Source organism: Trichosurus vulpecula, chromosome 4, assembly GCF_011100635.1.
Source record: "Trichosurus vulpecula isolate mTriVul1 chromosome 4, mTriVul1.pri, whole genome shotgun sequence".
Classification (NCBI taxonomy): Eukaryota; Metazoa; Chordata; class Mammalia; order Diprotodontia; family Phalangeridae; genus Trichosurus; species Trichosurus vulpecula.
The window spans coordinates 410,540,845-410,612,933 of NC_050576.1; positions in this window are offsets into that span (position 1 = coordinate 410,540,845).

Consider the following 72,089-nt stretch of genomic DNA (forward strand, 5'->3'; position numbering starts at 1 on the left):
AAACATTAAAAAATAGATATGTGTATTTGCCAAAAAATTCATGCCCACTGAACTGGAAGAGATCCTGCACAGAGTTTAGACTAAAGAGAAATTTTTGATGGTGAGTTATTCTAGATATGACTTTAGCAGATGACATTTTGATCATTGCATCAAGCCCCAGATTGTTGCAGAGCCCTTTGGAAGAGATCTGTATTCACTCAAAAAATGTGGCCTACTCATCCACATAGGAAAGAGGAATTGAATGAATTGTGTCTATTGCCCAGAATTAAACATAAATTCAGATGGACGTCCTATAAGTACTTGTTCAGCAGTATGCATATCTACGACAGACAAGTAATGTGCAGGAAGTTAGTTCCAGAGTTGACTAGCCTGGGCAGAGGTTGGGTTTTAGGAAACTGAAAGCATGTTTCTGAATGTCAAGCACCCCATAGAAGTAAAGTCCCAACTTTTCAATGCTGAAGTTCTACTGAGGTTTTTATGTGTCAGTGAGACTTGGAATACAACTTCAGAAGAATTTAAAATGAGGGTCACAGAAGAGACAAAGAAAAGTACATGGTAGGTGGGATCAGATTTTTTTTTTAAATTTATTTATTTTTAGTTTACTGTCATTGAAGAATTGTAATTACAGGAAAGGATGATATTCTGGCCATGTAAAATAAACATGTTGGGTGGATTTTTGGTGGCAAATTTTGGTTTTACAGAAAGAAGAGTTGCATAGATTAGGCAAGCACAAATGGATTGTAGTCTATATAATTAAAGGGAACTCTTGCATTAGTGAGATCAGAGATTCATTTGTTCATTTGAGTGCCAATGTATATGCTAGCTATGATTGTTTGGTTAGGTTACAATGCACTCCTTTTATTCTAGATGATGACACCTGATTGGTTAAATGAACTGGTGAACAAAGAAGACTATAAGTGGAAATAGTAGATGAAGGTCTATCATGTGGAAGAAGGGTTAGACTTGTTCCATTTGGCCTTAGACAAGAGAACTAGTAGTTATGTGTAGAAGTAGTAAAAAGGCCCATTCAGCCTTATGATTGGGGATAGGGTAGCATTCCTAAAAAACTGGAAAGGGCTGTTTCAGAAGACTGTGGGTTCTCCCTTCTTGGAGGTTTTCATCTAGTGGCTGTATGACCAGCCAGGCATGGTATAATAGGGATAGTTTTAAGCTGTGGGTTGCACTAAATGGTCACTGAGGTTCCTTTTAATTCTCAAATTCTTTGATTCTGTAATTCTTACACTTGTTTAAAGGTAAAATTTGTAAAATTCATTTCCAGTAGTTACAGGGAAGCCAGATTTTTGAAAAAAAGAACCTAATGTTAACACAATGATGTCAGTGCATTAAAAATTCCCTGTCCTCTTCCATAGCACTAGCAGTGTAATGTGATTTTAGAAACAGAATGACAAACAACTCAAACTGAGGAATGAGCAAACAGGTGTACAACTTGTGCCTAACAGGCTTTTCCTAAGCTTCACAGTCTGACAATTTTCTTTGCATACTGCCTTGACCTGATTATTCATGACTTTTTGCATAATGAGAGAAAGCTTTCAGAAACCTTAGCTATGACACATTGAATCTGCAGTTACTCAGCCATTCTCAGTAGTCCCCTTAAAAAATTTTAGGCAGATATTGCAGTCAAACAGTCATTTGATACATATTGCTAAAAATGTTCAGTTCCTCTTGTGGAAACTTGAAAGATTCTTGGAAATGACAGAAGAGTTTATAGGATTACTCTATGCCACCTGAGGTCAAAAAACTATTCTTGTATCTATTTATCTATGCCTAGTGTGGCAAAAGGTAAAAAATAATTGCAAAGCCCTTTTTGTCACTTAGAAAGAGTTCTAAAAGTTCTCTCCTCTTTGCAGAGATACATTAACTTAAAAGTTGTCAAAGGCTATGAACAGGCAGTTTTCAGAGGAAGAAATTAAAGATATCTATAGTCATATGAAAAAAACACTGCAGATCAGTATTGATTAGAGAAATGCAAATTAAAACAACTCTTTAGGTACCACATCTCTCCTGTCAGATTGGCTAACATGAAAAAACAGGAAAACGATAAATGCTGGAGACGATGTGGGAAAATTGGAACATTGTTACATTGTTGGTGGAGTTGTGAACTGATCCAGCCACTCTGGGGAGCAATTTGGAACTATGCCCAAAGGGCTATAAAAATGTGCATACCCTTTGACCCACCAATACCACTTTTGGGGCTATATCCCAAAGAGATCATATAAGTGGGAAAGGAACCCGTAGGTACAAAAATATTTATAGTAGCTCTTTTTGTGATGGCAAAGAATTGGAAATCAAGGGGATGCCCATCAACTGGAGAATGGCTAAATAAATTGTGGTATATGAATATTATGGAATACTATTGTGCTATAAGAAATGAGGAGCAGACAGACTTCATTATAACCTGGAATGACATATATGAATTGATGCTGAGTGAGGGCAGTAGAACCAGGAGATCATTATACATAATTACTCAGACACATGGTATCTGTAAGGACTAACTTTGATAGACTTGGCTCGTCTCATCAATTCAAGGTTCAAAGACTGCTCCAAAACACTCATAATGGAAAAAGCTACGCACATCCAGAGAAAGAATTATGGAGTCTGAATGCAGCTTGAGGCAAAGTTTTTGCTGTCTCTTTTTCTTTCTTTCTTTTTTGGTTTCATTTCTCCTTTCTCATGATTCATTCCATTGATTATAATCCTTCTATACAACTGAAATATTACGTAAAAAAGTTCAATGTGAAGGTATATGCAGAACCTACATTGGATTACATGCCATCTTGGGGGAGGGAGGGGGAAGGAGAGGGAGGGAGAGAAGATTTGGAATCCAAAAACTTGTGGAACTGAGTGTCATAAACTAAACTAAAAAATAACTTTATAAAAACAAAAGAAAAAAAGGGAAAAAAGAGTTGCTTTCCCCTAGTTTATTCTCTAATCTGAAGACATCCAAAGTCTCTTGCTTTTATCTTAAAATACCATAAAACTTCCCCCTTATCCTGGACCACAAAATTCCTTGTCTCCCTCATGCTGGGTCATAAATTTTCCCCTGTCTCCCTTATCTTGTCTTTATAGAAACAAGCCCCCATCCCTCTGTAAATTGCTGGCCCTTCTTCCAGGGGTAGCCTGCTGTTTTTGCCTCAATAAAGCTATCCTTGGTTAGAATAAAATTGTTTAAGTGAATTCTTTCACATCTGAACCTGCTCTCCCAACTCTGACCTCAACACTATGGTATCAGACACAGCACCATATCATTTTAAAGGCTGATTACTAAAACTAGACTCTCTGGAGTAGATTGAGTAGTGGGATGAATAGAAGGCTAGGTTTAGAGTCAGGAAGATGTGGTTTCAAATACTTCCCCAGATAAATATTAGTTAGGTGACCTTGGGCAATTCTCTTAGCCTCTAAGTACCCAAGTTAACATCCCTAAGACTAGAAATTACAGATAAGTTTGCTAATTTACATCAGTACATCTTATTTTCATATCTGGAGTTTCTCTGAAACCACAGATGGTCCCTGCCAAAAAGAAAAAAAAATTCTGAAAAGCAATTATCTTGTGAATTTGATCAACAGAGACAGACTAAAGAGACAATCTAGCCTAACTACCAACTTTGTCTTCAAATGGGATGATGTCCTTTCATGTGAATAATTCAGACAGTATACTCAGCTCTCATCAATATAACTTTCAGGGAAAACTTTAGCTAATTAATACATATTGACTAAAACTGTGAAATGTCATAGTGACTCATCCTGTTTTGCCATAATCAACCATATCAAAAGGCATTCTGTACTAGTAAAACAAAAATCAAATGACTAACCCCATAAGCATTCTTATCAAAGTGGACATTTCTACAGGTAACAGAAAAAACTGGGTCAAATGAAAAGATTATCTTTTTAAATGCCCTCTGATAAGAAAGATCTCATAAAAGCTCTTCCTTATTTTTATGGATGCTAATGTTACTCATATTGACTTTTCTGTACTCCAAAGGCAAACTTCTCTCATGGTAAGTGATGATTAATAAAAATATCAGCTATCAAACTGTCAATTGCCACAGACACAGAGCAGACAAAACTGTCCCAGCTTGTTTGCATAGAAGATCACTGACCTGCTGGTACAACATGTTTTAAATACCTCATTTGCTTTGTGACTGCAGAAATTTTGTACCAATGGTTCAATATGATAATGACCTTTAGAACCTCATAACATTTTTATTAGAATGATTAACACTGTGGATTTTGATGGCAGAAACTTAGACTGCTGAAAAGTGTATTCTATTTTTATACCACATTTATTAATTTTCACTTTCATATATATTAAAATGAACAAATTTTTCTACATCTCACAAATATCAACAAGTGCAATGAAAGAATTTATTTTGCCCAATTATGTTCAAATGACATGTTCCCACTTTTTAATATCTTCAGACTTACTATTACCATTGTAGAAAGTGATAAAATTATAGACTAATATTGTCATAACAATAATAATAACTAGCATTTATATTGCACTTGAAGGTTTGTAAAGTACTTTACAAATGTGATGTAATTTTATCCTCACAAAAACACTGGGGGTGGGGATGGTACGTGCCATTATTTTCCCTACTTTACAGATGAGAAAAGTAATTTGACAAAGAAATCTAAAAAATGCCTACGTTTCAAGGAACTGAAGCAAAATTCCCAGGTGTAGTGGAACTCTGTTCTTTTGTCTATCTGACTTAAAGAATGCAAAGAGTTGTTTTGTTTTGTTTTCCAACAGAGCTCAGGGGAAAACACCATGAGTACAATACTTCAGTGCATACCACATCAGAGAGAGAGAGAGAGAGAGAGAGAGAGAGAGAGAGAGAGAGACAGAGAGACAGAGAGAGACAGAGACAGAGACAGAGAGAAAGATTGAACTCAGCTCCCTTGACTCTAAATTGTCTACTCTTCATTCCATTAGAGCACAACCTTTATGAAGTATTATTTTAGGAAGATTAGTTTTAATGGTATGAGAGGGAACATGATGCAGTGCGTAGTGAATAAGCTTTGAAGCTTACTGGCTGCATGATCCTGGGCAAGTCACTTAGAAGCTTTCTAAGAGTATAAATTCCAAGATGGGTTTTGTGCATTGGAGGGAGTTTCCTCATCTGGGAAATTCCTTTAATCAGTGAAATCACAGGTATAATAATCCCCATCCTTAGTCTTGAATGTTTGTAGGGCTCTTTAAAGGAAAACTATTTTAGATGTAAGAATAGCAGTTAGGAGGTATGGTGTAGGCTATGGGAATGGAATGTTATGAAAAAACAATTCATCGAACTTGACTATGGCACTTAAGATGATGACGAATCCCTAGATGTTAGATGAAGAAAAAAAGTTATAGCTTTATAAATAGAATGGACATTGGAAGTCATCTAGTTTAACAAGAGAAACTGAGAACTATAGAGCCAAAATGACTTGCTTATGGTCACATGGGTAATAAGTTTTAGAGGTGAGATTTGAAGCCAGATTCCTTGCCACATTAATCAGGGATCTTTCCACTTAACCATCTTGCCTCTATAAATAGGAAGAGTCTAGGAGGATGACTAGACTACTCCTGGCTTGCAAGTTCCTTGAGAATTAATTGTGCATCTACTGAATCAACATAGTATTGTAAAAACACCACTTGATTTGGAGTCAGAAACCTGATTCCCAGCTCTGATCATTTCTACCTTTATCTTGAGCAAGTAACTTTAATTCTCTAGTACTCAGTTTCCTCAACTGTAAAGTTAAGGAGTTATAGCAGATGAGCTCTAAGATCCTAAGCAGCTTAGGAACTTGTGATCCAATTATTGAATCCCTCAAAACACTAAGCTTAGTGTTTTACATGTTACAATCATTCAGTAAATAGTTGTTGAATAAATATATAATGAATGCTTGCAAAAAGTCAAGGAGAATGTAGACTGAGAAAAACTCTGGTCAAAAAAAGACCATCGAACAACTGTGGGAAAGTATTTTACTAGAATGGTAGGAGCAGAAGGTATATCACAAAGGGTTATGGAGTCAGTGGGGAATGAGGAAAAGGAAAAAAGAATTAAAAATATCCTTTTGAGAAGTTTGATCATAAACAGAAGAAAATGGAATAGAAGCTGAAGACAGCAGTGGAGTCAAGGAAACGGTTCATTTATTTATTTTCTTGCTCACCTACTTGTTCATTCATTCATTTAATTATTTGGCTGTTTATTCAAAGATCAGAGAAAATTGAGTATGTGCAGCATAATTCTAAATGCACAATTATTTCATATTAATTCTCTTTAGTCATATATACAACAAACCTTTTGGTCTTTGGTTCTGCGAAAGCAATGATCTGCTTTGACTAGGTGATAGAAATGTTAGTCCATGGGTCTATGTTTGACAAGGTAGCTGTAAATTATTCAGTAATAACAATAATAGCCATCATTTATATAATGCTATACCTCACAAATAACAACCCTGAGGTTCTTTATAATAAGTACTATTTGTCAAAGAATAAGGCTGCTCTATAGCTAAAATTTCAAAAAGAAAAATAGCTTTCAAAATTATAAAACCCAGGCTACTGTTATACTGTCATTTCTTCATATGAAATCCACATAATTTAATTAGAGGAAAAGCCAAACTAAATTTTATGACAATGAGTTAATAGGACTAGGAAAAATCTTTAAAATAAACACACATATACACATTTTTAAATGAAATAATGGGTGGTATGTGGCATCTGTATACAATTTTAGCATAATAATGGAAACTAGGTATTAGAGGACAGGAGCTGACTATGAATGATTAAAGAAGTTAAAAACTACGTGAGATACACACACACACACATATGTATTAAGATTTCGTTTCCATTATAAGGGAAAAAAGGGAAATTGACATGGAAATAAAAACAAACTAATCTTTAAAAAAGTTTTTTAGCAAATGTTGGAATCTGACTAAAAAATAAATCTAAAATCTAATATGGACCAAACCAAGAACCCAGAACCAATTGATATTTTATTCCCCTAAAATGGTTGGTTTCATGCCCCACACCCCTTTTTTTAACCATAAAGCAAACTTCCAGGGCCTGCTAAAATGAAGATCCCTAAATTGACCCCATCAGTATTCTAGGGGAAATTTTCTGACTGTGAACTTAGTTATATGGAACATTTTTAGGTGGTTCCCCAATTGTAATTGTAATTGCATATGGCTGGTCATCCAGCTCCTGCTGGCCACTCCTGGCTTCTGCTGGAATCCTGATGTAGGCAGTTCCCCACCTTTGCCCTCACCTCACCAAAGTTGGCTGGAAGGCAGTTCACCACCCTCATCTTTCCAAAATTCTCACAAAGGCAGTCAATTTGTCAGCAGCCACTGTCTGCTTGTAGTCTCACCTCATCAACCTCCCTCTTTGAGTCTGCATGAAGGCTTACATTCTTACAGATCATTTTAGTGAAACTCGGTTGATTTCTAAAATTGCAGTTTGAACAATCATCATTCATGAATATGAACATTTGGCATGGTAAAAGAGAGATAGATAAATTCTATTCATCTACCACTGGCGGAGTGTAGGATTGGTGCTGTTATTTACCTTCTTGTCTCTATACCCTGTCTATCCCCCAAGGTAGTTGTGGTGATCAAATAACATAAATGTAATATATATGGCAACTACAAAGCACAATATAAATGTAAGCTATTATTGGTGTTGTTCTAATTTGATAAAATACTTGTAATAACCTCTTACCTGGTCGCTAAGACAAATACTGAATCACAGTAATGGAAATGAAGGGAACAAACTCCCATCATTACTACCAGATAATGTTCAGCTACATACAATTACACACACACACAATTTGCCATTTGCAACAACAATATTAAAGGAAAACAATATATGTATCTTTGTTGTTGTTGCTATTAATCTTTTACACGTATGGATCTATTATGCTTTCACTGACAAATGTCTTCACTAACAAAGAGTAAATTCTCTTTGCTATGGTATTGATATAACCATATATACACAGCTATTTTTACTCTAATAATAATGTTTATCACAAAAATCATATCAAAATGGGATGAGGACATTGATTAGATAGAGGATCAAAGGTAGAATTAAAATTAGTTATCTCAAATATCGAACAGAATAATAATATACTTAATATCATCTACATTATTCTTCAACATAGTATGAATGATTAAATCAATTTTCTAACTACATAATTTGATTAATATAGGTATTCTCACTTAAGGTAGTTTTATCCAAATGCATTCTGACACTTACTTTAAAAGTCAGAATTAAATAGTCACTCAAGTAATTTGAATTATTTTAATAGTTAAGGAAAATAGCAGACCATCAATTAGCCAAAATAAGAAAATAAAATTCTGTGAACAGATCGCTATCAAGCCAAACTTGAATTTTGCTATTGATTGATTTTTGAATCTGATGTCTTATTTCCTAGATCTAGTTTCTAAGTGGTTAAAATACATGGAATCAATGCTACAGACATTAGTTTATATGATTTTATTTGATTGTGCATCTAGAGAACTGCCTTCCAGCCAACTTTGGTGAGGTGAGAGCAAAGGTGGGGAACTGCTTACATCAGGATTCCAGCAGAAGCCAGGAGTGGCCAGAAGGACCTGGATGATCAGGAACCCAGGAGCTTGGAATTCAGCCCTGGGGCAAGATGGAAACTTTGCAGCAAGGCACTGAGTGTGCTTTTTTCTGCCTTCCCTTGGGACTGTTTAGGACCAAGGATGGAGGGGTAGAGTTGTCTATTGTGGGGGGAGAAGTGCCTTGGATGCCCAGGGACACCACCCTGTTGGCCTTGTTGCCTAGCTGCCCCTCAGGACTTGGAATGGGAGGCTGGAACATTGTGGGGAGAACAGACATCCAAAAGAACCTTATTTGGACTTTTGTGTTTGAGTTGGGACATTAGGTGGCAGGAGGAAGCCTGCAATGGCAGTGTGGGGAGAAGGACCCACCCTCAAGAAAGACTTTACTTGGGCACTCTGTATTTACTAAAGAAGATTGTTACTTGCTCTGACCCAGGGGTGGATCATGTTTGTATTGTAAACAAGTATTTTGGGAAGTGACACTGAATGATATGTTTTGTTTTGTTGTGAATGATACGTTTTAGTTCCCTGATTGATTGGATTGCAATGTACATTACCTCTATTTGTTCCAGGATCCATGGCTATTTAGATTATGTAAAGCCAAGTATCTTGGAAAGGGGTGGAGTATATCAGTAATTAAGGTGGGACTTTTTTTTTTTTTACTGTTTTCTCTTTTGCAATACTTATTTAATCAAGTACCCTTGATTAGTCCGGTCTTTGTTTCTTTGATTAAATCAGGAGTCTTTGATGACCTCTTTACCTGAAGGGAAAGCCTAGTTTACATTGGTTTGAGTCACATGTTTGTGACACTTTTAGGTCACATGGGTTTGAGTCACACGTTGTGATGCCCTTTGATCCTAAACAGGGTATATAAACTCAGAGGCTGGCATTTTTCCCATGGGGTTATCACTCACTGGAACAGTATCCTGTGACTTGAAGCAGACTGGGCAGCCATTGTTAAGAGCCCCCAGCTTGTAAACCCAGATGTTGATGCTTCCCTGGTAACTCAGATTTGTGATTTGAATCAAACAAAGTCTTTCTGTTGTTTATAATTTCTATTTGTATTTGCTTTGAAGTTCAGGGTTCTGGCTTTTCCTTCTGAACTAAGTGAGTTATATACGTATGATTGATTAAAGTGAGATTGTTAACCCCTTAAAGTTACTTTCCTTAGTAAATTAGCTCAAAGAACCTGTGCTTGTAGCTCTTGTTGCTAGTCTTGTTGGGCCTTACATGTCAACAGTTGCTGCTAGCCAAATTGTTGTTGTATATGGGGATTTAGTATGGGGCTATTTGTGGGGAAAAATCAGTCTAACAGTGGAATATAGAGAAAAGAGAAAAACACATACATATATAGCAAATGTCTTCCTCTGTAACTTGAATTTGTTAGAATGCTTTTAGGCTATTACATCTAATATTGATCACTTCACTTTAAAAAAGTTTTTTGAACTTAGAAAAGAGTTAGAAGTGAGTATCTTCAAAGACATGAAGACATTTTATGAGGAAATTATTAATTACTTGTTATTCTATTCTGCAGAAGACAAGATAAAATGGTATATTGGTAATTAAGGTGGGGCTTTTTTCATTGTTTTAGAATGCTAAATTAACTAAGTGCCTTTGATTAAGTCTTATTAGGTGCAAAGCTCCAGGCACAAGCTTTTGCTAACTAGGTGTAAAGCCCCAGGATCACACCCTTTTGCTGATTAGGTGTGAATCTCCTATGAGCCCTGAACAGAGTATTAAAAACTCAGAAGGTAGCATTTTGTTTGGGGCTCTCACTCATGGAAGAGTGTTGACATGGAGACTCTGAGCAGCCGTTGTTAAGAGCTCCCCTTTGCTTTGAAGAAACTCAGATGCTTTGTTTGGGGACTCTCAGTCACTGGAAGAGTGGTGTGGGACTCTGGGCAAGCCATAGTAAGTGTTCCCTGGCCTTTGCTAACCCAGACCCATTGGTTCTTTGGTAACTATGAATTGTGATTTGGTCTGTTTATATTGTGTATGTTTGTAATTTGTATTTGCTCTGAAGTTCAGGTTGCTGGCTTTTCCTCCTGAACTAAGTGCGTTATATTTGTATATGTGATTAAAAAGAGGTTGTTAACCCCTTAAACTTACTTTCTTTAGTAAAACAGATCAAAAGAACCTGTATTAGTGGCCTTCTATGGCTGCCGTTGGTTTTACACAGCCACAGTAGCTGCTAGCCAGATTGTTTTTACAAATGGTCATGAATACAATTAGGAGAAATATAAGTCAGATGGGTATAAGAATTTTTTGCCTAACAGAATGATGAGTTGACCACTGTGTATCCTAGAAAGATTGAATTATGACATGAATTATGAATAATGACATTGTGGGAGGAGCATGATCAGAAACACCTAGGATGCATGTGATTCAAATATTTTTTTTTAAATGCCTGCTGTGTATAAGCCAATAAGAAGATATATGACATAATGACCAGAGTGTGATATTTAGAGTTTAAGAAGACAGTTTCAAACTTTCCTCTGAAACCTACTATTTGTGTGACCCTGGGCATGATACTAAATTCTATAGTCTCAGACAACTACCTGAGCATTAAAATTAGAACTATAAAGAACTATAAACAAACAACCCATTTCCTTAAGAAGATTATGTTCTAGAGAAAAGGTAGGGAGGCAGAGTGGTAGATAATGCACCAAAAAAATAAATTCAAGTTAATATGAAAATGGGGGGAGGGAGAATAGTAATAATGGAGAGATACCAAGAGTGGTCTCAGATAAGCAAGCTCAATATTTAAGGAATCTAAAGATTCTAAGAATAGAAGGGAGGAGGTAATTAATTTCAGAAGTGGATTAAATCCTTGGGAGAGCTCATAGATAAGAGATGTTGGAGATGTTGAGATAGATAGGAGATGTTGAGTCTGAAGAATATTCAGTGAGCTGGTTAAACTAGAACATCAAATATTTGAGGAGAATAATATAAAATGTCTTGACAGACAGGCTGGAGACAGATTGTAAAGGACTTTAAATGTCAGGATAAGGAATTTGTATTTTTCCTAGAGGGAATGACCAACAAACAATCAAGCAGGCTTCATACTGAAGAGCAAAAACCACCACCACCACCACAACAACCACAACAACATTACAGCCTGAATTATATTGATAATTAGATTAAATAAAATTGGTAATTTAGATTAAATGGTAAGGCCATCAACTTGGTGGGGGAGTCCTCTTTGATAGATTTATTGGAATACATGGATTCAAATTATACAACATGAGATTATAGTCCACATTAGAAGAGGAAGTAGCCACATTATTTAATTAGTCTCAATTCAATTCATTACATCCCTCTTATGTACAAGGCATGATACTAGGTGCTCAAATAAATCACACATTCGACCACAATATTCTTTTATAATAACTTGATTTATTTCTTTTCATTAGAAGGGAAAAAACAAGTGGGTGGACTTTTTGGGAGGGGGGAAGGCAAGGCGATTCAGGTTAAGTGACTTGCCCAAGGTCACACAGTAAGTGTCAAGTGTCTGATGTCAGATTTGAACTCAGGTCCTCCTGACTCCAGGGCCAGTGCTCTATTCACTGAGCCACCTAGTTACTCCAAGAAGGGTATTTTAAATGGCCATAAAGAAGATAAAATACTGCTTTGGGTTATTCCCCCCTCCCTTCAAAAAATGTAGCATAGTAAAAGGATTAGAAACTACTGGGAAAAATATTTCACAAATGCTGGTTATACCATATCAACATTATAATGTGCAGGGTGTTCCTAAAGTCTGGACATATAGGGGAAGATGCATATTTTCAAGAAATGAAATTATTGAAATTTTCAACAACATTTTATTTAGTCGGAATATTAACAAATAACATCTTGCACTTCAAAAAACATCATATGATTTCATGTTCCTATTCCAAGAGTGAATGTGCTAAAATTGACCCCAATGTGGAGTTATTGAGTTGTTGCATAGAGTTCATGTGAATCTTGCAAAGTGCAATAACCTTTGCATCACAAATGACAGAAATCATATTGAAGATGTTATTCGTGAATATTCCAATTAAATAAAATGTTGAAAATTTCATTTATTTCATTATTGAAAATATGCATTTTTGCCTATGTGTGCAGACTTTAAGAACACCCTGTATATCTATTCTAAGAGTAAATTTTCCCCATTCCAAACTGAGAGAGCATTTCAAAAAGTAAAGAGACAGTCTCTCTAAATACTTTAGACTTGGCTTAATCAGTAAAGGAGTGACCTTGAGACTTTGACTTCTATTAATCCCCTCATTTCAAGATGGGAAAATTTAGAATGGAGAGGGTAAGTGATGGTTACACAAGCATTAAGCATCTGAGATGAGATTTGAGTCCTCATCTTCTGATTACCAAGAAAGCTCTCTTCATGCTTAATTGCAAGATGAGTAAGCTTGATGTCCCCTTTGGCTCTAATTAAAGCACTGGCTATACAAAGAAAAGAATAAGACAATCTTTGCCCTCAAGGCTTTCACAATCTAGTGGGAGAAAGCCACAGGTAAAAAGAAGCTAGAAAGAGATGGCTATTGGGGGCAGGGCATGATGACATCCTACACCTGAGTTGAGCAAACATTTGAGGTGAGAGTTTCAGAGTTGATTTCATTTTGCAGTATGATGAATTTCTGAAGATCGTGAAGTCCAGGAAAGTAGCAGAATGGAAAATGATGAGGTAAATTCCCTGGTTACCCTCCTTAAATGGTCATCCCCACTAAGTTACTGCCTTCTATCAAAACAATTTTATAATAACTTTGCAACTTAATAGTTTTTGGAGAGCTTCTTGAGGAACTGAGAAGTTAAGAGACTTTCTCACAGTCACATAATTGTGGAGGACTGGAATCCAGGGATTCCTGACTTTTGAATCTAAATAAGGCTGAATCCATTCACTGTCATGCTGCACTTATTAAATTATTTTAAAATAATATTAAATTGAATAAATTACCCCATAATTCCTTTAATCCCTCAAAAGCATTCAACCACCTTCTACCCCTAAAATTACCTTGTATTTGACTGCGTTTTTTCTTCTCTCTCTCTCTTTAGAATGTATAGTCCCTCAAGTATAGGGATTATTTAATTTATTGTATTTTTATTCCCAATGTCTATCATAACTCTTGGCACATAGCAGGTGCTTAATAAATGATTTCTGACTGATAATAAATCCTTTTGTTAAAGTACTATTTTGTTGCTCATGGATAAGTATATTCAATCTCTGGCAAAATATTTCTGATAAAAATTGTTTATGACTCCACTACAGAAAGATATTCAAAGTAGAGAAAATACACTTTGAACAATTTACATATTAGTAAACTTCTGTGCTCAGGATAAACTCATCATATGACTAACTTTTTAGTCAGACACTGCTAAGTTCTAAAGCATCACACGGCGTTTCAATCAGAGCGATTGTGTAACGAGTAACATAAAAAGTAACAGCAATTAACCTTCACCATATTAACATGGAAAATTGAAAAATAGTAAAAAGGAAGATTGAATCCATAGATCAGAAGCAACATTGGTAATTTCATTTCATTTTTTTCACATTCATATAAACTAGGCTGCATTTAATTAAAAAAATCCAAGTGCTGGTGGAGGTAAGGCTATTGGAAAGAATTTCACCAGTGTTTGGAAATGACATTTTATTCTTCTTCCTGATCAAACACGTTTATTGATATATGATAGAATTAGTTTTAACTAAAATATTTATTTGCTCCCATTAAAAGTGAGTACCTTGATATAGCATTAGGGATCAAAAATGCAAGTTCTTCTGCTTGCTAAATTTTCCTACTTACTGGTAAGAAATCAGTCACTCCAGATTCTGCCATCAACCTGCACATTCATAATCCTCAGCCCTGACTACAAGGACCATTTGAAATGAGGGAAAAGGAATGTATTTTTTAAATTGTGTATATTGTCAGAAAAAAATATTGATATAATGTAATAGTAAGGGAGCAGCAGGTTTGGCAATGCCCTCTATTTACAAAGTAAAGAATATAGGTAAACCAAAGATGATTCTAAGATTCCTTTCTCAGGATATAGAGATATGATAACTTTCCTCACCAGGATGGGGGCTTTGCTACATATGTTTTCTGTCTTTGTGTAGTAGGTTGAGGTGTAGATGCTTTCCTGGTATATTCTGATATAAATTAAGTTGGCGGGCTAAAGTTTCTTTAAAGAAGAACATTATGATATGTGGTTGAAAATCTGGCTAAAATAGTCAAGTGGGAGTCAAAAGAATAAAAATAGAAACTAGATTGTGAGTACATACTATTATGCAAAAGCAATTTCTTTGAAATATCAATTTAGAAATGTTTTTTCGCATTGATTTTATGATTATAAAACTCACATTTTCAACATATGGTGGATTCAATATGGAAAGACAATAGTGTCTCTCTGTTGCTGCAAATGCTTTCTTCTTCTTAGAAATGTCTTCATGATGTCAATTCATGTAACCTAAAGTCCTCTTCAGTATACATTATATGAGATTACAGTGACAGCAACTGCTCTGTAAATACCACAGTGTAGTAAATTGCAAATGATGATTAGAAAACTATTTTCTGTTAAAATAGTGCTTGAAACCAAACTCTTCACAATCATTTTTATGTTTCATTTGTCTAAATAAAAATTTATGTTTACACCTCAAGTAGAAAATATAGATAGATGGAAAGTGCAATTAAACTTCTCACCTGCAATTTAATATGTACCATTTTAATGACTATAGTCTTTGAAATTCTACTTGCAATTGAATAAATCCCATGCCTTCAAGATTATAATCAAATACTTCGATTTATTCAACACACATTGCACATTCTCTATGTCCAGTAAAGAGGGAATTAAGTCCAAGATATGGACTGGAGAAGATGTGTTTCAACATCCAGCCTCACTTCCTAGTTTCGCAACAGTGGATAAACAATTCTACCTTTGAGAGCCTCGGTTCCTTTATCTATAAAATGAGGATGACAATAAGGACCTTTGTCCCAGGGTTGCTATAAGAATCAAAAGAAATAATGTATATAAAATTCTTTGCAGACCTGAAAGTACTATATGAATGGAAATCATGATGATTTTCTAATCAGTATTCTCCAGGGGACCATGAAGGATATTTGAAAAAAAACAAAACAGACAACCCTTGCCGTCAAGAAGCTTACAGTTTATTTGGTGGAACAATTGTCTGGAAAGGCAATGTGCTATAGAGAATTTTAAAAGTAGAAGAAACATTTTGGCATTGTCTAGACTGTGGAGGACCTTGAATATCATTAGCATAAGGAACTTGGACTTCACTTTTGTACCAACAATAGCAGCTGCTGTGAGGGTGTAAGATCAACAACACCAGCACACAGGAAGGCTAGCAGCACAGATTCTTTGATCTGCTTTTCTAGGGAAAGTGACTTTAAGGGCTTTATAATATCACTTTAATTAAACATACATACATCATTCACTTACTTCAGGGGAAAAAGTCAGCACCCTGATCAGGAAAACACAAACAGAAATTGCAAGCAGAAACCATATAAACAGAGAGAATAAACACAAATCAACAGACAGGGCTTCTAGCTGTCTGACCAAGGCTATACATACATAGTTACCAGAGAGAGAGAAGCACCAATATCTGGGTTTTCAAAGCCAGGGGGTTCCTTAATGGCTACCCAGAGTCTCCACACCAATACTCTTCCAATGAGTGAGCCCCCAAACAAAATGTTAACCTCAGAGTACATATACCCCTTTTCAAGGTCAGAGCACTTCACACCTCTTGAGGGCTTCACAACTCTCAAGGGTTTCATAACTCTTGAGCGTTTCACACCTCACATGACCTAAGTAGCAAAAGGGTGTGGGCCTTCCTACAAAGGCAAGACTCAATCAAAGGCACTTGATTGCCTTAGTGCTGAGAAACATCCCAAAACAAAAGACAGCAAAAGTTACACTTTGTTTGCCATTACAATTTGTAAGGAGTCAGGCAGCATTGAAGTTTTATAGAGCCAGTAATTATTATGATAAAACTTAAATTTTCATAATATTGATCTGTCAGGCCAAAGATCATGAAGAATTCAATAATGAATACTGCTGACCAGAATAGAGTAGGGGTTTTCAAAGTGGGTTATGTGGACCTCAGAGGATGAATAGGTAAGCTAACGGAGTATGTGAAGAAAATATTAAAACTAAGGAAAGCAGCACAACTATTTGAACTGAGCTTGAAACCTGACTCATATTTATTAGCTGTATGACATTGGACAAGTCATTTAACCTCTATCAGCCTCTTCCATAAAATGTTGATCATCTGTTTCCTCTTTAGTAAAATCAGGGTAATAGCCCTTACCTTATATGGTTATTGTGAGATGAGGATCAAATGAGACAATATGTGCAAACCTTAATGTTTTAAACCATTATATAAATGTTATGTATTATTTTATTGTTGTTATTGCATCCTCTTGTTTTTAGGCTTTACCTGCCTCTGTTTCTGCTACCTTCTTTCACAATACCTATGATTGCTGGTCCCCTGTGGTTCTCTCCAGGCAGGCAGGTAGGGCAATCATCCTCTACCTAGGTCTTATCTCTTTCCCTTGCCTCAATGTACTGGACAGACAGCCCTGCATCAGATTGCTTAGAAGCAAATGAAGATTTCCATAAAATATGAGGAAACCAGGGTTTAATCAGGCATCTATGCATCTGCCCTGCTATACTACCCTTCTCCCCAACTGGAAAAACTGCCCTAGGAACTAATTTCCAGAGATCATACTTTCACCTTCTGACTGCCTGCCCCTAAACCTGAACACATACATATATCAGAGTAAGGCAGGACTTGAATCCAGGTATTCCTGACTCTGAGAACAGTTCTCTAAGCTTCCTCTCCTATGAAACTGATATATTTTTTAAATATTTTTTTCACCCAGAAATCATTATCAATATGAGTTTGAGATATGGACTATTAAGTGACCCATTTTCCTATGTATATATTTTTTTTGATTTTTTTTTTTTTAGGTTTGGCTTTTTAAAGAAAAGAAAAAAAAACTACTTAAGAAACAGAAGTACAAGCAGATGAAGAATTGGGAGAAAAGTTTGTTTCTAATTGAGGCAGATGGATGAAAATCAATTTGAGTCTCAAAAAAAAAAATTTGAAGGCCATATGCCTTTTTATTGTGATCTTAAGAACATTGAGAACTTAGAGAAAAGTCCCCGAATATTTGAGGAATGACATCTGATTGAATTTTCACAACATAGGGATTGGTTGTCTGAAATGTGTTCTCTTTTGGTGAGAATTAACCAACAGTTTCCAGAGATAAGGTATGGAAAATATAAAAATCTCTCTAATGAAACTTTTCCATCCTTGAAACAAGGTGATGACAACAGCATAGTGGAGATGGTGCTTGACTGGGAAACAGTCATGAAGTCTAGGCCTAGCTCTGTCAAAATTTAACTTTATGAGTGTGGATAACTCGTTGATCTCATTAGACCTTTACCTGCTCGAGACTAGGACTATTCTGGTTTTGTTTTGTTTGACTTTTCTTTTTCTCCTCATTTCTAACATATTAATAAAAAACACAGGTTTAAAAGCAGAAGAACCCTGTGTCTACCACAGTTACTTTCCATGTGAGCTCTGGGAAGTTACAAACTCTAACTTTCAGTATCCTGAGTCTAGAAGGAAGGTAATTGATTAAATGTTTAAAATCTTTTCTATATCCAGATTGTGCAATTGATAAAAAATGTTTTTAATAAAGCAGCAATTTTTATGGTTAACACCAACATTTATTAGTTTCATTTATTTTGCATTTCAGCATCTCTAATTCAATTGAAAAATTTATTAAACAGCTGCTATGTGCAAGGCACTATGCCAGACACCTAAGAGACAAAGACAAAAATGAAATATTCATTGCCATCAAGGCGCTTACATTCTCCTGAGAGATTTAACATAAACACAGATAAGTATAATACAAGGCAATGAGTATAAAGGGACAAAAGAGAGATAAGCCAAAGTGTTCTGGAATATTTAAGGAGGAAGAAATTTCTCATTGTTTAGGATCAGGGAAAGCTATGTACAAACTGATCTGAGAATTGGAAAATAAGAAATCAAGCAGTTAGAGAAAAGGGAGTATAAATGTAGAGAAAAACAAGTATGGAGAGCTACCCATGCAAATACGCCAAGTTGGAAATGACTGTCAAGTTTGGAAAAATAGATAGCAGGCCAGATTGGCTGAAATCCAATAAATGAAATAAATAAATTAAAGTTGGAAAGGTACACTCTATCCAGATTGTAGAAGGCCTTAAATGCCAAGTCAAGGAGTTTGTACTTTTTCCAAGAGACAAGAAAGAGCCCCTGAAGGATTTTAATCAGGGAACTGACATGGCCAAACCTGTACCTTGGAAAGGGGTGTAAAAAGGATGTACTGGAAAGGTGAGATACTAGAGGTGGAAACTAATTAGCTGGCTACCGTAGTAATCCAGGAAAGAATAACTGAGTGCTTATAAGTGTGGGGAAAAGCGGGGCTGTGAGAGATGTTGTATAGGTCAAATTAGCAATTTGACTGGACATGGGGGATGTGTGAGGGAAGTGGAATGGGATGAGTATACAATTCTGAAGCTTGGTGACTGAGTGGATGGCTGCAGTATTTATGAAATGTGCCTTTTTCATAATTTAAGATATTATAACTTCCCATAAATTTCATTTATTTAAATTGTATTACTTCACTATATGTACTGTGATCCCCATTCCCTGAACGTTAAAGAGACTTATTTATTCATTAGCATTTAGAAGTCAAATCATCTTTTTGACTTTTCTTTAGTTCCTCTTTGATGGTTAAGTCAGAACAGTAAAAAATATTTGTTGATGTAGAGAATATTTCGCTAGAGCTAAAGATCATCAATATTTTTATATTATGACTGTTTCTGTCTTGGATGGGGCCTTTGTGTACTTTGACACAGTATTTTACAACTGTACTCCAAGCTCTTTGCTATATTCTACTAAATAATTTTAAGAAAGATTTTTTTTTTTCTCAGAGAGGACAGTTCTCACCACGGTTTTGCTTACATTTTGCTTTTTGAAAGAAAAAAAACTATTACAGTAAAATTATAATAACAAAAAAACCCTAGTTATGTGCATAACTTTGAAAGGACTTTTTGTTTGTTTTTTGGTGTGTGTAAATTAATTTTATTGAATTTTCATTTTACATCTCCTACATATCCCTCTTTCATCTTCCAAAAAAAAAAAAACATTATGTATTATTAATGAAGAAAAAGAGAGGAGAGTTAAATTCAGTCAACATAGAGAAAAAAATCTAAATTTTTTTTTGCCATGCTCCGTACTCTAAATTCCCCACCTCTGCAACGAATTAAAAGAAAGTTCTTTCTTCTATGGTTCGTTTGAGGTCTACTTTGTTCATTACATTTCTGTAGCATTTAGTTTCAATTGTTTTGTTCTTGCTTTCTTTCCACTTACATTGTTGTAGTCATTACAAATGTTGTTATCCCCTTTCTTTCTGCTTAGTTCACTTTGAATCAATTCATATAAATCTTGCCAAGCTTCTCTATACATTAAATTAATCATTTATTTTACTCTAGGACAATTCCATTATATTAATGTACATTTAAAAAATTAATCCCAAAAGGTGAGTATCTACTTTGATTTCTCAGTTTGGTAATATTATGTGAAATGCTGCTATAAAATCACTGGCATATATAGAAAAGGGTCAGCTAGGCAGCACAGTAGATAGAGCACTAGGCTGGGGATGAGGAAGACTCATTTTCATGAGTTTGGATCCAGCCTCAGACATTTACTATTTGTGTGATCCTTGGCAAGGGACTTAACCCTGTTTGTCAGTTCCTCATGTAAAATGACCTTGAGAAGGACATGACAGACCACTCTAGTATCTTTGCCAAGAAAAGATTTTGGGTCATGAAGAGTTAGACATGACTGAAATGACTCAGCAACAACAAAATACTGAAAAGCCTTTTGTAACTTAGATGGGTCAATGAGTAGTGTTTGCAGATGATAAGGAAAGAGATAAAAATTTTAGGGAAAATATTTCATAGAAAATTTACCTCTCAATTTGTTAATGGTTCCTTTAGTTCCTTTATCATTCATAACTATCAAGATAAGAACAATCTCTTTTTAAAGGTAGAAAATTCAGCATATTTAAAAACAACTTGAGTTCAAGACAAATACTTAAACATAATAAAACTGTTTTTCTTTATCAGAATAAAATAAAATATAAACAAAGTACCAAAGCAAAGGTATTGGAAGATTGCTAATTATTTATAATGAGCTTTATTAATGGCAAACTTTTGGTCTATCCAGTAAGAGATGTTAGACTCTTACTGTGGGTGAGGTTTTAGAAATATCTTCTTGGTTGGAAATATGTTGTTGGCATCATTTCCTCTTTGTCATTGTAATCAACAGGGCATCTTCTACCACTTGGCTGTAATATTTAATCTCTGGTTACAAAACTGAGGGATGGTCCTGATCTTCCTGAATGTCACTTCTAAGTCAGGAGCAGATTACCAAGGTAGTATAGGACCAAATACTACATGGTCCTTGAACCCTATATCTTTACATTTTCCATTTCTCGAGTTCTATTTTTATCTTCCTGTTATAAGCATCTCCTTGTTTTGACACTGCTTAACACATATCAATTGGAGATTTGCCAGATGTACATTTTTTAAAAACAAAAATATAATAGGGGATGTATTTCTTTAGAGTAATTTCTGAGTGGAAGCTTCATCTAGTGCATAATTTCTGCTCAGTATTAAATAATCAGAATGACATTTACTTCATGGGAAAGGCTGTTGATAAAGTTGAAGCTATGTCCTTGAATATTGGCAGAAATCCGGTAGTGAGATTTTAAACAGATTTCCTCTAATGCTTTAAGGTGACTGACAATGTCAATTCATTGATCCAAAGTGGCTTTTCTCCTCTATTTCCCCTTTAAACAATAATCTGGTACCTCTACCATATTAAAGCAGTAAAATTGCTGATTGCACAAAGAAATGACCTGAAAATAGATCATTAAGCAGAGTTCTATATGAAATGCCTGCTATTCTTTCCTATATTTCTACAATAAATAAAGAACGATATCTGTTATAGCACTTACGTGAAAGGTTTCTAGACTCTATACAATCCAATTATTGCAGAATGTAGCTACATTATATGAAAGATGTATTTTTATTCTCCAATTTTTGAATTGTAAAGGAAAGAAATGAATTTCATCCATGTATTGCCCCAAATCCTAGTCTGGATTACAAGCATTCAATAGTTACTATAACCAGTACTGAGGATTACAAATAGAGTATTCAGTCTTCATTTATTTGAATAATTTATCTTATATTCCACTTGGGAGAAAGTCTAAAGTTCTGGCTCATGTGCCTTCTCTATTAATAAGATATACATTGCTACTTCTAAAAATAATTTAAATAATCAAAATAATCACATTACCATCTTTCATTTCATGGCAGATGTCAAATTGACCAAATTTTTAATGAGACTGTAAAACTATTCTGATTGAGTATAGTCCTTCATAAATTTAAAGAGCTCCAAAGGTTTATAGAAAACACATAATGGGATAATCATAGATATTGTTATTTACAATATATTTATCTAATAGATATACTACCTATTGCAAAAAATGTTTCAGGACCTCTACACAGGTATACTAGCTTATGCTTATAAAGCATAATCTGAATTCAATTTTGGATTCAGAAAGTCAGCCTACATTTTCCATTTTGAGACTATTTTCTTTCAAACCTAAGGGCACAGAAAACAAGTAACTGTTTTAGAAAAGTTGACAATTCTAGCCCCATTAAGGTAGGAATAGCTACCTTTGAACATGTGAATGAATAATAAAGTCTCTTCAGACTTAATTCTGGAGGGCATGGAAAGCAGGTTGGGAAAACATGTATTTATTATGTGATATAAAGAAACTAGCTTGGCAAACTGAAAGCTATGAATAGGAATTATTCTTCCCATTTAAAGTTTCAAAGTACTCTACATAATCTAGTTCTCTTCATAATTTGGATTCCACTCCTTAAAGATTATGATTTTATTACTGACTCTTAGGGAAAAAAAAAAACAAATGTTATGCATAAGGAGAATGATTGCTAGAAAACATTTTTGCTACTATATCCAAAAGAGAATTATATGTACAAAAGTTATACATGTATGACTTAGAACTATTTCAGTACTTGAGGTATTAAAATGTGTTATTGCTTCCATCCAGAAACTGACATAAGTAAAGTTAAACTAGAGTCCCTTACTGTAAAGGAACAAGGTGGTTTTCTTAAAATAATGAGTTGTATATAATTTGGCTTCTTGTAATGAATAATAAGTGAATTCTAATGAGCCCAGTACTGTTTTCTGTCACTGCCCTAGCAGCCATAGCTATGTCTTAGTCTCAAAGTTCCCAAAAGAGGGACAGGTGATATTACCTAGGAGCAGACCGCATTTCTGCCTATTATATCCTCTGGAACAGATGTAGTCACCTAAATTTCCTGAGGAAATTTAGATGTTAAGGACTAGTCTACAGTACTTTTTAGATAGCTCTGAAGCTACCCAGGATGTCTAAGAAAAGTTTAATTTAATTAATAAGAAAGAATGAAGGGTTCTTAAACATGATAGAAATAAAAAATTATGCAAGAAGGAAGCTGGAGAGTAAAACATTTTGTGAAGGGGAAGGAGAATCAAAAGTGATAAAAGATTGTGGGTGGAAGAATATGGTAAAGAAAAGAAAGAAGGAGAAAAAATTTGGGCCATGAGGGCTCCACGATGAGACTTTTTATGAGGAGGTGAATGTAGAGATTCTCAAGAAGGATCCACGGATACTGAGGAATTCTGTTATTGATATTAGAAAGTATTGTATCATGGTAGTTTAATAGTCCTTGCTAAGGGACACACACACACACACACACACACACACAAATGGATGTATAAACATCTCACATGAACACCTAGGAGGTAAACTGTCTTCGCAGAGTGCTTATCCATAGTATGACAGAGTGCCTCCTAAGATGCAAAAAACTATGATAACTACCTAGTTCTACTGGTTAGTATGGGAATGAATAATGCTGCTACAGAAATATCTAATATTAAATTCCACTCAATTATAAACTTTGTGTGGGAAGATCTTTTTCACATTTAGTCTTTCTATTTCTGCTACTAATCAATCAAAAACCAAACATTTTAAGTTGTTACAATGGTTGACTTTAAAAAGAACAAGAATTTAAGAGTGCACAATGGAAGGCTTGAACACAATTGGAATACAAAATTGGGGTTGGGGGATGTGACACTTAAAAAGTTTATAGTTAAATATCATAAGGATTGGCAAAATAATATATGGTAAGAGTTTGATAGCCAGAGGAGATAAGAGTAGATGGAAGCAGCTTAGCTAAAATTACAGATGACATGAAAATTAGAATGATTAATACCTCACTCCTTAAACTCTCATTCTTTGTAACTCTGGCTTTAAAGTCTTGAAAGGAGCCTTACTCATGGGCAAGAAGGGAAGAATGGTTAGAGTGGCAGTCAGAGAGATGGGTCTTGAACATTTCTTTCCTGCTGGGAACAGGGTAGAGTAGCATATGATAAAGATAGCTTCTCTCAGAGTCAGGACATTTTGGTTCAAGTCCTCCCTCTGACATACAGGTTGTATGACTCTGGGCAAATCAGGGTCTTAACCTATCAGTTCACCAGGCAACTCTTTAAGAAAGTAACTTGGAGATCAGGTTTAATCCTAAATTGTTAGATGGAGCTTTCTCACTATAATAATGAAAACTTAGTTCTATCATATCACTCAAAACAAAAACATAGCCTCTTCCAAAAGCTATAAGAATTGAACAGCTCACTATAAAATTTGGTTTTCCAGCCCACGGATTAAAAGAGTAATAATGACAGGATTTTGGCAAGGGACAGCAAGTATCTCAGAAAGACTAAGAAGGACTTGATCTAGGCCAGTTGTAGGGAAAGTAGAGAGGAGGGGATAATTCTCAGAGATACTAAAGAGGTAGAACCAACAAAAATCAGTGGCTGGTAGGATAGTAGCAATAATGAAGTCAACAGATATAATAGTTTATTATTTGCACACCAATTTATCCTTAGTGTCTACTATATAGATGAAGAAAAAGATTTAGAGAGGCTAGATATCAGATATTTGATTTGAATCTAGACTATTCTTGATTCCATTTCCAGCAATCTTTTCACTGAATGGTGCTTTCCTAAGTTCTGCACAATTTATCAAACACAAGGCAGTCCATGTTCTTTCTATTTTTCAATTCCGAGCTTGGTTATTTTCCATCTGTAGTGTTTGGACTGATGAGAGTGGTGAATTGGCTTTCCTGATAAGCACTGAGAAAGGCTAAATGAATCATTTCCGGATTCTCTTCAACTGGTAGTGCTCTTTTTCTCTAGGTACCTTCCATTTAATAACTTTGTATTTGTTCTTATTATATGTATTCTGTATACACCTATAAATATACACATTTACTCTCCAGAAAGAATATCAAGATCTTTGAGAGAAGGAACTGATTTTATTCTTTGCCTTTTTTTATCCCCATTGCCCAGCACAGTTCTTGCCACATAATAGGTGCTAAATAAATAATTGTTTATTTACTGAAATATTTAAAAAATTTCACTCAGAGGCAAGATATTGTAGCAAGGGAATAAATCAATTAGTTGGCATTTTCTAAAGGTATTTCATCTCACCTCAGATACTTACTAGCTGTGTGATCCGGGACAAGTCACTTAACCCTGTTTACCTTAGTTTCCTCATCTGTAAAAATAAGCTGGAGATGGAAATGGCAAACCACTACAGTATATTTGCCAAAAAATCCTAAATGGACATGACTAAACAACAATAACAAGTCTTCTAAAATCTTAAAATCAATGAATACTTAATTATTATTTTTTTGCTTCTTAGTCATTCTTATGAATGAGAGAAATTATGAGAGCTACTTTTCTGGCCTTAATGTTAACTGGCAAAAAACAAATATGGGTGTGGAAGTGACAAGAACCCTGAGAAAAAGTACCTGCATCATGTAGGAGTTTGTAATAGCAAGGAAGCAATTCTATGCATAAGCTGACTCATACCTTTAACTTTAGAAAATGTGATTTACAATACTTCACAGGATGATGTCTTGACTGGTGCATGAATTGGATTTAAGTGAGTAGAGTTGCACAAAGTCCTCAGCTTCACTACCTGTTCCAGAGTCATTCAAGGTCAGTGTCAAGACAAATGTCAGGATGATTGGCAATGGCCCAGGCTGCAGTGGATTACCTTGACATCTTTGATGTCTGACAAAGTTCTTAGTGTTCCTTATCACCTGCTTCAGCTGCCTTCATGGCCATTGGAACAAATTGCTTTGTTCCCCATCACTTTGAGGAAAATCTTCAGACACTTGGGGTAGACATCCTTCTAACTCACCAGTTGGTTAGAGGACTAGCACCTCTGGTGTGAGGGATTGTCAAGCTCTTTTCAGGGCTGCTTACCCACTTTTGGTGTCCACTTTCACCCAACTCTCACTTGTGGCTCCAAGAAGCTATAGCAAGTAAAGCAGCCATACCCCATCTTCACAGATGCACCAAACCAAGTTGAGGGTAACCAACAGGCTTCAAACAGAGAAACAGATATCATCGCAACACGAAATAGAGCTTTAAAACAGTCAGAACTTTCAAAGAATGAAATGAGCTGCTTTAGGAACATTTTTTTGGGTAGGAGAAGTCCAAGGTAATAGACACTTTTCATTACACTACCAAATTTGTTAAGCAATAATTTTCCTGTGAAGAGCTCCTGGCTAAAATATTCTATGTGTCCTACAGTTTAAAAATGAGTAATTTATCAGTCCTCTTTGTAGGTGTCCTTCTAACTACTTGTTCTAAGCATAACTATCTCATTTTATATTACTAAATGATTTAATTATTAGGTAATTAGAATAATAAAGCTATTATATAATAATTTATCAACTTGCTTCAAATTCCATGAATATGCTCATTAAATAATTTTAAATTATTAAATGACCACTGAAATCTGTTATATTCACATGGTATTATGGAAATGGGAATTAAGCACCAATGGTATTGTCTTGAGGAGAAAATCTAGGGAGCCCACTAAATGCCACAATATTTAACATGACATTTGTTTTCTAGAAAAGAAGACCATAAAGTATTTTTAAAATGGGCCATAAAAATAAGTTATAATGATTTTAAAGATGAAAAGGGAGAAATGGATATCAGAAATAATGAAGATTCAACATCTAAGTTCTTTTTCAATTACTCTATGTTGCTTCTTGATCCATAAATTAGTAGGTCTACCTACTCAGTCAGTCAGTAAATCAGAAAATAAGCATTTGTTCAGATGTTACTGTGTAATAGATTTGGCAACTAGGTGCTCAGTGGATAAGGTTCCAGGCTTAGAGTCAGGAAGACTCATCTTTATCTGTTCAAATCTGACCTCAGACACTTAATAGCTGTGTGACCCCATCATGTAACCCTGTTTGCCTCCATTTCCTTATCTATAAAAATGAGCTAGAGAAGGAAATGGCAAACAACTCCATCATGTTTGTAAAGAAAACCCCATATGGAATCATGAAGCATAAGACAATTGAAATGATGAACGACAAGAAAAAGAACAAAAATGGAATAGATACTATGCTAAGTGCTTGAGGTACCTAACGAGGACACCTGAAATTACCTCTACTTCCCTTTCTACTGTTGCTTCCATCTCCAAGCACCCTGGTTTTAGCATATTCACTAGAAACTCCCACACCTTAGCACCTTTTCCACTTTCTGGCCTCAAGAAGAAAAAAACAGAACTTTACTCCAGGGCACACCCAATTTCATTTTGGGATTTGGTCACCTGAACTCTCTTGATCAAACTCATTGATCAATTCTTTCCAGCTCAAGCACAGTCTGTTATGGTAGGCTGGCATTATTTCACAATACACAGCTAATTAACTTCCTGCTATTTCCTATCAAAGGAAAATCAGAAAATACCAAAGAGATAAATTGTTTACTTCATGTAGTTCAACTTGATACCCTGAAATTCACAAAAGGCAACTCTTCACATTGTAGTGGTCTCCTGTTGAATTATTTGCTCCAGGTTCTAAACTCCACATTTTGAAATTTGAGACATCAGATGACCAGCTTGAAGTTTCTAGAACATCACTCATTCTACAAGACTTCTCAAAATGTTTCCACTATAGCCTAGGCATTTTACCTCCACTTCTTTCAACATCCCATAATATCATTCATCTGGGCCAGATCTGAATCCATAGTATTTAGCCAAGTGTTCTTTTACTTGGTCCCCTATCTTCTCACATAAGAAACTTCAGAAACAACCTCCTCCCTAAAGGAAAAACAAAGGGAAACTGGTAATTTTCTGTATTATTTGCTTGAGTATGGGGCATTTTACAAACACTATTATCAACTCACTCTCTATGGAAAGTCTCATCATTTTTACACAGCCCTAGATGATATGTGTCACATCCATATTCATGATCTTTTTTCATATTGGATTCTTTCTTGGAGCATTTCATCCATCCTGTCATCCTCTCTAGTATGCCAGATCACAGAGTTGCATATCTCAAGTCTTTGAATTTCAATCTTAAGATGAATTTTCATTTGATGTAGACACCATGAATATATCGATCCTCAGTAGGAGTAACAGCACAAATCCTAGAGGCTACTGGAACTGTTCTCATAGTTTTCATACCATGCTTCTTAGAATAAAAGAGCTAGAATGCTCAACTTCCCAGTTCTCACAAATGATAGTCCATCTCCCAACTTCATGCATTTTCACTGGCTGTCTCCCATACCTGGAATTCTCTCCATCCTCATCTCTGCCTCCTAGGTAAATTTATGTCTTCTTCAACAAACTTCCCAACTACTCTTAATGCTACTGTCTACCCTCTGAATTTATTCCCATGTTATTTTGAAATATATACCTTCTTTGTATATAAGTTGTGCATGTAATTTCTTCCATTAGACTGTGAGCTCCTTGACAGCAGGGGGAGTTTTCCTCTCTTTATATCCCTAGTGTTTAGCACAATGCCCGATACATAGTGCTTAATAAATCCTTTTTTATTGACTTGGACTTGAAATAGAAAAGCAGTACTTTGTCGTTCCCTATTAAAGTTTTATGCACTTCCTTATCTGTTTGCATATTTGAAAACAATTACTTTTTCAAATATCACATTTTATTTACAACTTTTTTGCTGAAGGTTTCCAGGAATGATATTTTGGAATAAGACAAGTCATTAAAAACAGTCATATATTACTATTTTCTCCCTTTTTGGTGGACTGACATTTAGATAAGTAATCAATAGTATAATAGCATATGGATACAACTGGCATATTATTCAGACAAAGAAATCTTTGGATTTGAAATATTTTATCAAAATGATTGAAGCAACAATATTTCTTTGTCTTAAAAGATTTGAATAATTATTTCATTTCTTCCCATCACCTTGCTAAGGTAGACCTTGCTTGGATTTAAATATATGTTTAACATTCATTTTCTGCAGTGAAAATCAGAGCTATAACTAAGAATTCTGGAAACTGGGAAAATTAAGTTAAGTGGAGGAATATTTCAATTATGACAACTCCTGGGTATGCTTGAGGCTTATTGGAGACAGAGACCAGGGAGATGGAGAGGCTGAAAAAACTTGAGGTCAGGCCAGATTGTTCAAAGGGTTGGGGTAGACATTGTGAGTCAGATTTTTAACTTATTGGAGGAGACAAACTCAGAGGCCTCTAGATGATAGCAACAAGAATCTGGGCAAGAAAAAATTCATTTTAATCAAAGGAATATAGGGCATTTTTGTTTGTTTTGTTTTTCATGATGGCTGAGGGAGAGTCTGAAAGTGGCACTGGGAAGCAAAGAGTAAGCCAACTTCTCATCCTGGCCCAGTGTGTCAGAAATTATGGGAGGAGGAATAGCCAGTTTAAATGGGCACAAGAAGATGAAATGAATGTGAGAGAAAGAATTTTAGGGAATGAAGAGGAGTTTGGCTAGATAGAAGGATTGGAGAGGTCATAGGAAAATGAGAGCAGTGGAAGATAGGGTCTGCTGAGTTCCAAATATGCATTTAATAGGAATGGAGTGGTCTCTGGCTTCCAGGACTAGTATGGAGTGCTGATTCCCAGCTAAATCCATCAGCAATGTAGATTTTAGGGCAAGGAGAGCAGTAGAAGTTTACCTTGGTGAGAAGGCACAGCATAAGAGAAGGGTATATCAGAATCCTGAAATGTGGTAGCTCAGAATGGGGGTGAGGGGTAGGATCAGATGTAGGTGGTCCAGTCAGTACTCTAATGAAGAACAGAAGCACATGAGGTAGAGGGTAAATGAATTGCTCTTCTCATATTGATTCCTGAATATTGATCTCTGGGGCAAAGCATTGACTGCCTTGATTCTGCAAAAAAACAATGTAAATATTTTGGGGATGACGAAATACAATCTGTTAAAATAATGAATTTAATATGTTAACAAAAACAGCACTTTGGGAGACACTTACTTTTAGCTATCATTCAATATCATTAAATTATGACTAGAAAAAAAAATTCCAGGATATTTTCCACACTAGATTGGTGATCTTTTTTTCAAATATTCTCACTGTGAGTACCTAGTTATCAGGGTAGACCATTTCAGAAACATTTGGCCATATGAAAGCACCTGAATGTATACCTTGGTCAACACAATAACTGTATAGTAAATGATAAACCAAACTAACCTTTCCTGAAGTAGATCATTGTACTTGTTTTACTTTCATTGTAAAGTGAAAGTTCTTGTCTTAGCTGCAAGCACTAAGGCAATCAATGCTGATGAATGACTAGAAATGGTTTCTTTATTCCAGTCCTCACTGAATAGAAAGTTTCCATTATCTTCTTGAACATCTTCACTCTATCAATTTGACAGGGGCAGGCAGTTCTACACTTCACTGCCTGCACTCTGGAACTGTAGTCTGCTTATCTATCTGTTTCTAATGTGAAAGAAAAATGAAAATAATAAGACTGGAGAAGACTTCCTGTTTGCACAAATATAAATGCCATTTTTCATTCTTCTTTTAATTGTTATTCAGCTCTCTTTTTAAAAGTCTGAATGTAGTTATACTAAACAAATAGCAAAACATGTACCTTGTTGGAGTAGAATTTAACTTTTAAAATTTGTCCTAAGGTGTCCTCTCACATCCTACTGTGATGCCTCATGAATTACATAAAGATGGTCCAGTGGAGAGTAAGTGAAGGTACTTTCTGTATGGTTGACAGGACTATGAGTAAGAACTCAGTGATAAACTTTGCGTTTGCTGTCTAAGGAGCAGCCTAGTTAGTTAGCAGAAGTTCATCACTATAAGATAGTACACTGACAAATTGTTGTGCCATAGCAATTCATGAAACTGTTTGCTTAGGCATGGGGGGCCTGTGATCTGTGTCATGGAGTAATGAAATAGACTGTATGAAGAATCACAGTAATAAAGTTTTATGACTTAGTAAATAAAAAAATAGATATTACTATCTGCAAAATCTTCACTTTAATATTCTTACTGTTGTGTGCTATAGGTCCACCATCTCTTAGAACCTTACCTGTTCTAAATTATTCTTCAGCCTCTCCCCACCCCAACCATATTCAGACATAATTTGCTTGTGCTCAGATATAATAGTGAATGCCTTTGCCATGACATGCAGTTTTGCTTGGAGCACAGTAGTTTAGAAAGCTACTGAGTACATGTGTGTCTGTCTATTAAAGTAAACCTCATATTAGGTCTGCATTCATTCTCTTTCTGTATTGTTGACCTTCATGTAACAGTAATAATTACAAAAGATATAAACTTAGCCCCCTAGAAGAGCTTAAAGCTTTTACACACTTTCTCTGTATTTTTTTTCTTTATTTAAATTTAATTTATTTAACATATTTGGTTTTCAGCATTGATTTTCACAACAGTGTGAATTACAAATTTCTCCCCATTTCCACCCTCCCCCCCACTTCTCTGTATTTTTAAATTAGTAAGCGTTTATCTTCTTTCCCTCCCACCTTCTCTTCTGCTTCAAAAAGTTAAGCCAAAAAAATCTCACAATGTATATCTCACTCTGCAGCTTGAGTCTATAATATTTTGTCAGGAAATTGATAACATAGTTCATCACCACTCCTCTAGAATAATGGTTGACCATCTACTGATTGGAGCTCTGAAGTCTTTCAAAGTTGTTTGTCTTTACAAAGCTGTTATTAGTAATAAATTGTCCTCCTGATTCTGGTCACTTCACTCTGAATCAGTTTCCCCAAGTTTCTCTGAAATCACCTTGTCATTATTTTTTGTAGCACAATAATATAGAAAATATTTTCTCCTATTTAGCCTGTCAGCTCGGTCTTTATGTGCTACCTCACATATTTTGAACACTAGCTGATCACAAATCTCTTTCACAGCAAAGTTTTGCCTATATGGTTAGAAATATATGATTTCCCTTCTACTCTTTCTTCACATATTGTGTGTTCCAGCTGTCTCCTCATGCCAGACATTGGCAAAAGTGGTAACCATTCAAGATTTGGAAATCATATTATCACTAATTATGGTAAAAATGAAAAGCTAATACTAAGTGGACACTTTGGTACAGTAAGCTCTCTTCCAAACATAAGATTCTGACTTTAAATTCTCTGAAAATTGTTCATCTTTCTCCTACTTGAAGATGAACAGTAGCATATTTGGATTAGATGTTTTAATTTTCCTCTTGGTTTCCTGGATTATAAAAAACAAATAATGAGAAATGTCATTTGCAAATGACTTTGTACACACATACACAAACACATATGTATATAACATTTTATAGAGACTCAACCTATGATTTCATTAATACAGGGAATTTCTGGGTGAGGAAATTTTCTACCAATATAGGTTATCATCCTCTCTGCAGCACATAATCTTAGAGATTTGATCATAGTACTAAAGTATTAAAGGACTCACTATGGGTCTTATTACTAATCTATGTCAAAGACAGTACTTAAATCTAGGTGTTCCTTCTTTTGATATTAGTTCTCTATCCACTATATCTACTATTCCCAATAGATTTATGTGATGAAAAAAGAAATAGAGAAATTATTATTCTGTTACAAACTTTTTATTGTAGCTAATTTCTTATAACTTCAGTACAGTGTCCTATCCAAAATGTGTTAGTATGAATTAACTCACCAATGGAAATTTGCAAACGTTGAAGTAACCTAAGATAGGTTTAATTAATAATTAAGTTTCATAACTTTACTCTCACTTCTGATACATACGGATTATGTTACTCTAGGGAAGTCACTTAACATCTCAATGTCCCAGGGCAAATCTACACAACTATAAACTGTAAAACAGTTGTTAATCTGCAGTGATATGAATAATTTTCTAACTGGAAGTTCACTATACCAATAAAACACATCAGGATCGTGTTTTCTCCACCTCATTTACACGTAAGTGGTACATTCATGAGTTATTTTTTGGTGAGAAAAAGAAAAGGAACAAATGGCTAAGTGTAGTGATACATCATGTCAGCCCTGTTACTATTCTGCTGCTACTGCAAGATGGAGGTTGGTGAATCACTTGAATTCCAGAGTTCTGAGCTTCAGAAAATGGCTATACTAGAAAATGTCTGCGCTATCTGGCACCAAATTTGGTGAGACTTTAGAATTGGGAATGGGGTTGGGGTGGTCACAGCATTAGGCTGCCTAAAGAAGGACAAAGAATAGAGCTGAATCGGAAATGGAGCAGGCCAAACCTCCCATGCTGATCAGGATTTAGAGCAAGTCATGAGTGGCACTGGCACTTCCAGGTTGGGTGAGATAGAGAGAAACATCTCAAGAAAAAGAAGAAAAGAGAAGGGGAGGGGAAGGGAGGACCTTAACTGGCAATGGTGAGACAAAGTTCTATTTGAGTTGATTAATTCAACACATAGGTATCGTCTAATTTTTTAAAAGTTGAATATTGCTGTCAATTTTCTTATAATTAAATAGGGCAACAATGTGATACATCCCAATCAGATAAGAGTATTTTGCCATGGTTTTACATCTTATTATCATCCACTGTTTTTATAATCCATAAAGGTTTTCCTTTGGATATTGTGGGCCTAGAACAGCTATATTTCAGAAACTGAATTATATGTCTACCACCTAAGAGGTATATAGGACTTGTCAAAAGTCCCCATCAGTTCCACTCAAAATACTATAGATGTGGGCCAACAGAATGGGGATCATTGAGGAGTATAAAAGGACTAACTACTTTGTTCTCAATTTCTCCAAATTAACCCAGTCTCTATATGACTTTATCAAAGTTGTTCCATATCACGTTTTTCCTCTGCATTTTCAAGTTAATCTAGAGTTGTGATCTTATAGCAATCCTTATAACTCCAGGCTATAGTTTCTACTTATTTGTGAGGCTGAGTTAATGGCATCCTTGATACATATAAAAATTCCTTAACTCCCCAGACAGATGAGATCCAGCATTTGTGATATGATTCAACAATTTTAAAATGCATTGGGGACAATACTTATTCACAATGATACGAAAAACTTCATTTGAATATATTTCAACCCTCTTAAAATAAACTATTCCTAACTGAAAACCAGTGTTTACTACAGAAAATAAAGTTACTTTTGAATATTTGTTAATTTTAAAAAAAATCTTTTACACAGCTTTTCATACATATTATCATCATTGGTAATACACTTGAGCCTCCTTTTACACGTCATACATTTCACAATTGCTCTTTGGCTCATTTGTAAGATTTGAAATTTTCGAGATCACAGTTTTTCATTAATTCCAAGAGATTATTGCTATTAATAATGAATGATAGTAGTATCTAACAGCTGTGGGGAACCTGCTGTCTTGGGGCCACCTGTGGCCCTCTAAGTCCTTAAGTGGGGCCTTTGACTGAATCCAAACTTCACAGAACAAATTCCTTTAATAAAAGTATTTGTTCTACAAAACTTGGACTCAATCAAAAGGACTTAGAAGGCCACATGTGGCCTTGAGGCTGTAGGCTCCCCACTCCTGATTCTAGCATTTAATAACCAATAAGTATTAGCCAATATGGTAGTATTATTAACATCACTGGGTTGTTTCTAATTCAAGAAGTCCATGAATTTAATTTCAAAGTTTTATGAATGTTGTTATCCCTGACATTTCGGACTGAATATTGGCATTATAATAATATGTCTCTCCCCTGGACTGCCATCAGTTTTTCATTGCAATGCTGGTTTGATATTTTTTATATACTGTCTCCTAGTACTATCTAACTTCGTTAATGTGTATTGTTATTGGCTCAAGTAGGGTGTAAACACTTGAAGGAAGAATCACACACGTATTTATCTCTGGCTTTGAACACAGGACTTCTCTTAAATATTTGTTGATTGATTATTTGGAACAAAGCTAATTTTCTCTATTTATGAATGTCAGAAAAAAACAGGTCAACCATGGACCAAAAATTTCATTAGTTAACAGATTTTTCCAGGCATATAAAATCTTATCCTTTGAGTAAGTGGGAAAATTTCTTTGATTTGTCACGACTGATGATAACCACACAATAAGTTTGATTGTAAAGCTAGTAATATTATGCACATATTTGCATAGATGTTCCTCTGCAATCATGCATCTATGTGTTACTTATTGTTAGCTCATAGCAGTTTATACATCTCTGTGTTAGGTAAAGACTAAGTATTCTGATAGTCATGTGTGAAGCTATAGCTAAATGTTAGTGGGAAAGCAACTAAACTCAGGTGACCCCTTGATGCAGAGACTTTAAAAAAAAGGACTTCTTCATATTTATTAGTGGATATCATGCTATTTTGATGGATATATAAGTATTCTCAAATAAATAATACTAAATTCTTAATGTATGGAAGTTAGGGTAGAAATATAATTCCAAAGAACTTTAATGTAATTTTGTAAACATTCAACCCAGGAATGTTGGTAAAATGCAAGCAATATTGCCTTTGGTTGCAGTCTGATTTAAGTTCTATGTAATCAAAGAGAGAAAAAAAAGAGATTGATGAAGGATAAATGAAATAAGCAGAAAGAAAATATTCCCCTAGTAACCAAAATCATGCAATTAGCATTAAAATATTTAATTTTACAAAAATTATGTAGTCCATATTTGAAAACAAATCTCCACTCAATACATCCACATAATTCTCATTCATCCCCATTACTAAGGGATTTTTTGGGCATTGGGGGTGAGTACAGTTCAGGCCTCATTGCTTTCAAAGTTGATTCAATTTCAACGTTTCTGTGATCTCTCTCCAAATGATTGAAACAATCTTCCTCTATTTTAAATTGACTTTATTCTACCTGGTGAGATAAATATTATAAGACTTTTTTTTTATCGGGATACTGGGAAGAAGATCAAAACTTTCCATCTCACAAGTGATGCCACTTATTTTTGGTCCTCTCTGAATAGTGGCCCTCAACTTTTTGAGGAGAAGCTACTTTAGGCTTTCCCAAAATCATGTTATTCTCAACAAAGGAGAGAATGGTCATGAGAATGTAAGTACCTAATGGTAGGGGTGGTGTGCTAAGAATGACTAAGAGCCATAGGTATGTGTGTTGGGGAATAGGAGTGTAGAAGTTGAGTTGAAGAAAGAACCAGCTTTTAAAAGCAGCAGATGTTCTACTGGGGGACAAGAATCATAGGAACACAGCTTTAGACCAGGAGGGGAGCTTAGAGGTCATTAAATCCGACCTCCTCATTTTACAGGCAAAGAAACTGAGGCTTAGAGAGGTAAAATGATTGTCCAGGTTCACACTGCTAGTTAGTACCTAAGGTGAGATTTGAAACAAGGTTTTCCTGACTCCAAGCCCAGAACATTGTTTACTATTCCACATTGCCAAGCAATCCTGTTTTATGTCCTTCTGTAGCAACCTCTGGAAATTCAAGTGTCTGAGGTAGAATTTAAATTCAGGTCTTCCTTACTTCAAGTCTAACACCCTATCACTATCATGCTTCTCTTAATTCTGTTCTAAAGTATTTCTCTCTCATATATTTCCTCCATTCTTTGAATGCTCACATTCAGAACATAGAGTGAATGATTTCAAAATAAGAAATGAATCTGATCTTATGGGAAAATGAAAATGAAACTGACTTCAAATACAATAAGAAACTGCTTAAACATTGTTTATCATTACCATTAATGGAAAACCTCCAATGTAAAAGGAACCCGAAAATACTTTGTTTTTTGTTTTTGTTTTCTTTTTCTCCATTCTCAAAAAAGACATGAACTGGGAGAGGATTCTGGCAAGATGGCAGAGTAGGTCAGAAAATTCCAAGCTCTCCAGATTTCCCTCACAAAGGAGATAATATTCACACCTCAGGGCAAATATAGAAAGGTAAAAATAAATAGGAGTAGGGGCAGAATAGTGGTCCTCCTTGGACAATCAGAGAAGATCTGAAGAAAAATCCAGTATGAGGTTTGGTCCCCATGAAGAGTAAACACCCACAGACTAGAACTGCTTAATAATAAGTGGCAAGCCCTTAAGACAAGGGGCTATCTGAGTTGGAGGCTACCTTGGCCACAGTCACAGGAACAATTACCCCAGGGACAATGAGGGAGTTGGGCATCTGGGCTAGGGAGGATTGAAGGGAACCTCTGCTGTTAAGGAACACTAGACCCACTTGTGCAGCAGACACATGGCCAGGGTGAGAAGGAACCACCAGCATGTGCTTGGTGAGTGCAGAAGCAGTGGGGCTGGGATGCCACTGACTGTGAGCCCTTACAGGAGGCTGGAGATCTTGGTCTTGGTTATAGTCCAGAGGAGGAGATTGAGGGAGGATCTGAGGCCAGGGGCACCATCTCTCATTCCCCAGGCTAGAGGTATCACAAAAACTTAGCTGCTACAAATTAAAAAAAATAAAAAACAAACAAACAGAGGAGGAAGAATGCAACCATAGAAAATTACTATGGAATACAGAAGACCAGGTTTATCTTCAGAGGACAATACTCAAGCAAAGAAGATCCTCTTATACCCCAAAGGGTAATGTCAATGGTCACCTCCTCAATAAGAATTCATAGAACTTAAGAAGACTATACAATTAAATGAGAGAGGTAGAGGAAAAAAAAAATTAGAACAATCCAAGAAAAACAAGAAGATTATGAAAAGCAAGAAAACCAATTAGCAAAGGAGTTCAGAATCTTAAGGAAGGAAACAGCTCCTTGAAAATCAGAACTGGCAAGAGGAAGTTAGCAAAATAATAAGAGATTACGAAATAATAAAATATAAAGAGTGAGAAAATGGAAGGTAATATGAAACATGTCATGAGAAAATAACTGATCAGGAGAAACAGATGAAGAGAGAAAACATAAGGATAATTGGACTACCTGAAAGCTATGATGAAAAAAAGGATCTTGATACAAGAAATAATTAAAGAAAATTGTACTGAAGCATTAGAACAAGAAGGGAAAGTAGAAATAGAAAAATCCACCAATTACCACTTGAAGGAGATCGTACAAGGAAAACTCACAATAATAATATAGTCAAATTCCAAAACCCCCAGCTCAAGGACAACATATTACAAGCAACAAGAAAAAACAATTTACATATGGTGGTGCCACAAATAGAATCACACAGGACCTGGCACTAAAAGATTGCAGATCTTGGAACACTGTGTGTTCACTATATATTGAAGAGCAAAAGAACTGGGGTTATAGCTGAAAATATCATACCTAGGAAAGCTAAACATAATCCGGAATGGAAAAAAATGACATTTAAGGAATCGTCAAACTTTCAGGAATTTGTTTAAAAAAAACACACACCTGAACTTAATAGAATTGAATAAAAGATTGTTATTAGTAATTGAGTAGCTCATAAGAAAGATTGGGGAAGATCTGAGTATGATAAGATTTTAAAAAGTACAACTGTTTAAGAATAGCGAAAAAGAGTAATTATATAAGTGAGGTGTGAGAGGATGAATCAACACAAAGGAATTAGATGGGAGGAGGGTTGTTAGTTCTGGAAACCTAGAGAGAACAATGCATATATATCTAGGAGAGTATAAAAGTCTTCTAAATTGAGAAAGAAATAAAATGCTAGTTGGGGATGGGGAGGTGGAGACGATAGGGAGGGATCTTTAGAGGGGATATTGAGGGAATAGGTTAAAGGGTGTTCAGTGTTGGGAATGGGAGGATAAAACGGAGGGATCTTGGAGGAGGAGTAGGTAAAGTAACAGGAGGGCAAGGTAGTGGGTAGAAGTCACTTCTCCTACACTTTATTTTATGTTGTGGCATATCTCTTATTTCCTATTCCTCCAAACTCCTCTACGTTTAAAGTGAAATGTTGAAGATTGTTTTTACAGTTAATTGGGGAAAAATACCATATAAATGTCATATAATCTCTGCTATAGTGACCTTGAGCACCAAGTACTCAAATAGTGTTCAAATATCAAGTGTTCAAATATCGAAAAGTATTCAAATATCTAAAGTACTTTGGCATTCACCAAAGAAATTACTTATTTGTCTGGAAAAGGTAAAGAAATGTTTGGCTTGCTTCTTGTGAACTAATAGTATTATAATTTCAGTGCAAAGACACCAATCTTTTATTTATATGAGCGGATATATTTCATCTTTATTTAAACTATCTCAGTTCTCCTAATTATGAAACTCTTTACGATCTCATAATAATGTGTTATACCAATGAACATGTTAGTTATGTTACATGATATGTAGATAAGGAGATCATTTCATCATAGATGACAAATTGTTTTTGAAGTGTTATTTACTTAAATTCAAAGATTCTCAAAAATTGAAAGGATTGTTGGAGCCCAGACTTCCAACTTCAATTTAAAAGTGAATCACTAAATACTTTCATTAAAGACAAATGAAATATCTTCATTTTCTTCAGTGAAAATACTTAGTAAGATTTAAACTAATTTCTAAACCAAGTAAGCTTTAAGACATGTCACTTTAAAAACATTCCCCAAACATAATACATAAGTATGTATTAATTAGTATGTTAAGTACTGTAGAAATGAGAATCAATGTATAGGGATTCAGAATAAGAGTCAGGAAGAACTGCATTCAACTCCAGCTGCCACCACTTACTGCCTTAGTGACCCTGGAGTTAGTTACCTAACCTTCCATCTCTCTCTCCCACCCCTCATGACAATTTCCCTAAGGGGAGCTTGCAGAACCCTTGGTGATTGTATTGGCAGAGGAGTTTTCATCACAAAGGAGTTCCCACAACCAGTTTAAACACGGGTTGGGTAGCGATGGCAACAAAGATGATGGTGATAATTTATATACCATCTAAAATTCTACAGAGTTCTTCACATAATATCTTATTTGATTCTCACAAAACACTGTGAAGTCATACTAAGTGGTGTGTTGGATAGTCCACTAAAGCAATAGGTCCTGGAGTTGGAAGATCTAAGTATCTCTTAATCTCTGCCTTATTCGCCTCAACTGTAACATGGGGATGATAATAGCTCCTGCTGCTCCTGTTTTTTGTGGGGATCAAATAAGATAATAAATGCCGAGTGCTTAGCATATGTGCTACATAAATGTTAGCTATTATTATTATTATTATTATTATTGTATGTTACATAAAAGGAAACCAAGTCCTTAGAAAATGTTCACCTTAGCCCTACCTCTCTGCATCAAAGGTAGGATGTCAAACCCAGGTTTTCTTGAATCCAAGTCCAATATTCTTTCAATCTCATCATAATCTCTCAAAACTTGATTTTTCACAGTAATAGAGAAGAGAAGCTCAGGTAACACAAATAGACACTTTAAAAATATTAATACCCAATTCTAAAAGTCAGTAGAATGTCACTGAGACATAGCTACAAAGTCTCTTCTCTCATTATTACTAGTGTTTCTACTCATAAACATAGACAGTGGGTACATACATGCTAGACCACCCCTCAGGAGCAGCCCCATTGGACTCTCTGAAAGGAAAGGTAAGAGATAATGGAAACATTTATCCAGAATGTGGGTGCACATCTTATCCACACTTTCTGTGTGCTTGTGATACTGCTATCATTAAGGTCCTAGAACTGAGTTGGTTGAAAAGTAGAGTGAAATCTCTCTCCAATAGTAGAAAGAATATCTATAACATATATGTGATATGTACATGAATAAAAATGGAAATCAAGTTGGAGAATAAAAACACACTGATTTAATATAGTTTCTATTGTTAAAGAATGAAAAATTTATGGCATATTTCAATTAGAAATATTGATGGTTTTAAAATCACAGAAGCAATAATTTCGTTTCGTGTTCTCCTATTTGATGTGAGTATTAACATGAAAACCACAAAACTTTAAGGCAACTCTAATAGTATTCCTTTATCAAAACTCCAAAGTACTTTGAAGTAAACTCAATTGCTTTATTTGCAAGTAACCTGAATTACAGAATTAAACTAAGTTTAGAATATATTAATCACTGAAATCTGTATCTATTAAAAAAGATTTCAATTATCAACTTGTACATCTCTACAGGGACTTAGCATATGAGATCAGCAAGTATTTATGTAAAAATCATAAAATTAAAGTATGTAAGTTTTTTTATTACTTGTGAAATAATACTGCATTTAGTCCAAGGTGAGAACAGTCTTGTGGGAATCACTTTAATTTCTAAGTAGTCAAAAATTCTTTTTTTTTTCTTCTACATATAACCCACCCACACAGCAGTCAAGTTGCAAAGAAGAACCACAACCAATGGAATGAACCATGAGAAAGAACAAACAGAACCAAAATACACCCAAAAACAAAAACAAAAAGAGGGAAAAAAATGGGGAAAAAAGGGGAGCAAAAGTGTGCCTCAATCTGCATTATACCCCACAGTTCCCTCTCTGGATGTAGACAGCACCCTCCATCATGAGTAAAGTTGAAAGTAAAGTTGAATAGTTGATAAAATACTTTTAAATTTCAAATGTAGATTAAGAATAGTTATTCTCAGGGGGCAGGGGGAGACTATGTTAAAAATAATCTGAAGTTTTAAAAACAATATTTTCAAATGTTGCATGAAACAAATGACATTTGTATTTTAAAATCATCATTGCAACCAGCTCACTACTTTGGAGAAATAAAAAATATATCTGGAGCCATTGAAGTAAGGGAAATCTAATGGCATATTCTATATATCCAGAAAAGGGGATATTGTTAAATTAAAATGAACATTCCATTAGTCACTAAAAATACATGAAGCATTGTCCAGACTGAGGACACAAAGAAGGCTACAAACCAGTCCCTTCTCTCAAGATCACAGCCTAATGAGGCAGAATACATGAAAATAACTTTGTGTACAAGAAAAAATACACAATTACAAATGGACTCTAATTTCAGAGGGAAGGTTCTGGAAAGGTTGGTGGGAACCTCTTGGAGAGGTGAGATTTGAGCTAAGACTTAAAGGAGTTTAGGAAATTAAGAAAGAGGTGAAGAGGGAGATCATGTCTGCTATAAAGAACTGGGTTAAGAAATATAATCTTGACTCTTCTTTTCCCAACAAAATATCAGCGCATACTCTGACGAGAAAAGAATTGGAATGATTTTTTTCCCTAGTGAGAGACTAATCCTGTGCTAATAAAAAAGAGCCTTTGTGTTTATATTATATTTCAGAAGAGACTCAATAACCCCAGAGTCTCCAAATTCAATATAGTACTTTGTATGAGCTAAAAGGTTTTAACTTTGCTCCCAATCCATTTTAATGAATATCTTATACATTAGCTAACTTTTAAAAAATCAAAGGCAAAAGAAGAGCTAATGCTAATAAAGCACAAGTTGCCAAATTGAATTAAAATAGCAATAAGCCTGATGGAAAGCACTTGGGTGTTTCCACAGGAAGAGAGGTTAAAAGAGGAGATTACTTAACAAATGAGGTAATAAAGAATGACAGGTTGAAGATAAAATAGCGATAATACTGAGAGGATCATTTGGGAATGACTTAAGTTTGACTCATAATACGGAGCAAGGGGCAATCAATGAAACCAAAGGGCAGCAAAGCTTAAATGGGCATTCTGAGAAATATTTTTCATAAAAATAGATAATTTTTTCATGAATAAGGACTTTTTTACTCAATTTAATAACTCTAAAAAGCCTCTGCCCATGTTCATACAATCTATTTCCATTGTTCTTCTAAATAGATAAATTTTGACTGCTATATAACACATTATGACACATGACACATTCGTGATCAGAAAGTAGCAGTCATTAATTACATCAAATGATATTGTCAATTTGTCTTCTTTTATTCAATCCAATGAATCATGTTTACATGCAACATTTTATTTGACTATCATCAGTGAACTTGTGTTAAAAATTATCTAGAAGTAAGAATATGAATTTGTCTTCTTTGGGGAGAAGGAAGGATGGACGCTTAGAAATATAAGCTAAGATTTCAGGGATATGTTTCAGTGATAGAGAGAGAAAACTCTTCATTTCTCTCTGGTTTTTCAATGATGAAATTGATTATCTTATTTACATTAAATATTTTGAGATTTCTGAAGAAATTTTAGTGGAATACCTACTTAAGTAGGTATTATATTTGTACAACTTTTTATAGTTAAATTAATAAATTTCAAATATAAAATTTCTTAGGATAAGAATGCATATTCTAGGAAACCCTATGTGAATAAGAAACCAGATAATGAGATTAATAAGAATGACTGTATACAGCATTCAATTATTCAAATACAGGCAAAATCCTATATCTATCATATAAAATAATGAATTGGCATCTCCATTAGGAATAAATTTCCATTAATCTTCAATTATTCATGGCAACAGAGGAGAGGAAAGATACAAATTTAGTAAAAATTCCATTTTTTTCTAAGAAGAAAATGAAGAAGGAGAGAAGGAATATTTCAAATGTAATAATCGACTCCCAAATAATCAAATGATAATTTTATAGGACCAAAGTACTAATCTAGTCTCCCTCCAAGTAAAACTAAATTCAGATCAGTATCACAAAACTAACTACATATTATGAAATATAACCAGAAATTTTAAAATCCCTCATGTCTTCTAATTCTTAATATACAGGATCTACTTCAAAAATTTTAAACTATTTTTCAGTTATAGTTTGAATCTATTTCCTCTCATGTACTCCCCTAGAATATAAAAAAAAACCCTCAGTCTTTCACACACCTCTGCATGTAACTTATTTTTAAGTTTTGAAAAGTTTTGACCTTAAAAACTAAATTAAATGAGCACTCCCATATTTAAAGTAAAATAGATGATTGTACATGGAATAACATATCTTTATTAGGTACACCTTGCTTTTAAGTAAATAATTAATTTAGCTTGTACTGAACTCCCTTATAACTTTGTCTTTTGGCCTTGGGATTTTTTCTTTTCAATTTTTTTTGAGGCAACCAGGATTAGCTGACAGGTTCACACACCAAGTAAGTGAGGCTGGATTTGACTCAGGTTCTCCTCACCCTCTAGGGCTGGTGCTGTATCCATTGTGCCACTTGCCACCCCCTTTGGCCTTACTTCTTTCCTTGTCTGTGAATTAAAAAAAAATGAATATAATTTAAACAATAACTTCTAAACTTTCTTGTGTAGGTGTAATAGTACTTAAGGTGGGACTTTTGCTGTTGACCTTTAATGATTCTGACCTTTGTTTGAATGGGGCAGATAAAGTAGGATGTTTTTGTATTTTCTCTGCACTGAGACAATTGGGAGCCATTGATTTGTATCTGATGTAATATTGTGGGTGGGGAGCCTCTCCACACCCAGCCTGGGTGAGGTTAGGGCCCTGAACAGGATATATAAGCTCAGAGGTTGGTGTTCTCTCTCAGAGCTCTTAGCCACAGCAAGAGTGGTGGGGGCTAGCCTTGTAATGAGCTCCCTGGCTGAAGACTCAGATGTTGATAACTGTGAATTGTATTTGGTCTGTAATTAAGGGTACTGGTTTTTTCCTCTGACTAAGTAAATGATATTGTATGCTGGATTAAAGTAAGATTGTTAACCCTTAATGTTGCTTTCCTTAGTAAAGCAGATGAAAAGGACCTGAGCTTGCAGTGTTCTGTGAGCTGGTTGTTGTTGGCTTTACACCCCTACAGCAGCTGCTAGCTGGACTGTTGAAACAGTAGGCTGAAATGCCCAATTCTTTTATATATCATTCTGAAGTGCTAACATAAAACTTATGCTACTTTGATTTTCAAAATGTGTTTTCTTCCTTTCAAGAATTGTGTTTTACTTATTGGTTTAATTTTGCCTCATATTTGTTCCTTGTGCCAACTTCTTATATTTAATCAAATTTCCCAAAATAATAGCTATACTACTGTAGTTGGGGCAATTTACAAATATATAATAGGTTAACTCTTTTGGCCTTTGTCTTTTTTTTTTTTTAGCAATTGGGGTTAAGTGACTTGCCCGAGGTCACACAGCTAGTACATGTATCCAAGTGTCTGAGGCCAGATTTGAACTCAGGTCCTTCTGACTCCAGGACCAGCGCTCTACTCACTGTGCCACCTAGCTGTCCCTTGGCCTTTTTTAGAATGTCCCTTTAACTGCTATTGTGAACTTCATTTAAACAAGTTCTCAATTAGTATTTTCAGGTAACTGAAACAGTCAGTTCCCAATAATCTCTAATTCACAATTAAGAAATTGAGCTCTTTTGGCTCTATAACAAAATCAGCAACCCAAGCATGCACATTTCTTATAATGGAAAGTCAAGGAACAAAAATGAAATAAAAAATCAGCATCCCAGTGTTACCACTAGCTATTAATAGAGCTTATAGATAAAATCTCAAAAAAAAGGTCTGAAGCCTATTTGAAGTGGAAGCAATGATTCAGAAATTATTTATCCCAGGCCTATCACAGTATAATGAATGACACTTAACAGAAATGTTAGCTTCCCTTGAACAGACCACATGACAAAATGATCCTATTTAAAACAAGCCTTGCCTATTTGCTCAACCAAAATAATTTACTTTTCCAAGAGTAAAAAGATTCAGTCATCAACTAATTATGTCATAAAGCAAGGAAAAATTAGAGTTTGAAAATCCTCAAAAGATACTGTCTTCCCCAAAATGACAAGAATCAAGGGATTAAGTGAAACCTAGCTGAAACTTTTCATCAAAGAAAGTCTTATTTATGGCTTTAAAAAAAAGCTACTAAAAAGCACTTCTGCGTCCATCCACAAACAAAACAAATCCAAACAACAACAACCCCCCCATACTTTTGACTCATTAAATAGTGGTACTAGCAGATATATATTATTATATCCTCAATATACCTACATAAAGTTATATATTTCTAAACATATGGACTTTCATAAATTTAAACCAAAGATTTTTCTGTGTCCATCACTCAGATACAGAAACTCAGCCATTTCATTGTCTGGGACAGTCTAAAGAGAAAAAAGTGTCTAAATAAACTGGCCGAGGTAACTGAGATAGAAACAATCCCATGAACTCAAATGTGGTCATTTCAGAAGAAGTCTATGTGTGTGAATATAGATCAATTGGAGTAAGTTGTAGGATGGGAGCACCATATTTGACCCTTTGTTTGTGATCACTAACAGTCTTTTCAAAGTTCCAAATATTTATTCAATTTAATTCAAGAAAAGTTTATTTACATCTTATTGTGTATCCTGTACTGTGGTAGTGCCTGGGAAAGTAGCAGAGGTGAGGGACACAAATGAAGAATGTCAGTCATTACCGTTAAAAAATTCACAGGTTTCTTTGTCCGAGATTTGTAGTGAAGTGGATTGAGTCATTTGGGAGTTAGGGGGCCTTGGTTCATATCTTAGCTCAATCCCTTATTTATATGACATTGAACAAGTCATTTAACCTTCCTTGGCACCAGTTACTTTATTGTAAAGAAAGACCTGCAGTTCATTTGTGGTTCTAAGACCATATTTATGACATAACACCAAAGCAAAGTACACTGACATCACTTTCCTCAGTTTATTCTTAGTTGTTGCCTGGGTAACCTTAGCTAAGTATAGTTGAATTTTTTGTAAAAGGGCTGTGGTAGGAAAGGTCAAGTAGAAGTCGCTATCTTTTACTTTGAATAATTTTTTCTTATCATTTTGCCAGTTACAAAGTAGAAACGTATAAATCACATTATTGTAAACATGGATGTTTTTCTGGGTGGGAGAAAAAAAAATTCTCAAGGCTTCCACTATTCTTGAGAGACTGCCGTCCTACATCTCTGAAAGCTGAGAGTCTAAAATCTAAAAATGGAGTCAGTGGAGTATCCTCCCTAGTCTATTCTATGTGGAGAAACTAAATAATCCAAAACTTTATTTCACAAGAAGAAGCATAATCCACCCCCAAACCTCTAAACTCAGCAATTTTTAGAGTCTGATTTCCCTTGGTGGAGCTCCCCCCCCCCCCCAAAGAAAAGTAGAAGAATGAATAGAATCAGTGGCCGGGTGGTGAAGTAAGAGTTAGTAAAAGTTGGTTTTAGCATTCCAAAATTCACATTTATCACCATTCTAAATCTAAAGGAGAGCTCGCAAATGACCAAAAATATGATATGAAAAGTCACTCAACTAAAGCTAAATATTCGTATTAAAATCATCCAAATATTTGTTATAGAGATTATGCATTCATCAGTTTTTTCTTATCTTTCTACAAGGTGATCTAAAAAAATTAAGGTCAAGCACTTCTTTAATGCAATAAAAAGTTTAGTGGAAAATTTAGCCAGTGTTATTTAACTTGAAAGAGCAAAAGGTACATAAATAAAAGGTTTTGCATCTTGATTTAAATAAGTAGAGTCTGAGGGAGTTCAATCGATGCCTATTTTAAAACCTTTCTGTATGTAAGATTTTTGGCTGTGTATTTACCTCTCTTTATTCAAAAGGACCCAAGAGAGACATTATCCTTCAGTCAAGTACACAGCTCTTGGATGCTGGTGAGATTATTGCCACACTATTTGTTATAATAAACTGAAGACTGAAAAGGTGGTCAGCATGATTAGCCATGTACCCAACCTTTTCATAGCTAAAATGACTTTTATACATATTTAAAGAGCAATCCATATTCAGTTTAAGGGAGCTCCTCTTAGCAACATCAAAGCTGGAGATAAAGACTCTCCAGAGAAGAGAATACCCTGAAAAATTTAGTTTATGCACTTTGAAAATATTCAACTCCTGTTATCCATTCTCTGAAAAAAAAAATTAGGAAAGGAATGTATAATAGACCATACTACTTTTTTTTCTCCACAAACATATTGTGAAGCAACATTGTTTGGGTTGAACTCTGGTATAGAAAGAAGTCAGAGGACCTAATTTCTAATACTGACTTGAGCACTTAGTAATTCTGAGACTCTGTGCAAATCACATAATTTGTTTGAACTTCAGTTTTCTCACGTATAAAACTAAAATGATATGTGATAAAATTTGTAATGCAAATTGTGGTATAAAAACATAGGCGATATATAGATATATATGTTGATACCTTGTATATTACACACACACACATATGTATATATACATACATAAACAGATATACCTAAATATCACTAAAGATGTAAACTATTGAAGTATGTATAAGCATATGTGTATAGGGGAGGCTCATGGAAACATGACTATAGATATACATATTTTGATCGCTACCTATGATTATTTCATCACTGAGATTATTATTATTTCATCACTGAGAATTCCAATATCTCACTATGGAGATCTTACTTCCCCAATCACAAGGCCAGTATGTTCAAGAGGTAGGGGGTGAACCCAGTCTTCTCGACTCCAAAACTGACTATCCAGGATGCTGTTCATATCTTAAGAACCTTTAATTTCATTGGTAAAGCTTTTCCCTCCCCTGAAATAGCTCCAAATCCCTCTAGAACATGATAAGGGGTCTTCAAGAGTTGCTGGGGTTAAAAAACATTTCCTTACCCTGTAACTAAATGAGATGAACAACTCTAAATTTAACTAAGCTGTTTTGGGCCAAAATGGTTAACTATGGGCCCATATTTGAAGATTTCTAATCTGATAGAACTTGTAAGTTCTAGCATATTCTTTGAGAACGTAGGGCCATCTCCATATCATGATCAGGCCTTCGAGTAGAACTTTAGTGTAGGCTTTAAGTATGTGTTTTTGTGTTTGTGTGTGTACCTACACATATGTAGCCCCATAGTATTGCTGTGGGCATATGAGATGCTAGACATCTAAGCAGGTATTTTTACCCGGTGGTGGAGGTGAGGTAGAGTTGGGGGAAGCTGTTGGAACCTACGGGAAAGGATGAGAGCACCTGATTTCTACTTGTTCCCTACATGTGATAAAGGAAAAAAAAACACATTAAGAAAAAGTCAATGCTTAGCCCTGGTATTGCATGGCTTTAGTAGACAGCTGGCCAAATGGGGGGAAGTTTTGCTGGCCCCAAATTCAGACCTCATAAGACTCCACAAGTGAGGCTCTACTATTATGCTCAGGATCATTATAACACATAAAAAGTCTGCTACGAAGAGGAGTTATTTTTTATTAACTAATTAATTAATTAATTTTTAGTTTTCAGCGCTCACTTTCACAAGATTTGAGTTCTAAATTTTCTCCCCCTTCTCTCTTCCCCCCTTCCCAAGATGCCATACAATCCAATATAGGATCCACATATACATACATATCAAACATATTTTCACATTAATCATGTTGTAAAGAAAAATTAGAACCAATAGGAGGAACCACAAGAAAGAAGAAAGAAGACAAAACAAAAAGAGAGAAAATAGTATGCTTCCATCTGTATTCAGACTCCATAGTCCTTTTTCTGGATGTGGATAGCATTTTTCATCATAAGTCTTTTGGAGCTGTCTTAGATCTACAACGGGGAGCTCTTGTGGACTAGATGACTTCTGAAGTCCCTTCAAGTTCTAAATATATGATGCAATATACAGAGCATCCCAAAAGTCTTAATGGAGTTTTAAAGTTTTAATGTGCACTAAGATGTTTAGGACATCCTGTGTTTTATATTGCAATCTTAGCACAACAGAATTTTAGATTTGTAGATACCTAAAATTATGTATTTCTAAATATTACTGCTATTACGCAACAGAATTTTAAGCAAAAGAATGAAAAATAGAAAACTTGACTTGGAGTAAATTTAAAAGCAAAATAATCCTCCTGCATAAAATGAATATATTAAAATCTACATTTGCACAAATAAGCAGAGATTTAAATATTGTTACTTTTTAACAAGAGTATGCAGATGGCATGTTTCCCTTGGTTTGTTGGGGACATTAGCTAGGGCTAAACATTGCTGAACATGCCCAGTTGTACAAAAATGAGCAGACTCTCTTTTCCTGGATAAAATAAGCCACTTGCTATTCTCTTAACTTGCTACTTTACCTACTGTCTCCATGACTTTTCTAAGTAGGACTTCTATTCTTGGAAAGTACATTGTTCTCCCTTTGGCAAATTTTGGATAAATGCTGTGAGGTTTCTATTGCTATATATTTTTTACATCAAATGAACAACATAAAATCTGTGAAGATTACTTTGTCAATTTCTCTGTTCAAAGGATCAGAGAAAGCACAAAAATTCATAATGAATACAAATTCCCATATGTTATAATTCTAACTATTAGTTATAAGTCCAAGGTAATTGATCTTACATTAAGAATGTTTACAGTTAGGGAAATTATTGAGTAGCCCAAAAGATGGTATAGTGTCAGTTTAGACCTTAAGAGACATTTTTAGAATTGGATCTCAGTAAACTAAATCTCAACTACGGAGAGGAATAGCAGGCAATTTTCTGGAAGTCTTCTCAAAAAGAGGTTCTCAAGTGGGCATTTCTTATTTATTTCTACAAGGATAGGTGGCAGTTTCATGACACAACTAAGCATGTATGTGCCTCTTATAATCCTTAGCTTCTTTCAAACATGAGCTTATGTACCATCTCCTTCTGGAAGCCTTTCCTGATTCCCTTAGTCGCTAGTGCTCACACTCTCTTTCATTGTCCTCAAAACATCATGCATCTTTTTATTTCTTTGTGTGTTGCCTTGCCCCAGTAGAAAGTAAGCTCCATGAAGGCAGGCACTATAAGTCAGGTGAAGGAAATAAAGTGCTGTGAATTTGTCAGCTATTGTTAGTTGTATAGTTTGATGAATGTGAAAGCACTTTGGAAATGATAATGTGCTATATCGATTATAAATGTGTTATATGAATGCGAAGCATTATTATCACACAAGTAAGAAATAGCTAAAACTGTTAAGTAATAATGAATCACAAATGAAACTTGGTGGAGCTCCACTTAATAAAATTAAAATATTAATAATTTGATTTGGCAATGTTCCTATAATCAGCTATGCATCTACCTTATTGTAAATAGCATTCTTCAAAACAGATTTTTCTGGATTCTGGATGGATAGTCAGCCAGCAGCCATGTTCCATCAGGCTAAAAAAGATGTAGAATCTGTTTGTTTTGAAACAAGGCCAACTCAAAAATGCTATATTTTGAAATCCATATAACTAGCAACTGCTGGAGAGAAACTATTTAATGATAGAAAGGAAACCATTGAAATAATGAATAATAGTTAAAGTTGACAGTTTATATAAAGGACTTTCTTTCTTATAGGTAAACACAGCAGGCAAATTTTCTAATTTCATTAATTTGGATTCAGTATCTCTCTCTGTTGAGGAACTATAAGCTAATTTCAGTAGCTTAATGAAGGATAAAGTGAAATTTTAAATTCACTTTAGTTTCACCTTATCTTTGAAGAATAAATACCCTTGCTATTATAACTGATTCCTAAACTTCCTGTTTAGGCTAGAGACATAAATTTCATCTTTGTTCATAAATCAAACAATAAATTCAGAAGATTTGTGCTTACTCCAAAATATTAGAATTTTCTTTACAGCTAAAGTGAAAAAAAAAATTAGTAGGGGACAACAAAGCAAATCCTAAGTAATTCCTCTGTTGCTTTGTACTCTTCAACATTCCTTTAACTTTTTAACATTATTTAACATGAAGGCATCAAGTAAAGAATATTGATACAGCTGATACTATATCATTTGATGGGACTTTGAATGTGGCCAATGCCATTGAGGCAATACTGAAAAAAAAAAAAAACACCACCATCATTTTCACTATGCTGGGTGGTGAACTTTGTAAAAATGATGTGATTGTAATTTTGAAAATACGGCTCATTCTCTTTGAGAAGGTTCTTGGGTTTAAACTGATAATTTTCACAACTACTTAAAATAAAAGTAGAAGAAAAACACCAAATTATTTTCTTTTTTCCTCTTTTTTGAGTAGGAGGGAGTAGAGGAAGCTCATTCAGAATCAAAACATGTTGAACTTCCCAGGAAGAAAGCAAATCATATCTGCATTGTTCTGAACTATGACAATTCTTTTTTACTATCCAAAATATATAATTTTAAGGTAATGAATTATGATAAAACATTCTCAAAAGTTTATTATGTTTACCATAGAATTTGTATTGATTTCATAGGAGCAAATTTGCTCAAGCAATATGTCACATCTAACCCAAGCAGACAGTAAATTGAGCTTTTAATAATATAAGAAAAAATTTTGAACTAAGGTTTGACATACTAGAAATAAAATGTTTTTGATATGAGAAGTAAGCTCTGAAAAAGGAGATAATTTTAAAGATCATTTTTTTAAAAAGTGAACTCCATTTTTCTTTCTGTTCTTTGAGGGAACTATATTACAAAAGAATTCTTCTTGTGGAGTAGGACTTTCTAGAAGCAGAGAATTTATAAGATATAATGAGACATTTATAATAGGCATTTCATATTGACTCTTAACATTTTGAATTTGCCCATGGAAAATAAATACTATTAGTCAAATAACAAGCATTTATTATTAGTAATGTCAAATAGATATTGTAACCAGTCACTTAAATCAGAAAGCAAAAAGTAATTTTTAAATTTAGTGAAATTATTTAATAAATTTGTCCATGTTGAGATACAGGATACCATAGAGGATAGAAAGCTAGCCTCCAAATTAGGAACATTTACCTCTGTTACCTATTTGTGTTGTGTGAGGTAAGTTCTTTAACTTCTTGGTGTTTCAGGAAACTCTCTAAGAATAAAAATTGCAGCTTTGCAATGGTAGAAGGCTCTTTCTCAATAGATGTTACCATAATAATGAGATCACAGGTCTCATCCAAAAGTATTGTCCATGTTATGATGGTTATTTTGCTCACCAATTCAGCATTAAACCTGGATATGATAACTTCTACTTCCTGTCTCAGACAGTTCCATTGAAGTGATGGAAGTATCATAATGTAACACACAGGCGGTATTCTCGCGAGATCCTTATAATATAAAAATATTGTAGAGTTTAATGTCTTAATGCCTCTAAAGTGCTTTTTTGAAAGATGTCTTAAGAATCTCAATTATTATTATTATTACTTGAAAATCTAACCTTCTTTTCTTTCTGAGATAATTCTGTAAACATGCTTAGCTTGTGTTTTCTTTCCCTCAGGTATATTTCCTATTATAATAGCCAGATTGTTCACTGCAATCAAAGTCTTAAAATGTATTTCCCTGCAACAAAAATCTTGTCATCTTCTATACTAATCTGCTTTTCAATATTCTCTTACTTCTCAAGTGCCTGGGCTTTTTTCATATCACATACAGGTCTGCTGGCTTCTAGTGCTTAATAAAATTTTGTTGCTGTTTCTTTTCCTTCTCTAGAGAAAGTTAAATCTATTGCAGTTATAATTAACCACATGGGTTCTTTGGGATACACTCTCCAGTAATATATTGCATTCCAATACAAAAGGCTTGATTTACAAGTTTATTTTGGCATTTATTCAACTCATTCACTGCTTCATATAATTATGAAATTTAATTTTAATTTTGATGCTTCTGACAAATAATGCTGAAAAGTTCAGAAAATGACAATGGGTATGACAGACATTTGAATCTATCTTGTCCTGTGGAGTGCCTGAATATATTAGGGACCCAAAAGGGACCTGGGAGTAGAGGAAGACTTGCAAGGGAAAAAATATGTTTTAGTGTTAGATCGCAGTACTTAACCTAGAAAGGATATCACTTTTCTTACCCAAGACCATCAGTGATGTATACACCTACATGGTAATACCATACACTTTTAGGTTGTATGTCAGGAACTGCCACCTACTTCTGATGAATTCCCTAAGGAACTGCAAGTTGAGACCTATTCTTTGAAAGGTTGCCAAAAATCAAGTACTACACCTTTGTGTAGTTGAGATTAATATAATGAGATATAATCCTGAACATGTCTATTATGGTCTCCTGGGCTATTTCATAATATCATGAGTAATAATAAGAACAAAATTAGGATTTATATAGTACCTGCTGTTTTCCAGGCACTGTGCTAAGAACTTTACAAATATTGTCTCATTTGAGCCTCACAACAAGGCCATGAAGTAGATGTTATTATTCTCCACATTTTATAGTTGCGGAAACTAAGGCAAACAGAAGTCAAGTGACTAGCTCAAAGTCACAAAGCTAGTGAGTGTCTGAGACTGTTTGAACTCAGGTCTTTTGAATTCCATACCCTTCCTGACTCTATACCAGTGCTTTATGTACTTTAGCCCCTAGCCATCTATAACTGTAAATATTCCAAAAGTAAGAATAATTACCTTAACCTCATACAACTGATGAACCTATTATAAATATTTTGTGGTTTAATAGTTGATATTCCCATGTTTAAGACCTTATTTTCTATATGTAGCTTTGTTTATTTCTCTCATCTTTTGAACAGGGAAATTTTCAAAGTAATTTCTGAACTTTTTAAAAATTATGGAATATATAAAATATAACAACATATGACATTTACCTAAAGTTTCCAAGAAACACATATGGTTCATAAACAAAGCTCTTCATATCTCATTTGATATGATATATATCCATCTAAAATTTCCTACCTTAAGTATAAAATATTAACCATAATTTTTAATTTCTACTTATTAATCTAAGAACTAACAAAGACAATATCTAACTTTAGAATAAAATCTATATTCACCCTCAAGCCAAGGTTGAGTTGGCAAACGATATGTTTAAGTAAGTTTATGAGATCAAAAGTGTTGTTTAAAGCTTCATCTACCACACTTCCTGGAAATCAGGTAAGAAAACTAATAATTTAACAGTCTATATGAATTGTGACAGGTTGAGGAAGAGGTAGGGGAGCAAGGGGATGCAACAAAACTTTCAACCAATAAATTAGCATTTTACGGTCCCATTAACTGTCAGAAATATGAATCATTCAAATTTGGCATTTTTCTGAAATGCATTCTTAAAATAATATCATTCATTAGTATAACGATCAAACCTTATGAGAATTAGAATTTTTCTTTTTTAAAAAAATCCAGTTCACAAATTACACCCTGTAATGATAACTTTCATGAATGAAATTAATTTTAAAAGAAGCTTTTTTTCTCATCTAAATATAATCTTATAAGCTACTTTCCCCCACTTGGCATAACTTTTAAAAGCTAGGTTATTCAAAATATATTTGGTTCTGTTATCTTGGAATGAATATGAATTGTTGTCAAAAATGACAGCCAAAAGCAGAAAACAATTTCTTGTGTTCATTTAGTATGAATGAAGCCTTTAATACAATTCTACATAGTCAAGTCTATGTGCTAATTTTAATATTTCTTAAGGTAAAATAACATTAACACTTTATAATCTTGAAGACAACTAAGGGATGCAGCAATATCCACAGATCATAGATTTCATTTACAAAATGTAGCCAAGTCTGCATTTAATTTTTTTGTAAGAGTAGAAACTTTCAAGTCAATTAGATCATTTCTGATGCTAAAAGTATTATTGTACAAATTTCTTTTTAATATTTTACCCTATCCCATAACTGTATGAATCTTATATGACAGAAATACCTCATGAATAAATTGTATAGATGTCTAAATATATAAGTACACTAAATTCTCTAAACTAAACTAAAATAGTTCTGATTTTCAATGCCATACATTAATATTAGTTATCCTTGTGAACCAATGGCCTCTTATTGAAAGTGTGCGATACAACATACAAATATAATCAAAGATTTTATTATATTTGTTTAGCTCTGAATGGCATAATAGCACCATTTGCAGAACAAAATTTACTTCCCCTATGTTTGACCCTCAAACCACAAGCCAAAGTATTCAATATAATTATTTCATTCCTTTTATCCGACGTTAAAAGTAACTAAAAAAAACAATGCCTAATTAACAAATAAGCAATACAATGCCATGCCACATAATACAGTAATATCAAAAACTACTCTTAAAATACTAAATTCCAAAGAGTATTCAACACAATAGGAAAAAAGGCAACACATTTTTTTCTTTTGTTTACTCACCCATGTGACAACAAAGCATTATTATACTTGACAACCAAGAATCTTGATTTAAACTTCATTTACTCACCTACAAGAAAGAGAAATTAAAAATTAATTGATTATAATTAATTTTGTCAATACGGCATATCAAAATTTGATATATGCAGACAATACGCCATTTAAACTTGTAAGTATGCTATACCCCAAGGCAGGAAGAAACTTTAGCTAGTAAAGTGGAATGCTAGGCACTATTTTTGTTTATTTTGTTTCCATTTATCAGTTATACACACAGACACACATACAAATACAATTAATCAAAATTTGGGAATCAACAAAATTGTTGGGTTGTGATTATAGATTATGTCAACATACTGTATTCTATTTCATATGCACATATCCCATTAACTCTATGTTTTAGTTAGAAACATTTTGAACTTGTCCTCTGCCTCACCTTCAGAGAGTGCTTATGAAAAACACACACACACACACACACACACACACACACACACACACACACACACACGATTCCTTTGGAATTTATACGGAAAAAGCCACTAACCTTTTTATCATCTTCTACTTACAATCCCAGTACTAGATACAGTTTTCAAAAAGATCAAAGAAAGTAAGGTCCCAGGTATATCAAAATATTCATTGCACCACTCTTAGTGGTAAAATAGCACCAAGGAAAGAAAAAAAAAGTAGATACCCAGTGGCTGGGAAATGGCTGGTATTCAGGAATTATGGTAGATGAATGTGACAGAATACTACTGTATTATCAAAAATGATGAGTGAGAGGATTTTAAAGAAAGATGAGAAGATTTATATGAACTGATCCAAAGAGAATGAAGCAGAAGTAGGTGTTCATACCCAATGAATATAATTTTGTAACTAAAAACAGCATTAAAAGGCAGCCTAATTGAGATTTTAATGACAATTCTTGATCACATAATGGAAGTGATCATTTTTTTAACTTTTTATCAAATAGAAAAATGTTGATATTTGTGGCAAATGATGGGAGCTGAATGTCTAATATACTCAGGTGTGTGTGTGTGTGTGTGTGTCTAGTCAGATAGTTGATTAGTGAATAAGTATTAAGTAATTTTCTCTGTTACAATGGCTAGGGGTCATATCATGAAATTGCTGTGGCATTTTTAAAAATGTGTATGTACGTATACATATATATGTGTGTATACATAGGTATATGTGTATATGGGCATGTGTCCACATACACACACTTACCCTGGACAATCATAACCCCATTTGCCTTAGTTCCTCATTTATAAAATTAACTGGAGAAAGACAAGGTAAATCATTCCAGTATCCTTGCTGAGAAAACCCCAAATGGGGTCATGAAGAGTTAGACACAAACGAAACGATCTAACAACAACAACAACAGATATACATGCATATGTATGCCTGCATGTATATGTGTATATTTGCATGTGTATGCATGCATTTAATATGTACGTGCATGTGTATATGTCTATAACTGTGTCTATGTAATGTGATTCTCAGGAAACTTAAAACTATATTTATGGAACCTCTCAGAATTAAATCAGCTAAAGCTAATACTGGTACAGTGATCTAAGAACCACATTTTCACTCTGATATCCTTGATCAATTTATCAATTAATACGTATTTATTAAGCACTTACCATGTGTCAGGCACTAAATTAAGTGCTTTGGATACAAAGTATAATGTGAAACACCCACTGTCCTCAGCAAGGCAACATTCTCTCATGTGTGTATATATAATACACATATACATACACATGCAGACATATGTCTATATATCTATATCTATCTCTCTGTCTGTCTATCTATATATACATAAACACACACACATACAAGTGCCTACAGGGCATCCAGTTGAAAGTACCTGATGTGCAACTGGTGATCCAGAATATGAGATTTAGAAAATAGTACTGGATATGTAGATTTGAGACTCATCTGCATAAAGGTGATAATTGAACCCATGTGAGCTTATGAGGACATGAGGTAAAAGAGGGTAGAGAGAGAAGAAGGCCAGGAGACAGTATTGGGATAAGTACAAATTTGTTGTGACCTGGATGATGATCCAGCAAAAAAGAAAAAAAAAAAAAACAAAGTGTGGTTAGACTGTCATGAAAATAATCAGAGAAAACAGTCACACAAAGACAAAGAAGAGAAAGTAGCCTAGGGGAAGAATAATGAACGTTATCAAGTGTTGCAGGGAGGATGAGAAGGATGAGGACTAAGGAAAGGCTGATATTCATCAGTTAAGAGATCTCTGGCCACTTTAGACACAAGAGCTTCAATTGAGTGATGAGGTCAGAAGATAAATTTAAAAGAATTACTGGAGAGGAGAGGAGGAATGGAAGAATGAGGTGTAGGCAGTTATTTTTCAAACAGTTTAGCTGAGAAAGGGAGGAGATATAAGGGACAACAGTTAGTAGGGAAGTTAGGATCTAAAGAATTTTGTTGTTGTTGTTGCTAATGATAGAGGATTCTTGGGCATTCTTACTAGCTACAGGGAAGGAGAAAGTAAATACGAAGAGAATGGAAATGAGAGACCAGGGGTGGGGGTGGGGAGGATAATAATGTGATAGAATGCTGGGGAAAATAGTAGAATAGAAGGGTTGGACTTAGAGAGCAGTTAGTCAGTGAAAGAACATTTAAGAGTTTACTCTGTCCCAGGATTGTGAAAAGCTTCGAAGATATAAATTCAAGTAAGAAGGGGTAGCTAGGTGGTGCAGTAAGTAGAGCACCAGCTCTGGAGTCAGGAGGACCTGAGTTCAAATCCGGCCTCAGATACTTGACACATGTACTAGCTGTGTGACCTTGGGCAAGTCACTTAACCCCAATTGCCCTGCCAAGAAACCAAAAAAAAAAATCAATTTAAAAGAAAGACATTTCCTGCCCTCAACAGTGATAGAAGATGGTAACAGCAGGAAAAGAGTAAGGAGGCAATTAATACATGATGACTAAGAATGGAGAATGAGAGTACAACCTGCATCTCTTCACCAAAGACCAAAGGGCAGAAATATCAGGGGATCAAATCAAGCATTTGCAGGTGAAGAGGAAGAGGAAAAAAAAGACTTACATGATTAATGGACTTTATTTTCTTCATAAAATATTAGACAAAGTCTTTCGTTCAGAGGGTGGAATGGAGGGGGTTTTAAAGGCAGATCTGAAACAGACACTGTAGTGAGTGGGAATAAGACTTAGGGAGTAGTAAAAGCATGATTTACTGCAATGGAAATCAGCAAACATAAATTTGTAGTGGATTCCAGCTCTATTTGATAGTATGTTAGTACAAGTGGAGAAGGCAAATTTTGGAAGTAATTCAGGTTTGGTATTTGCCAAGGCATGAAGTTAGATAGTGCAATGGATAGAGTGCTGGGCCTGGAGTCAGGAAGACTCGTCTTCCTGAGTCCAAATCTGGCCTCAGACACTTACTACTTGTATGATTCTGGGCCAGTCATTAACCTTGTTTGCTTCGCTTTCCTCATTTTTAAAATGAGCTGGAGAAGGAGAAGGAGATGGAGAAGGAAATGGCAAACCACTCCAGAATCTTTACCAAGAAAGTCCCAAGTGGAGTCACAAAGAGCAAGACAAGACTGAAAAATGAATAGATGTGTATCAATAATCCAGCTAGCAGCTGTTGTGGGGGTGAAAGACCAACACAAGCCCAACAACAAGAACGCTACCAGCAGACTGCAAAAGCACAGGTTCTTTCGATCTGCTTAACTAAGGAAAGCAATGTTAAGGGGTTAACAAGCTTACTTTAATTCAGCATACAAATACCATTCACTTAGTTCAGGGGAAAAAACCAGCAACCTGAACTTCAGAGCAAAATACAAACAAAATACAAACATCGACAGACAGACCATGTCTGATTCAAATCCCAATACACAGTTACCCGAGTTTAACAAAGTCTCAGCATCTGGGTTACAAGCTGGAGGGCTCTTAGCTACAGCTGCCCCGAGTCTCCACATCAGCACCACCACAAGTGAGAGCCCCAAACAAATTACAAACATCGACAGATGGACCAAATACAGATTCATAGTTACCAACATCTAGGTTCAGCCCGGGAGCTCAAAACAAGGGCTGGCCCAGAGTCACTTGTGTCACCACTGCTGTGGGTAAGAGCTCCAAAGAAGAGAAAACCAACCCCTGGTTTTATATCTTTTTCAGGGTCAAGGGTGAGTCACACATGCGACTCACCCATGTGACCTAGAATCGTCACAAAGAGGCGACTTAAACCCACGTGGTCTAAAAGTCTCTGCTGTCCCAGACATTTCACTCAAACTCATGTGTAAACTAGCCCTCCCCTGAGGCAAGGAGGCACCAAGGATACCCAGATCTAATCAAGGAAACAAAGGCCAAACTCTTCAAGGGCACTTAGTTGAACTGAGTGCTAAGATTCCATTTTGCTTACCAGCACAAGATGACAACAAAAAGGCATGAATAGTAATAGAACAAAGGATCAACAGATATAAGACTAGAGCTCATGTTTTTGCTTGCTATGAGACCAATACTAAAAGGTAACAAAATCTATTTAGAGATTAGTAACATAGAATTGGCAAATATTCACCTAATATATAAGAAAAACATTTTTCTTAGACTCATTAAAATTGGGTTTTCCCCTCCTTCATTAAATGCATGGGTGCTAAACACTGGGAAAATTTGGTCATTGCTGATTGCATATTGGAAAAGCTATTGGACAGCTCCAATACTCCCCTTTTCAGGAAACAGTAAAAAATCTACAATTTTTCTAGGAAATATAATTTAATCTTAGTATTTGTATATTGCAGATTAATCCTAACCATTAAAATGTGGTAAAATAGTGACTGGCACTTCCCAACCCGAACTTTAATTTGCTTTTAGCAAGTTATCTTAATCATCAGTTTATGGGACGATAAACTTAAAAAAAAAAACAAACTTCTACAAACGGAATGATATTAATTACAGGTATTTAAGCACTTTCAAAGTAATTTTTTTTTCAGTCTGAAGTACTGCCATTAAATATCTAAGCCTTTAAAGAATTAGAAATATTAATTCTTCCTCAAATATTATCCTCTCCAAAATTACATATTTATTCTAAGAAAAATCCAACCCTAAACAACATAAAAATAGATGACCAACTTTGACTTTCTAAAGTCCTTGACATGTACTTTGAATCAGTATGAATAGTAGCAGATAATCCTTTAACATTTTAATTGTCTGCTTAGCATGAAAATCTGGAAACTTTTGTACCTTCATTTTTTTTAGCCACCCGAAATAGTATATACTTTCCGAGAACATTGAAATCAATTTACCATGTCTCCTTTTGAAGTTCTTTTAATATAGCAGAGAGTAGTATGGTACAAAGTGTACTAGATTTGGATTCAGATGACCTCAGTCCAAATCTTAGCTCTGCCATTTATTATCTAGGTGACCTTATGAAAGGCCCTTAAAACTCCTTGGGCCTCAGTAAGTGAGGGAATGAGATCAGATGATCTCACTGGTCCCTTCAACTGTTCTAAATTTATGATTCTTCTCCTCAAATCCAGTGGCTTACTTTCTTATTATTTCTGAGACTTTTTATGAGACATAAGATGAAATTATTTATGAGACATCTTTGCAGGAGTCTTGACAGGTCTTGACAGGTATCATAATGCCTTCATCTATGAAATGGTGGTGGTCCTTCAAATATACTTTTAAAAAGTTTGTTATTATTTTTTTAAATGTATCACTTTGAGACTGGGTTCTACCAGGACTGAATCTGGTTCCCATGTGAGGAGGTCAAGTACATAAAGACCTCTATGGGGAGAGGGTGATGGCACAATGTCCCACCCTCTTAAGGCCAGTAGTAGTTCTACTTGTTAGAGTAGTAATTAATTAAAAAGCAACAGATGGGGCTACAAAACTGCACATATCCTTTGATCCAGCAACACCACTAAGACATTTGAATCACAAATAAATCAAAGATGAGGGACAAGGACCTACTTGTATAAAAGTATTTATAGCAGCTCTTTTTGTAGTGGCAAGAAATGGAAATTGAGAGGATGCCCATCAATTGGGGAATGGCTGAACAAGTTGGTTGTGATAGAACGCTATTATGAAATAAGAAATAATGAGTAGTATGATTTTAGAAACACCTGGGAAGACATATAAACTCACGCAAAGTAAAATGAGCTGTACCAGGACAATGTATACAGTAACAGCAGTATTGTAAGGGTGATCAACTGTGAGAGACTTAACTACTCTGATCAAGACCATGATCCAAGACAATTCCAAAAGACTCATGATGAAAGATGATATCCCCCCTTCAGAGAGAGAGAACTGATGAACTCTGAATGCAAAGTGAAGCACACTTTAAAAAAAAAACTTTCTTTATTTTTATTGTTTTACTTTATTTTGCAACATGGCTAATATGGAACTATATTTTGCATGACTTCACATATGTGATTGATATCAAATTGCTTGCATTCTCTAATGGGGAGAGGTGGGAGGGAAGTAGAGAATTTTGAACTCGAAATTCTTAACAATGAAGGTTAAAATTGTTTTTACATTGGGAAATTATGAAATAAAACTATTTACTTTAAAAAGCAATGGACAGATATAAAATACATGATCACTTAAAATGTGTGGTCTTTTTCGCATTGATTTCTTCCTATCTTAAGCAATTAAAGTCCAGTAGATTACTATCCATAAAAATGTCATCTTGTGGTAGCCATCCATTATAACATGACTGCTGTTCAAAATATGGGTACGAAGGCAAGAAGGTATTTTTGTTCTTGTATTATATTGCTAGCACTTAACATAGTACCTGACACATAATAAAATGATTAATTAATGCACATTAATTGATATAGTAAAAGTCAGATACAAGCCTATTTTTCTTCTGAGATAGATTTTTGTCATATCTCTTAGCATGAACATTAAAATGTTTATCTCTCAGAATCACAGTTAGAACATGAAATTATAAAATACTGCATTAAAATATAATTTAGACAGTTAATCTGCAACACATAAAATTAATTACAATTCCAATACTCATGTCTCAATAATCTGTACATTTCATGACCATTTGCCTTAGATTTGAATCAGATTAAAACTAAAGTGCTGTTTCAAAGGAACGATAACTCTATTTCCAATTGACCAGATGAAATTATACTATCAAGAGTGATTAACCACAATTTTTCCATTTGTAGCTTTCAGAAAGTGTAGCCACAAATAATTTAAGATTCATTGTGTTATGGTCTAAGCATAATGTCTACCATGAAATGTTCAATAGTTTCCTTGGTCGATACATTTTCCATTCTTGCAATTAATATTTCCTGCCCAGTAGCCTTAATATAGATTATTTATGGCTAAGTAAAAAGGATAAGATAATAAGTGTTTTAGTTTACATTCTATTAACCAGAAATTATAATTAACTGAAATTTCTGATTTACAGTACAAGGCTAATTGATGATCATAAAGATGACCTTGAGGCTTTATAAATGTTGATATACCTTCTCAGTTATAGAAAATTTATTTTAGTCTGATATTAGTATTGAGGATTCTAGTAGAATATACTATCATGTTTTCTTTAAAATTTGCTATTCCATAGAGAATCCAAACTCTTTAGTAACCAAAACAGTTAATCAGTACAATCCATTCCTTAAACATAATAGGTTTCAAAGCACTTACCATATCAGAGAAACTGCTATATATATAGTAAATTTTCACAAATAGGCACTGTGATAGAGTGGATCCAAGGCTGGCTTTAGTGTCACAAAGAATAGATTCAAGTCCTGATTGATACATATTAGCTATAAGAATAAAGCAAATCACTTAATCTCTCACAGTCTCCCCACCCCCAGGAAACCAAGGCTATAAATTGCAAAGAATTTGTGTATTTGTCTTTATAGAAGGATTTCAGATATAAAATCACACTTCCAAGAACCTCACCCTAAACAAAGAAACAAAAAAGATACTTTACAAAAGTAGGAGAGCCCAAATCCTAATATCACCCCCCCCAAATTTGTATAGCCTATGAAGGAAAGTGAAGGCAACTTGAATCATCACTCATTCATCAATGCAGGATTTTAATTATCAGTATAAAATATGGCCTATGTTTGCATGATATAATTTGTTGTTGTTCAGTCATTTAAGTAGTTTTTGACTCTTCCTGACCCCATTTGAGATTTCCTTAATAAAGATACCGTAGTGATTTGCCATTTCCTTTTCCAGCTCATTTTATAGAGGAAGAAACTGAGGTAAACAGAGTTAAGAGACTTGCCCTAGGGCACACAGTTAGTACCCATCTGAGTCCAGATTTGAACTCAGGTCTTCCTGACTCCAGACCTGGTGTTCTATCTGCAGTGCCACTTATCTGCCTGTGGCATAATTATTTCAGATAAAATGTCACTAAAACTATAACAACTGCATAAAGTAAATTGCTGTGACAAACAGAAAGAAAAATAAGAAACAGTCTCTCCTCTAATAGAGCCTAGCATATAGTAGAAAACCAATCAATGAAACATTCATTATAGCTTACTATGTGGCCATGAAGTGTGTGAAGTCCTGGTGGTACAAAGACAAAAGCAAAACAATGCCCATCTTCTAAGAGTTTATATTCTGATGGAAAGACCAAACATTCACAACCACACACATCATACACACCCACCCATAAGTATATGCATATATGTGTGTATGTATGTATACAATGTATACATATGTAATCATATATGTACGATACATGTAAAATATAGGAAACCAATTCAAAATAATCATGGAGGAGAAAATGTTAAAAGATAATGGTATCAAGAAAGGTCTCATGCAAAAGATAGTATTTGAGCTGAGTACTGAAGTAAGTGAGAGAATTCTTTTAAAAGTAGAGGTGAAGAAGCAAAACATTCCTAGAATTGGGGACAGCTGATACCAAGACATCAAGATGAAGATGAAGTTTTGTGTATGAGGGAGAAAGTATTATGCAATATTTGAGGTCATGGAGAAGATTGATGTATAATACTGGAAAAAGTAGGAAGGGCACAGATTCTAAAGAGGTTTAAATACCAAACAGAGGCATTTATATTTGATTCTAGAGGAGATGGGAATCATAGGAGTTTATTGAGTAAAGGGGTGGTAAAGCAAGACCTATGTTTTAATGAAATTAACCCTGGTGTCTTTGCAGGGGCCCTGAACCAGGCTGTGTAAATGGAGAAAAGAGGACATATAGAAGAGATTTTGAAGAGACAAAAACAATAAGATTTGGCAGTTGATTGTTTATTTGTGAGAGGAAAGAGTCAAGGGTGAAAATGAAGTCATAAAACTGAGAGAATAGAAGTATAGTGGTACCTTCAACAGATATATGGAAGTTCAGAAGAGCAGGAAGTTTGGGAGAAAATATAACAAGTTTTGTTTTAGAAATGTTTGGTTTGAGATAGATTCAGAGCATATATTTTTAAAATGTTCAATAGGCACTTGTTGATTCAGGACTGTACTTGGGAGAGGGAGATATAAGACATATATATATATATATATATATATATATATATATATACATATATATATATGTCTATATTTATCTATGAAAGTAATGATACTGTGAAAGTGCAATAAGAGGGATTTTAAGTACTAAGAAAGGTACAATTTCTTTTTTAAAGAAAAGAGTAGTCCAGGAAAAAAGAAATTACTTCTGACTAGGGCTACCAAAAAAGACTTCGTGGCATTTAAGTTACATATGAAATTTTGTGTAGACATTGGACAGGCTAAATCAAAAAAGGGGCATTCTCTGCAAAGTGAACAGTAAGGCAAGGAGGGATAGGTAAAGAAACAGTAAAGTGTGGAGAAGTTAGCTAATTAATAAGACTACATAACTAATTTAAGGGGAGTTCTGAGAGAGAAAAGGGCAAGGTATGCTAGAGTCAAATCACAGAGGGCCTTGAATGTCAGTGAAAGAAAAAAAACCTTTATTAGTGAGGTAACAGGACTTCACTACTAGGTCTGTTTCCCAAGATGATTAGAGGGAAAGAAAAACGACCCACATGTTTTAAAATATTCATAGCAGCTCTCTTTGTGGCAACAAAGAACTGGAAACTGTGGGGATGCCATCAGTTGGGGAATGGATGAACAAGTTGTGGTATATGAATATAATGGAATACTATTATAATAAAAGAAATGACGAGGCACCAGATTTCAGAAAAAAACATAGAAAGACTTGCACAAAACAATTAACAGTGAAATAAGCAGAACCAAGAGAATGTTGTATACAGTAACAACAATAATGTTTTTAGGTCAAAAATAAAAGTGAAACTCAATGTCTTCCAAAATTAACTTTGCTTGTGTGGGTGCCTGCATGAGCGCATGCATTTGTGCATGCCTGTGTGTGTGTGTGTGTGTGTGTGTGTGTAACTCTGGTAGGAGATGAAATTTTTAGCGTTTGAAATAAACACTGTCTTTCACCTAAATCAATTTACAATCCAATAGGGAGATACACAGGAAAAATGTGTATTAAAATATATATAGATATAGCTTTCCTAATTCTAAATCCAAAATAGCATACATTCTTGAGATGTAGAAAGGAAAGAACAGGTTGAGGTGGTATTTTGCATGCATTTTCTTCCATAAGAACTGTAATAACATCATCTTAATGGCATAGACAGAAATATATTACCCTTCAGGCATGGTGGTGATGCCATTGACCTACTATCAATAGGGTATGTACCTCAAATTATTTTTCCAGGATTTCTTTTTATGGTGATTTATTTAGTTGCCTCCATCAACACACTACTTTCTTGGCCCCACTTGTGAGTAATACTACACTTCACAGGACAGGTCAGACTTAGAGTGTAGTCTCTAGGTATATAATAAAGAGAAGCTAACTGATCCATTAGAGGATTCAGCTGATGACCTTGGCCTCATTAGCACCATGTTCCAAACAAATGAACAAACCAGCTGCTGTAAAGATATTCAAGGTCCCTACCAAGGTCATATCGAGAAAAAGAACACATGGTAAAAAGTAATGCTTTTTAGTTTAGTGACACTAGAGGGCTGCACTTAAGCATTTCCTCTAATGTATGCAATTTTTAAAAACGACCAGTTGAAGCTGGTCCAAATTATCATTCTCTTTAAATGGAATATTTGAGATGAGAGAAAAGCAGGTGGCAATCAGAAAGATATTCACAATTTTTAGATAGATAGATGGAAAGATGGATGGATGTATGGATGTTGGGCTCACAAAAATATCTACAGAAAGGGTTATTAACCTGGAATCCATAAAGTTTTTAAAAGTACATTTTAATATTTTTATTTCAATTAATTAAAAATTTAACCATATGTCTAATCTGTATCAGGCACTGTGCTCTTATTTTATGCATTTAAAATACTATTCTGAGATATTAATAGGTTTCACTCCTGGTCTAGAGGTATTGCAGAGGTGTAAGGTTTCTAGTCTGCCCCAACCCCTTGCCAATGCATAATATAGAAGTAAACCTTTAATATGAAGATCTATTGGTAGTAAGCGCCACTGTGGTCTCTCCTGGTGGTCCTCAGGGATACCATTCTAACATATCTAACTCTGAAGGGCTCCTAAGTAAGTCTTAGAACCTTTGTTGCCCTTGATTTTGCTGCATGCTAGCATATCAGTTTCTGCTGGGATGTAACAGCTCAAAGTAGAGAATTTGAGAGAGTAGAAAAGGTGTTCTCATCTGGGGAGCTTTGAAAGGCTATGTTTCTGGTACATTGAGAAATATGGAAGGGTAATTGAAAAAAAATTAACACTAAATATCTGGTGACTAAAAATTCATCAGCAGTGTGTAGTAATGCTGGGGAAGGGTCTAGGAAAGATGTAGCTCAACCTCAAACAGCTTCTTAAACACAATACATTCTTTGTATTTAGTTTATCTCTTTGTGGCAGCTAGGTGACACAGTGGATAGAGCATAAAATTTGCCATCAGGAAGGTCCGAGTTCAAATAAATATGCATCCATATTTTCCAAGTACTTGACTTTCCTTCAGAAATTTCCAATTTCTATTGTTCCCCAATTAGCTGCTTTTTCTTTTATTAGGTCACTTGATGGTCTGAGAAGGTTAATTGGAATAATGTGTAGACTGGCACATTTGCACCCAGGATAACTAAGGTTCAAATCCTACTCCTAAAACTTACTAGCTGCAAAACCCTTGGCAAGTAACTTAACCTCTTCAAGATTCAGATGCTTCATCTGTAAAATGTGAAATTTGTATTCAGTGGACTCTAAATCTCCTTCCAATGCCAAATGTATGATTGTATAAAGACAACATGGTTATAGGATACTCTGGAGCCTTTGCCATTTCTCTAGTTGCTGACTTTTTTATTCCATTCCAGAGAGTAAGGGAATTTAAGTTCAAATTCAATATTTAAGTGCCCCTAGAAGCAATGTTCTATGCTTAATGCTGAAAATAAAAAAAATACAAAATGCCTTCCACTCAAGGAATTTAAAATCTAATATGAGGTACCAGGATAAGACTATCAATTCATTTCTATAACAGCTTTTACATTTAGTAAGTACTCTCATGCTTCCTCATTGTTTTTTCAATCAGGGAGGTAGTGCAAGTATTATCCCCATTATACAGATGAGGAAACTCAAGTTCAGAGAAATCAAATGACATATGTTTACATGTATTTTCTGATGTTCAGACAAACAATTTACAGTTCAATCCTCTTCTACACTGATCACATTTATAGGGTTTCTTACTATGTATATCCTCTGATGACCAGTTAGGGAAGCTTTCTGAATCAACTCTTTTCCACACTAATCACATTTTTAGAGAACATGGCTAAGGCACTAGAATCTTTTGGTCTCCATTTCTTCATTTGTAAAATCAGGAAAATTCTTGTGCTACCTACTTCCCTGGGTATTTTTTGGATAAAACATGAAAAAAACCATAAAACACTAAACTAGTCTGATATATTATTACTGTTGTTGTTTTGCTCTTATCTCTTAGACTATGTCTCCTGAACAACCACCACATATTTTAGGAAGGAATTGCATTGCATATAAGTACAAGTTCCCTTACATACAATTTATTATTTCCTTATCATAATACATGAAACTGAAGGACCTTTGAGATTATCTAGCCCCGCTCCTTTCATTTTACATAGAAAAATCCAGAGAGATGGATATCATCTTCCAATGTCTTGGGTGCCATTCATCTAAAGTCATACAGCAATTAGGATGTTAGATTACTAATCTACATCTCTTCGACTGCAAGTCCAATCAATGTCCATTTCCCTAAGGTGCATTGTGTCGGGCATTTCTATTTTTAAAATGTTTTATTGATGCCTTTTTCATTTTCAAACCAGGTTACTTTCCAATTACCCTCCCCACCCTCTTAGAATACTATAACAAAGAAGAAATGGTCAAATAGAACAAACCTACATCGATTGAATCTGACAGCATATTCAATAATCTATATCTGTATTCCACTACCATTTTAATGAAAGAAGGGAAGCATGTTTCGTCATTTATCCAGAAATAAGACTAGATACTATATATTCTTTTTTTTAACTAAAAGTGAATCTGCAATCTACATTCTGTCTGTGTCCACTCCACTGAAAGTGCTTTCTTTAAGTATTTTGATAATCTCCTAATTGCTATCATTGTCGACCACTCCCAACCCCTGAATATTCTTTCCTGAATGGTGTTTAGTGACATTGCTTTCTATTGGTTCCTGTTTTGTCTTTCTTACCACTCCTCAGTTTCTTTTACTGGGAAAGCATCAATCTCCTGGACCTCCTAAAGGTTGGTGTTTCCTGAGGCTCTGGTCTGAGGTCTCTTCTTTTTTTTTTTCTTTCCACACTCTTTTTCAGAAGCTTTGTAATTTTCCATGGGTTCAAGAATCATAATCTCTGAAGATGATGCTCAAACCTGTATAAATATCCTCAATTAACTTGTTTCCTATTGGACATCTCCACTTTGATGGTCCATTGTCCATTAGCTTCACAAGGGCAACTTTTGACACAATGTTCTAAATGGATGGTGATCAAATGAATGAATTGTTATCACAGTTTACTTCACATAGAAAACAATCAAAGAACTAATTGGCTCCTTTGTAAATAGGAATCTCAAAGGTTTTAAAAGATAAACTTTCTTCAATATCATTGGCACTATACTAAATAGAAAAAAATGTTGTGTGTAGAAATTTAGTTTCATAGTTTTGTCATGCTATAATTTTTATTGCCTCCAAATTAAAAAAAAACCCAGCACTCAGTAAAGCAAATTTGTTCTTATCTTCTGCTGTCATTTAAAATTGATAGGGCAGACATAAATAAATATCTATTTAATCCAACTTGGTACACTCTTACACGAGTTTGTAAAATATTATATGCTTTTGTCTGAAACATATTTTACATTCTTATTATAAAATAGTATAGTGAATGCATTACAATTCTATTCTCCTATCCCTCCCCTTTCATAGACAGATATTTTCTGCCTGCTTTTTTGGCCTGTGTGGGAGCTGGGAGGGTAGGAAAGTGGAAGGAAGCTGCTTCTAGGTGTTTATCACTCATCAGCAATAGTCCACTAATTGGTTGCTTGTGACACAAGTGTTCCAACTGGTGCTATCTGGAATGCAGCCCTCCAGGTGACAAGATACCATGACATAATAGTGGTAGGAGCTTGAATTCTCCATGTGGAATATATACTCCACCAGCTGTCCTTGTACTAGCAGTCCCTGCCTTTTTAACATCTATTTTATGTTACCATCCTTGTAAGAAGTTACCTCGTTTATATTAATAATTTCTGGAAGATGTATAATTAATGGTGGCAAGGGCAAAATCTATAGAATCAGTTGGAGTTGCAACGACAGCAGCATTAGTGAGGCCACCAGAAAGATCAGATTGAGATATTTGAGATAATGTTGAATGATTAAATGAGAAATAAAATTGCTAATTACCACCCTTTAAAAAAACTGCTTTATATTCCAAATTGGACTCTACTATTCATCTTTCAGCTGATTATGCCAATAGTAATAAATTAAATATCTTAATTCTGTTCCAATTATTCTATTAATGCTTACAATTATTCCTTTAGGTTCAGCATTATTCTTTTTTGTACATAGAAACAAATCACCTCAACTATGTCACATACACATTTCTATCACTAAGTATCTTCTACTTTTCTTCCTTTTAGGGGAATCCCTTAGACTTTACACATGGAAAAATTTGAAATGTCCTATAGGTAATTAATGATGCAAGACTGAAGGGAGAGAGTTGGCCTGGATACGCATCTATTTCTAAGTGATCTGCATAAAGATAATAATTAATCCATTAGGTGATCATGAGGTCAACAAGGGAGAGAGTGCAGACAGAATGAAAAGGATCCAGAACCTTGGGGACCACTGAAAGCTAGAGAAGATGATAGAAATGATGAGCCCAAGCTACGGAGAATGAGAACGAGCAATTAGACAAGTTTAAGAATGAGAAGAAAGTAATGATTTTTAAGAAAGAAAAATAAGCTTATTTCTACAGAAGAGTTGAAGAAATGGTACTTTTGGCACTATGCTGATTTTAAGGGTATTTTTCAAATCAACATCAAGGTCACTATGCAGTGTATAACCCATTTTATTCACTTTTTTGACTAATAACTATAATTTTCTTTCACAGTACCATAACTGAAAAATGTATTGTGTTTAAAACTTATTTACCATATCAGTTCCTTTTGAAATATACATTGAAAGAAGATAGGTGGCTTTTTATATTTAAAAATATATATATTTAGATACAGTTGATGGCTACTTTTAGAATGACAAGATTTATCTTCAAGTACTACTAGTAATGTGAACATAGCTTATATGGTCATATGCTTATTCCAGTGATATGATATATATTTGAACATAACAAGTGGAGTCAAGGTCAATGTATTTAAGTATCTATTTCCTCAAGTATCACTTTCAGTGGTAAATATTCATTATTCCATTAAGTTTCATTTGAAAAACTGTGTAGAGTGCAACTATGATATTGCTTATGTAACAGGGAACTTGCCATTACACTCCCAGTCCTTAGATCAGAGATATTATGCTCTGTTTGGTAGGAACCTGCATGGAAATTTGGCAAGCCTGCATTCAGAAATGCATTGTGATGCCGAATCACAGGTCTTATTCTCCACATCAAAACAGTGCAAGTATTCTTTGACTATTTCCTATCAGCTTATTACATGTTGATGAAAAGCCTTTTAATTGGCTGTTGAGCTAGAATTGAGCATTTATGTAAAGTTACAAATAGACAATTTTTCTCACATTATCCTAGTGTGAAATGAGACAAAACTGCTGTAATCCTCTGGGTTTGAAGAGGAAGAGAGGGAGAAAGAAAGAGATAGCAGGTGCTGTCAGGTGTTTTATCTATCTCCCT